Below are 69,719 nucleotides of genomic sequence, written 5' to 3' on the forward strand. Positions count from 1 at the left end.
CAAGACCAGCCTGGCCAACATGGCCCGTCTCTACTAAAAATACAAAAATTAGCTGAGCATGGTGGCACATGCCTGTAATTCCAGTTACTTGGGAGACTGAAGCAGGAGAATCGCTTGAACCTAGGAGGCGAAGGTTGCAGTAAGCTGAGATTGCGCTATTGCACTCCAGCCTGAGTGACAGAGCAAGACTCAGACTCAAAAAAAAAAAAAAAAAAAAGCCATGTGGGTCCTCCCACCCCCACTCTTCATTCCCCAGGAGGAGATGCTTTGCCCCTACAGTGCAGCCCAACATCCAGTCAGAGGGTCTTACCTTCCAAGCAAATAGCCTCGCCTATCTACCTGCCTCCCATCCTCGCAGCCCGTCCCCACCTCCGGCCTGCCAACATGTGCCAAGCCAATGAGGCCTACAGTCGGGAGCAGTTCAAGCCTCAAGCCACCAGTAAGTGAGGGTCTCGGCCTTTCCCCATCTCCCTGGGGGAGGACAGGGGAGAGGGACGCAAGCAGTGGGAAGGTAACTAATCACATCCCCATGCACTTTGTACCGATGCTCTTGAGCCTCAGCACATGTTAGCTTAGGGGTATTCAGGGCGCAGAGGAAACCAGTCAGATGGTCCTCTTTTTTTATTTTTCCAGAACTCACGATTAGCTGGAATCTACCAATTCCTGATTTTAGGGGCTATCAGGGCTCAAGGCCACAGCCCAACCTCTCCCTGCAGCCCCTACACATAGGTTGCCACTACAGGCATCGCCAAGGCCCCAGGTTCCTGAGCTTTCTTAGCCTTGCTCTGCACCAAAGCAGTGTGTGGGTTTTGACAAAACTTCTTTTTTTTTTTGGAGATAGAGTCTCACTCTGTGCCCAGGTTGGAGTGCAGTGGTGCTATCTTGGCTCACTGCAACCTCCACCTCCTGGGTTCAAGCAAGTCTCATGTCAGCCTCCTGAGTAGCTGGGATTACAGGTGTCCACCACCATGTCCAGTTAATTTTTATATTTTTAGTAGAGATGGGGTTTCACCATGTTGGCCAGGCTGGTCTTGAACTCCTGGCCTCAGGTGATCCGCCCACCTTGGCCTCCCAAATGCTTGGACTACAGGTGTGAGCCACCGTGCCCGGACTCTTTCTTTTTTTTTTTTTTTTTTAAGAGATGGGATATTGGCCCGGCGTGATGGCTCATGCCTGTAATTCCAGCACTTTGGGAGGCCAAGGCTGGCAGATTGCTTGAGCTCACGTGTTTGCGACCTGCCTGGGCAACGTGGCAAAACTCCATCTCTACTAAAAAAAAAAAAAAAAAAAAAAAAAAATTAGCTGGGCACGATGATGTCCACCTGTAGTCCCAGCTACTCGGAAGGCTGAGATGGGAAGATGGCTTGAGCCCGGGAGGTTGCAGTGAGTCGAAATTATGTCACTGCACTCCAATCTGGGCAGCAGAGTCAGACCTTGTCTCCAAAAAAAAAAAAAAAAAAAAAAGAAAGAAAGAAAAAAGAAAAGAAAAAGAAAAAAAAGAGATGGGGGTTTCACTACATCCATTAGGCTGGTCTTGAACTCCCGGTCTTAAGTGATCCTGCCACCTCAGCCTCCTAAAGTGTTGGAATTACAGAACATACCCAGAGTCTTTTCTTGGTTCTTTTTTTTTTTTTTTTTTTTTTTGAGACGGAGTCTCGCTCTGTTGCCCAGGCTGGAGTGCAGTGGCCAGATCTCAGCTCACTGCAAGCTCCGCCTCCCGGGTTTGCGCCATTCTCCTGCCTCAGCCTCCTGAGTAGCTGGGACTACAGGCGCCCGCCACCACGCCCGGCTAATTTTTTGTATTTTTAGTAGAGACGGGGTTTCACTGTGTTAGCCAGGATGGTCTCGATCTCCTGACCTCGTGATCCGCCCGTCTCGGCCTCCCAAAGTGCTGGGATTACAGGCTTGAGCCACCGCGCCCGGCCTTCTTGGTTCTTTCAACCTCTTTCTGCCTCTCTTGACAGTACAGTATTGCTCAGGAGAACCCAGGGTAGGAGCCAGGTGTACAGAAGCCCTGTCTGCATGACCAGGCACCCTGCAGCAAGCGCGTGCACTTGGGAACACAGACCATGAATGAGGGCACCCTTCACGGCCTAACTAGGCCATTTCTTTTTGGCCCTACAGGAGATCTGGAGAAGGAGAAACAAAGACTCCAAAATATCTTTGCCATGGGGAAGGACCCAGAGGAACGGAAAAGAAAGGCCCCTCCTGCACGACAGGAGGCTCCAGCCCCTGAGCAAGACCGATTTGAAGAGTGTAAGGCTCCGATGGACCAGTCATGCTGGGGGTGGGGGTAATGTGAGGAGGGGGCCCAGAATTGGATGCAGCAGTCAGGGGATCCCTGGGGGTCAACAAGTGAGAAACGCTATTTATTTATTTAATATATTTATTTTGAGACAGTCTCGCTCTTATTGTCCAGGCTAGAGTGCAGTGGCATGATCGGGGCTCACTGCAGCCTCCACCTCCCAGGTTCAAGCGATCCTCCTGCCTCAGCCAGCTGAGTAGCTGGGATTACAGGTGTGCGCCACCACGCCTGGCTAATTTTTGTATTTTTAGTAGACAAGGGGTCATCATGTTGGTCAGGCTGATCTCAAACTCCTGACCTCGTGATCCACCCGCCTCGGCCTCCTAAAGTGCTGGGATTACAGGCACGGGTCACCGTGCCCGGCCTAGAAACACTATTTGACAATAGAACCACTTCTTCTCCTCAAGAGAGGCAACCTGCTGCCGGCATCTGTCACGGGAGCCTGACAGCCCTCTCCTCTGTCCAGTGGTGAAGGAAATCCAGGAGAGGAAAGAATTCCTGACTGACATGGAGGCCCTGGGACAGGGCAAACAGTACCGAGGAATCATCCTTGCTGAAATATCCCAGGTAGGAGAAACAACCGGGGAAGCGGGGAGGGGAAGGGCCCAGAGCAAGTGTGAATGGAAATACAGGGCCAGCTGTGGCAGGGTTCAGGGGTCAAGCTCTAGCTCACTGCTGTGACGGTTCCTCAGGTTCCTAGCCCTGATATACCCACTTTCCCTGATGCCCTTTGCAGAAACTCCGGGAAATGGAAGACATTGACCGCAGGAGGAGTGAGGAACTTAGGAAGGCTCTTGCCACCACTTAATCTGTCTCCAGAGATAGGCAGCATAGCCCAAGCTCGACCACTGGAGTCCACTCCTCTGCCAGGCACGGCCATCCTCAGGCCAACCCACCCTACCAGCCTTCAGCCACGTTAGATGGTGGCACAGCACTGCCCTGCAGTACCCCAAGGCATACTCAGCAGCCTAGCCCCTGCCCAGGAATGCCACTGGAGCCCGAGACCCACAGCCCCATACACAGAGGAGTAAGACCTGAGCATCCCTAACAGGACGTGTGTCTAAAGGTATCCACTGGGCCTGCTTCCCACCACCTCCAGCCTGTGGCCTGTTCATTTGGTTTTCTGAATTCAGGAATGAAAATGATTCCTTTCTTTCTGTTTTAGGATTTACTTATTTGATTTCTTACCGCCTTAGGCAAGTATTCAATCACAATGATTAACTGGCCAATAAAACATATTGAACATGGGTCATTACAAGCACCATTTTGTTTTCAGAGGGATAAGCTTATTTGTTCAAGGCGTTAGAATTTGTTAAGCACAGATGGTTTCCAGCTACCTGTTTGCATATTTCAAGTGGCAATGGGAGCCAACCTCTTGGGCACCCCATGGCTGGCTGCTGTGGCAGGTGCTGAATTCCACTCTGTTAATGATCTCAATAAACCTCTGCAATGGTTCATTATTCCTCTGTGAAAACTAGGTCTTAATGAGATACCACAGCCAAGGGCATCTAACTGGCAAGCAGTGTACTCGGGATTCAAAGCTGGCTTTAGCTTTATGTCTTTCCACTATACCCATGGCCACAGAAAGAAACACGAAAGGGTGGGAGGGACCTAGAGCCCTGGCCTGGAAGTTCCAATCCCAGCATGTGCCGTGTGACCTTTCTTGGGCAAAACCCAGCAGCTCCGTGCTTGTGCATCTGTGAGGCCCTGCTGGGAAGGAGCCACCCGACACCGTGTCCTGTACACAGCACATCTGTCCCCTCCCCTCTAGTTCCTGATACCCATGATCCCTACCTTCTCCAGTATTCTGTCAGTTGCCTGTCCCAGTAAATCACCAGAATATTTTGGAAATATCAACCCTGTCTCGGGCACCTGGAGGGAGTCTCATAATCCTATCAGGCCATATGACCCAAGTTTTGGTTTGCAGAATAAACATGGCCCTGAAGTGGTGAGGCCCCGATCAAGGGCCGGCTCAGGGACATTCCACGGAAAGCCTCTGTGTCCACACACCCTCAAGAACCTGAGGGCAGAGGGTGCACCCTGATGGGAACAGTTGTCCTCCACCTCAAAGGCCCTATCATGTGGTCAGGAGGCAGCAAACCAAAGAACCCCAGGACAGATCCAGCCCACCCTGGACACACAGTATCAGCCAACCTTTGACTGATACGACCAAATGACACACATATAAAATCTGGATTTCTAGCTTCTTATGACAAACAAAGGATCTGGCAACACTGGGCCCACATTCAGTGCCACAGGCCACAGGTGACTTGAGTGAGGAAAGCAGCCCCTCAAACTGCCTCCAGCTCACCCCTGCCCCTGCCAGCTTAGTCTCCTGACACTGAAACAGCCCGTCAGAGCTGTCACTTGGGTTCACGCGTGTTACCTGTCTGGCCCTGGAAAGGCTCTGGAGTTGGTGGCTCCAGCTCCAGGCCAACAGGAGTGTTTAGAAGCAGCCTGCCAGGGGCTGCATGGCCGAGGAGCCACCTCTCCCTGCAGAGGAAAGGGATCCTGCCCAGTGGCAGGCAGTGAGGGCAGAGATCCCTCTTGGAGGATGGCTCCAACATGGCCTCTGGGGGACCAGAGATGCTCAGCCACCAGCTGTGGCAGAGGCAGGCGGGAGGGCAGACAAGGCTGCCGCTATGGCCAGACGCGGCAGGGCACTGGCAGTTGAGGTTGTCTGTTTATTGGCGAGGAAACTCCTCGAGAGTTAATACAGTGTGATCTTTTCCCAGAGGTGTGTAGAGGGAAGGGGGCCTAGAGGCGTCCCAGAGATAGCTTATAGCAACAGTGCTTTGACCAAGAGCTGCTGGGCACATTTCCTGTAGAAAAGACGGTGGCCCCCAACACTCCTCCTCTCCTATAGCTATCCCAGAGGGGCGAGTGGCCATCAGGCCTTCGGTGGGAGGGAGTCAGGGAGAGAACAGACAACAGGGGAGACAGACCAGTGATGACCACGGGCGGGAGCGAGCCTCTCCCCTGGACCGGGGTAGCGGACGAAAGTCTAAATGAGGGGTCAGACTACAGACGTTAAGGAAACAAGATGAGCACGTGCTTCGAGTGTACCCTCTTCCTACCTGACAACCAAGGACCGGAACTGCAGCCTGGGGGCAGCACTGAGAGCAGCCAACAGGGCACCCACCTGCCCCAGCATGGCCATCGCAGCCCTGGTCCTGGCAAGGGAGGCTCCCTGTGGAGTAAGGGGAGACGAGGGAAGCTGCTCCTGGAACTGTGAGGGAGAGAGGGATGGATTTGCCCGTCAGGCCCATTCACGTCTGACAGTACAGGCCTCTCAGTCATAAACTCAAACTTAACTGGAGACGTCAGAAACAGAGCTCCTGAGTGAGGGAAACTGAGAGCCAGGGGCGCCTGCCCAGGACAGGAAGACAGAGACTCAGAGCCAGGGCTGAGGCAGGAAGAAGCCAGTGCGGCCCAGCGCCACTTCCTGGCCTGCCTGGAAGAGCAGGACCCTGGAGGTGGAGACCCAGGCCAGAGTTCATGGCAGGGGCTGGGAAGGGTGAGGGGGCGAATGTGCTCAGCAGGCGCCCCTCCCTGGACCCTGGGACCCTATTTGCCCCTTGGGACTGCAGCATCTGCAGTCATCAGAATCAGGTTGGGCAGGGCCAAGTCACCGCTGCCTGGGGCTGGGAGAAGAAAGAAAAGACTCTTTGGCCCAGAGCAGTCAGAGGCCCCTGAGGAGGAAGAGGCCATCACCCCGAGGATCCCTCCTCTTAGTCATCTTCCTCCTGACTGATCTGAGGGGAGCAGCGCGTCCCCTTCAAACAGAGCACAGCCCAGGAGCTGGTCCAGGAGGGGGCAGTCCCCAACTGGCTTCTCGTGCTGTTAGCTCTTGTCTCTGGGGGACTTGCTCTTGGCATCACGTTTGTTTCCTAGCAGTTTCAACATCTTCATGGTCTTGAACTTCCCCTTCTTCTTGCCCTCGGGTTCAGCCTCCCTCTGGAACTCTGCAGCACAGACAGGGGAGCACTTAAATGGAGAAGAGGAGTCCATCCAGGGCAGGCTAGAGCCAGTGACAGGCCTGGGCATGGCCAGCAGGGCTCAGCCAGCCCCACCACTTCCTGTGTGGAGCCTGGGAGGGACAAGCCACTCACCTTTCCCAGCCTCTGTCTCTTCTTCTAGAGGATGGGGCCCATCCTCCCCCTCCCACCTCCAGTGTTTGGGGAAAGATCAGGATGGTCAGCACATGTAAGAGCTCTGCAGAATCTAGGAATTCTTTTTTTTCTGGAGACTGAGTCTCATACAGGCTGGAGTGCAATGACGCAATCTTGGCCCACTGCAACCTCCGCCTCCTGGGTTCAAGCGATTCTCCTGCCTCAGCCTCCCCAGTAGCTGGGACTACAGGAGCCCGCCACCACGCCTGGCTAATTTTTGTATTTTTAGTTGAGACGGGGTTTCACTGTGTTAGACAGGATGGTCTCCATCTCCTGAGTTCGTGATCCCCCCTGCCTTAGCCTCCCAAAGTGCTGGGATTACAGGCATGAGCCACCGCACCCGGCCTAGAATCTGGGAATTCTGAAGCATGGCATTCATTTATCTTTTTCTTTTTTTATCTTTTTCTTTTTTTTTTTTTGAGACGGAGTCTCGCCCTGTCGCCCAGGCTGGAGTGCAGTGGCCAGATTTCAACTCACTGCAAGCTCCGCCTCCCGGGTTTATGCCATTCTCCTGCCTCAGCCTGCCCAGTAGCTGGGACTATAGGCGCCCGCCACCTCGCCCAGCTAGTTTTTTTTTTTTTTTGTATTTTTTAGTAGAGACAGGGTTTCACCGTGTTAGCCAGGATGGTCTCGATCTCCTGACCTCATGATCCGCCCGTCTCGGCCTCCCAAAGTGCTCGGATTACAAGCTTGAGCCACCGTGCCCAGCCTTCTTTTTTTTTTTTTTTTTTGAGACAGAGTCCCTGTCGCCCAGGCTTGAGTGCAATGGTGCGGTCTCAGCTCACTGTAAACTCTGCCACCTGGTTCAAGAAATTCTCCTGCCTCAGCCTCCCAAGTAGGTGGGACTACAGAAGTGTGCCACCACACCCAGCTAATTTTTGTGTTTTTAGTAGAGATGGGGTTTCACCATGTTGGGCCAGCCTGGTCTCAAACTTCTGACCTCAGGCGATGAGCCCGCCTCAGCCTCCTAAAGTGCTAGGATTACAGGCACGAGCCACCGTGCCCGGCCCCATTTATCTTTTTTTTTTTTTTTTTTTTTTTTTTTCCTGAGACGCAGTCTTGCTCTGTCGCCCACACTGGAGTGCAGTGGCACGATCTCAGTTCACTGCAAGTTCCGCCTCCTGGGTTCACGCCACTCTCCTGCCTCAGCCTCCCGAGTAGCTGGGACTACAGAGGCCCGCCACCACGCCTGGCTAATTTCTTGTACTTTATTAATAGAGATGGGGTTTCACTGTGTTAGCCAGGATGATCTCGATCTCCTGTCCAGTACTCTTTTAACTGTTCCAAGCACCACTTGGTCCCCAGGAAGCATTGCTGTTTGGGCCCACAGACTCCAACAAAACCAGCTGCAGATCTCAAGGGGGAATGCACAGCTGAGGACAAATCCACAGTCGTCTCTGTGGGCATCAGGGCATCCCACGGCTACCCTCCAAGCCTAAGCCACAGCCTTCCTGGCTGTAGGCTGGCCTCTCTTGCTACACACAGCCCTCTCTGCAAAACAGAGGCTGCGGAGTTTGTGCACAGCCATCCTGGTAGTGCCCACTCCAATCCTCCCTTCAACCAATCCCTCCCTTCCACCCCCAATGCTGAAGTTCAACTGGGCACCAGCCTCATCCCCATCAAGGGCCTCACCTTTCTTCTTGATCATGGCTTCCAACATCTTGTCTTCCTCTTCCTCCCTGAAATAAGCAGCAGCAGTTAGGCTGGGCACGGTGGCTCACGCCTGTAATCCCAGCACTTTGGGAAGCCAAGGTGGATCATCTGAGGTCAGGAGTTCGAGATCAGCCTGGCCAACATGGTGAAACCCTGTCTCTACTAAAAATACAAAAAGTAGCTGGGTGTAGTGGCTCATGCCTGTAATCCCAGCTACTCGAGAGGCAGAAGTAGGAGATTTGCTTGAACCTGGGAGGCAGAGGTTGTAGTGATCTAAGGTTATGCCATTGCACTCCAGCCTGGGCAATAAGAGCGAAACGCTGTCTCAAAAAAAAAAAAAAATTAAAACAGCAGCAGCTGAGAGTCCCACAGAAGGAAGGAGCAGATGCCCTCTCTGTCCACACGGGGCTGAGCAAGGGTGTACTGGGATCGCTGGTAGGAGGGCAGGGCTGGCCTGGCCTGAGGTGTAGACTGTGTCTTTGGCTCTCCAGGGAGCTGCCCCACCCATGGGGCCATGGGCCTGATCTGCTCTGGCCCTGTCTCCCAGGAGCCCCCACCCCTGGCCATGTCACCTCTGCCGGTCCTCATCCAGGCAGTTGACGATAGCGTTGCGCTGTTCAATGAGGGTCACAAGCTCCTGCATCAGCACCTTCTCCCGGGCCCGGTCCTCCTCCGTCCAGTCCTTTTCTGCCCAGGGAGAAAAGTTAGGGGGCATGAGTGGTAGGAAAGCCCTCTTCCTCCCCAGGCCGCCAGGAGCCACTGCCTAAGTGCTGCAGGCCAGCCCCGTGCTAAATACCATGCTAGATACTAACAGCGCAGAAAGGAAGGGCCCCGATAGGTGGGGCTTACAAGTTCTTGGGAAAAGAAGGTTGTTGACAGAAGAGACCAAGGACACCAGGCTGCCTACCAAAGAGCCTGCAAAGGGCCCCAGCAGGGCCAGCAGAGCACATGCTGCAAGAACAGGGCGGCACCAAGAGTCTCAAACTTATGTTCATTCATCCATTCAACAAATGTTCACTAGGTAGCTTCTGGCAGGAGGCAAGATTCAGGAGGGACAGAGTGGGGCAGGGGACAGGAGACAACAGGGAACCCCAAGGCTCCTCCAGCAGGAGAAGCAACATGACCCAAGTGACATACTGGGACATTTATCCAAGGCTGTGGAGGAAGGTAGACTAGAGGGGATGCTGGGGGCAGGGAGCCCAGCAGAAGGCTCCCCTGAAGCCAGGCACACCTGCTGCCCCTCCAGCCTCCTCTCCTCTCAAGGCCCCAGCCAACCCACAGGACCACCCCCAGGGGCCCACCAGAGCCCTAGTATTTCCCCCTCCCCCAGCCTGCAGGCTCCAGGGATGAGTGCCTACACTTGGCCTTCCCTCCACAACATCTACCGCCACAGGCTTCCCTGCCTTCAAATAAATATCCTAGGCCGGGCCCGGTGGCTCATGCCTGTAATCCCAGCACTTTGGGAGGCCGAGGCAAGTGGATCACCAGAGGTCTGGAGCTTGAGACCAGCCTGGTCAAATAGTGAAACCTCATCCTACTAAAAATACAAAAATTAGCTAGGCGTGGTGGTGCACATCTGAAATCCCAGATACTAGGGAGGCTGAGGCAGGAGAATTGCTTGAACCCAGGAGGTAGAGGTTGCAGTGAGCTCAGATCATGCCACTGCACTCCAGCCTGAGCAACAGAGCAAGACTCTGTCTCAAAAATAAATAAATAAATAAATAAATATCCTTAGCCAGGTGTGGTGGTGGGTGCCTGTAATCCCAGCTACTGGGGAGGCTGAGGCAGGAGAATCACTTGAACCCGGGAGGCGGAGGTTGCAGTGAGCTGAGTTCATGCCATTGCACTTCAGCCTGGGTGTCACAGTGACACTCCATCTCAAAAAAACTAATAGGCTGGGTGCAGTGGCTCACGCCTATAATCCCAGCACTTTGGGAGGCTGAGGCAGGCAGATCACGCGGTCAGGAGATCGAGACCATCGTGGCTAACACGATGAAACCCTGTCTCTACTAAAAATACAAAAAATTAGCCGGGCGTGGTGGCGGGCATCTGTAGTCCCAGCTACTCGGGAGGCTGAGGCAGGAGAATGGCGTGAACCCGGGAGGCGGAACTTGCAGCGAGCCAAGATCGCACCACTGCACTCCAGCCTGCGTGACAGAGAGAGACTCTGACTCAAATAATAATAATAACAATAATAAATAGGGCCAGGGCTGAGCACGGTGGATCACGCCTGTAATCCCAGCACTTTGGGAGGCTGAGGTGGGCGTATCACGAGGTCAGGAGATCGAGACCACCCTGGCTAACACGGTGAAACCCCGTGTCTACTAAAAATACAAAAACAGCCAGGTGGGGTGGCAGGCGTCTGTAGGCCCAGCTACTAGGGAGGCTGAGGCAGGAGAATGGCGTGAACCTGGGGAGGCGGAGCTTGCAGTGAGCCGAGATTGTGCCACTGCACTCCAGCCTGGGTGACAGAGTGAGACTGCATCTCAGAAAAATAAATAAATAAATAATAAAAAATAAATAGGGCCGGGTGCAGTGGCTCGTGCCTGTAATCCCAGCACTTTGGGAGGCTGAGGCGGGTGGATCATGAGGTCAGGAGATCGAGACCATCCTGGCTAACATGATGAAACCCCATCTCTACTAAAAATACAAAAAATTAGCCAGGCGTGGTGGCGGGCGCCTATAGTCCCAGTTACTCGGGAGGCTGAGGCAGGAGAATGGCATGAACCTGGGAGGCAGAGCTTGCAGTGAGCCAAGATCACACCACTGCACTCCAGCCTGGGTGACAGAGCGAGACTCCGTCTCAAAAAAAAAAATTTTTTAAAAATAAAATAATAATAATAAATAAATACCCCTCCAAAATAAATAAATAAATAAATAAATATCCTGAAGCCCCCTTGGCCACTGCCCCTCTCCCCCATGGCCTCACCTTGCCAAAATTGAGGAGCAGGTGGCCCAACCTGGTTCTGGAGACAGAGCAGGGCCTCCAAATCATCACCGAAGTTTGAATCTCACTTTGCCATTTCCCATATCTGGGGTCTGGGTACATTATGTCCCCAGTCTACGTGCGGGGAAACGGAGACTCGGGGACATGAAATCTCTGACCAGTGCCACGCAGTGAAAGTGGAGCTGGTACTTGAACCCAGCAGCCTGATGCCCCCAAGCAATGGCCCTCATGGTGTACTGGACTCGGGGCCTCATACACCAGCCTCACCCTTCCAAAAGCAACATCCGGGACAGGCTGACAAGCCCAGGACGCACAGCCACCACATGGGGGCTGGAGAAGCCCCAGTAAGCCCGGGGCCAGGCTAGCCAGGGAGGCAGAGGAGCCGTGCCCACTCTGGCCACAGGGCGCCGCTGTGGGATCTGAGTGGTGACCGCGCCTCAGCCTCCTGGAGAGTTGGGAGTGACTCACACAAGGCAGCAGAAGCCTGGGACATTCTGTGGCTTCCCCTGGGACATTCCAGCCTCCCAAATTCCCCAGTCAGTGGACAGTTTCCCTGCCACCATCCCCACAGTCTGGAGGGGCTGTGTGTGCAGGGACAGCCCCAGATCAGAGATGTGGATGGAAGCCCAGCCCCATCACCCACAGCCAAGTCCCTTGACCTCTCTGGCCCTCCACTTTCCATCTGTCAACATGGCACTTGCCCAGGGCTGGCACCATGCCTGAGCCATAAGAAAGTGGTCAAAAGCCTTGGCTCCGAACTCTGGGCTCTCCACAGTCCTGGGGTCTCTGCCTGCAGCTGCGGTTCACTGCATTCCACTGTCACATGGCGTGTGAGGAGCCCTCCTCACCAAACCCCAACTCAGCCACATGGTAACCGTCAGCCATCAGCCCCTCAGAGGGTACAGAGTCCACGTCCACGGTCTTCTGGTCCCAAGAATACCCAAGGAGGTGGGGACCTTCATTCCCGTTTTACACTTGAAGCCACTGAGGCTCAGTGAGGCTAAGAATCCTGCCCAAGGTCACATAGCAAGTTAGCAGCAGAACAAGGAACAGTCTGACCCATGTACACATCAGGCTGGGCTGGTCCTGGGCCTGATCTTCATTCACTGAGAGTCCGTCGTCCCTGGTATCACGGACGTCCACAACCCACACTGTCTGTGCGGTTCCCTCTCCAATGCAGCCCCGGCCAGCTTACTGCCTGTTACAGTCTCTCCCATCCTCGGGGGTGACCCAGACAGCCCTGCCCCGCACCTCCTCCTCTGGCCCTGTCCCTAGTCTGCCTGTGCATCCCACTGGGGTTTTGTCTGCCCGCTCCCCAACTCCTCGGGGCAGGTGCCAGGGGAGTGCCAGTGGCTGCGCTCACCTGGCTTATTGAGGAGGCACCGGAGCTCATACTCGACATCAGCCTGGCGCTGCTCCAGGTTCTGCTGCTTGAAGCTAGAGGTGGGAATAAGGTGACTCTTAACAATTCTGCCTGAGCCCCGGCTGCCCTGCCCTGTGCTGTTACTGATGAGGGAAGAGGGTAAGGGTTCTCAGTTCCAAGCTCTACGGATTCCAGGGAGGGCTGCCCCGAGCGGATGACTCACACATAGATGAGCTCGGACTCTCGCCGCACCAGTAGGTGCTTCTCGTGGATGAGCTTGAACCAGTCCACCAGCATGTCATCCTCACGGCCCTCTGGAAGCCAGACACCCACTGAAGCCAGGGCTGACCGCCATGCCTGGCTCAGTTCCCCAGGGAATAGAGGCTCCTGCCCCCAGCCCCACCCAGCAGGCCCTCCCAGCCGCTCCCGCACCATTCAGGCCGCCACGCAGCTTCTCCTCCAGCAGCACCCCACGGTGCTCCAGGGCATCCAGCTGGCGCTCAATGGTGTCCATCTCTCCGTGGATGTCCTCCTCGGGGATGTACTGGTCAGCTTGGACCTGCCCAACAGCTCCTGGTCACCTGACGGCCAGCCGAGCCCTCCCCTGCCTGGTTGCTGCCAGGAGCCTTGCCCTCTTCTCTGGCCAGCATTGGCCACTGGTGGCTCCAGGGCCCGGGGCCTGCCCCCGACCCCAGCATGGTTAGAAGGCAGGGTCCCAGTGCAGGGAAGGGGCCAGTGTGGGAACAGCCACAACCCTGCATGCCACTGGTCCCAGCACCAACAGACACACCAGAAGGTGGCATGACTCCCTGCCCTTCAGAAACGCCTCCTCTCTGCCACTCCAGAAAGGCTATCACAATGTCAGTGAGAGTGACCTTATTACAGAGATAAACTTGAGAACACTCTAATCAGCTTAAGTAGCAGCGTATCATGAGTGTTTGATACTTGAACTTGTTAGTAACAAATTAAAGGCACCACCTACTGCTTTTGGTGGTGAAGGGCGGATCTGCTCCAAATCTCTCTGGGCTGCAAGTTAGACCTTCAAGTTGGGCCACCCAAGAGCACTCTCTTGAGCATCTGAGGCCAGCTGCCCAGCCAGCCAGCCTCCCTAGAGTCCCAGGGGAAGCCTGCAGCTGCGGAGTGGGAGGTGCCAGCCCAGGCCAGCCTGGTCTCAGGGGGCTCCAAGCTGGTACCTTGCGTTTGATGAGTGGGAAGCCGTGTCCTGGGGCAGGTGGCCTCACAGGCTTAGAACCCTTGGTGGCCTTCTTTGTGACTGGGGACGCTGCAGGCGATGGCTTCCGGTTAAAAGGATTCTCCTTGCAGGAGGACTAAAGGCAAGGAGACATGACACAGGGTGAGTCTGGGAAGAGGGCACGTGAGACCCCAGCAGCCTGATATTTGGGAACATGGAAAGCAGGCCAGCACTCCAGGGCCAGCAGGACCCAGGCAAAGAGACAGTCTCCTCAAATTCCGTCTCTGATGCACTGAGTCATTCAATAAACTTTCTATTTCCAGGGCTCTTCTTGCCTGTCAGTTACTGCACTGGATACTTTTTACACTTTTTTGAGATAGTCTTACTCTGTCACCAGGCTGGTGTGCAGCTGTGGCATAACCACGGCTCCACTGCAGCCTCAGCCTCCTGGGGCTCCAGCGATCCTCCCAGCTCAGCCTCTCGAGAAGCTGGGACTACAGGCTCGTATCACCATGCCTGGCTAATTTTTTTTTTTTTTTTTTTTTTTTTTTTTTTTTTTGTAAAGACAGGTCTCACTTTGTTGCCCAGGCTGGTCTCAAACTCCTGGGCTCAAGTGATCCTCCTGCCTGGGCCTTCCAAAGTTCTGGGATGACCACACGTGGCCTTTTTATACATTCGTGTTGAATTCTCCTGACCACCCTGCCAAGTGGGTATCACAATGCCCATTTCACAGCTGAGTAAACTCAAGTTCAGAGAGAGTTAGTCATTTGCTCACGGCCACACACTTCCCATGAGCCCAGGCTGGGATGAGAATCTGTCTGTTTCAGGGCCTGGGCAGCCATCTAGCATTGAGGGGTAGGGCTTAGAACCTTGCCCATGTGGTAGGCAGTGCCCTACTGTGCCCCAGTGGTGGGGATGCCTGGCTCTGCTAGCCTCAGAGAAGGCAGGGGTTTCCCTAGAGGCACAGAATGGCATGGGGTTTAGGGCAAGACAGAGCTATGGTAGTTCATTCGGGCCTCATAACCACCCTCTCCCCAGTGGGAACTCTGAGGCTCAGAGAGGTGAAGTTCTTCGCCCAGGGTCACCCAGCCAGGAAGTGCCTGAGCAGCAGATGGAGTAAGAGGGTACCTCCCTCCCTGCCAGAGAAAGATCTCATCCTCTGCTGCCCAGCCCAGTACCCACACACCCAGAGCCCAGGCTCTGCATTCTTCCGTGCCTCTGGGGAGACCCCTGCCCTCTCTGAGGCCAGCACAGCTGGGGCAGCCCCACCACTGGGACACGGCAAGGCCCTGCCCACCACATGGGCAATGTCACTATTTCCCAACCACTCTTCCCAGCTCATGGGAAACAGGCATCACTGTGAGCCTCTTACAGAGGCCTCACCTGAGACCTGGGACGCTCCAAGAAGCACTGACCCAGCTTTCCCTCGGCAGCTGCAGAGCAGGGGGAGGTCTGTGCCACCCCAGGCAGAGAGGCTTTCGGGGTGGGGGCTGCTCTGGGGTTTCTGAAGCAGGGAGGGTGCCAGGGCCCAAGTCTGGGCACAGCAAGGAGCCAGGGCTTGGCTCCCACAGGGCAGCACCTACGCAATGACCCAGGGTGGCACCCGAAGGCCCCCACTGCCTCTGAAATTCTCTCCTAATCCTGAGGTGACAGTGGGACAGGGGTTCCCCACAAGGAGGTGCACTTGGGGTTCTGCCCCCTCCAACACACCCAGAGGGGCCGGCAGAGCCAAGCAGCCCAAAGCCCCTGAGCCCCTCAAAGGTTTTCAGCCTTTTCTCAGCCTCAAAACTTCAGAACAATCTTCACGCAGCCCAGGACACAAAACAAGAGAAACCGAAGCTGACCCACCCCCGTGCCCTCCACCACCAAGGAGCCAAGGAGCCTTCCGAGCACTCAGGACACTTAGTGCCAGGCAGCCCCTCACCACCTGTGTGGGAGCCCGAGGCCCAGAGGAGAATGGGGCCTGCTCAAGGACACACAGCAGATGGGAGGCAGAGCTGGAAGCAGTGCCCAAGAGGCTCTTGCCAGGGCCAGGGAAGGTTCAGTGGTGCCTGAGGCACATGGGCAGGGTCAGGCCACAATTTCAGCTGTCCCACAAAGGCCATCCTGCCACCCTCTACCTGGGGCCAGATGAGCCTTGGGAGCTCAGAGGCCTGCAGAGCATGGGGCCTTCCGAAGGGGCTGTGGCTGCAAGAGAGGCCCCTCATGAACTAGGTGCCCAGAGGAAAGTCCTGAGCCCAGGCAATCCCCAGGTTCTCAGTATGGGGCTGAGAAATAGGTGAGCCCACAGCACACAGCATATGTGGAACAGGAGCAGCCTGGACGGGTGCCTAGCCAGACCCTCCCCACGCCCATGTCACCCAAGAAAAGACAAAGCCCAGCAAGGGAGCAGAAGGACAGGAGAGGGCCACATCTGCTCTGCTCGGTAAACTCCCCCATGGCACACAGCAGAAGCATCCAGGAAAGCGGTGTGTCCTGGGTCCTTCTGCCTGTTGGGGGTTGACCCCCGGCCCACTACAAACTCCACACGCAGCAGTGTGCTCATTACAACCCCTCCCCCTGACCTGGCTGGGAGCGCCTTGGAGACAAGGGACCACAATGTCCACATGACCTGGGGAGCCCAGGCAGCCATGCACTTGGGAGGCATTCAGAAACCCCAGCTCCCCTGTTCCATGGCGGGGAAACCCAGGTCTCTGCAGAAGGGAGTCACCCCCTCCGCTCTGTGCCCTACCATGGGTCACCTTCCAAAACGACCATTACGCCTATCTCCCTGAGCAGATCGTGAGCCCCTGGAGGCCAAAGACAAGGTCTTTTTTTTTCTGAGACAGAGTCTCACTCTGTCACCCAGGCTGTGGGCCATCTCAGCTCACTGCAACCTCCACTTCCCAGGTTCAAGCAATTCTGCCTCAGCCTCCCAAGTAGCTGGGATTACAGGTGCCCACCACCACACCTGGCTAATTTTTGTATTTTTAGTAAAGATGAGGTTTCACCATGTTGGCCAGGCTGGTCTCAAACTCCTATTCTCAAGTGATCCGCCTGCCTCAGCCTCCTAAAGTGCTGGGATTATAGGTGTGAGCCACCGCACCCGGCCAGTACAGGGTTTTAATACAACTCTGCCCAGGGTCTGGCATCAGTAGAGCCTGAGTGAATGGAAGAGTGGACAGACAATACAGGATCACTAGTGGCTGGTGAATGGAACCCAAATAGGCCAGTGCAGGCGATGGGAGGCAAACAGGGGCCCTGATACCTAAGACCTGGAAGGTTATGCGTGTGGACAGGTGGATAGATGGGTGGGAGCTCTGGCAGATGGATGGAAGGATGGACAGATGGGTTTGTGCCTCAATGAACAGAGTGGGTGGGTAATGGGTAGATAGGCTGGCCAAAGCCACTCAGGAAATCAGAGGCCAGCAAAGATAGAAAAGGCCCTGAACAGCCGGGCGTGGTGGCTCACGCCTGTAATCCCAGCACTTTGGGAGGCCAAGGCGGGTGGATCATGAGGTCAGGAGATCGAGACCACCCTGGCTAACATGTTGAAACCCTGTCTCTACTAAAAATAAAAAAAAAAAAAAAAAAAATTAGCCGGGCATGATGGCAGCACCTGTAGTCCCAGCTACTCGGGAGGCTGAGGCAGGAGAATGGCGTGAACCTGGGAGGTGGAGGTTGCAGTGAGCCAAGATTGCGCCACTGCACTCCAGCCTGGGCCACAGAGCAAGACTCCATCTCAAAAAAAAAAAAGAAAAGGCCCTGGACATTTCTGCCCTAAGACCAGACCCGCATCCACTAGAGAGGATATCACTTTTAGTGAGAGTGAGCAGGTACTCACCTTTACCTGCAGCTGTGGGGACGAGCTTCCAGGGGAAGGCACGGGGCTCCTGTCTCCAACCAACAAGAGAGGTGTTGGGGTGGCGCCACTGCAGGGCTTGGCTGGCTGGGGACCTGGGCTGCCCCTGGTCCTGGGGGCAAGGCCAGGGCTGGCTTGAGGCGTTTGTTCCACTCTAGGCTCCACTAGCTCCCCAGAGGACGCCAGAGAGGAGTTGGTAGAGAGGCCAACAGGGTTTCCAGGGGTGCCAGGGGCATGGACAGCAGGCTCTGAGGAGCTCTTGGGCACAGCTGGCAGCTCCAGAAGCTCCCCACCTGCAGTCTGGCTGGAGCTCTCGGATGACAGGCTCTCCACACTGAGCGCTGGCGACGGTGTGGCTGAGGGCGGCTCCGAGTGCGAGAGGCGGGAGGCGTGGAGAGCTGTGCAGACAAGCACCAGGACACCTCACAAGGGGAGCACCACAGGGGCTTCCAGCCCCACCTCTCAGCTCCACTCTCAACAGAGCCGCAGGCAGCCCTGGAAACCCAAGCCCTCCACATCCAGACAGGGCCAAGGCCCAAGGAACAGCAAACGCCCAGCGGGATGGAAGTCGTGAGGTGCATCCAGCCACCGGAGTCCATCCTGCCCCGCCCACCTTGCATTCTGCCTGCTGCCTCCACTTCCCCACACTCCCCACAGCCCCCGTGAAGGCACCCACAGCAAAACCACCTTGGGAATGCCAGAGGAAGAGAGGCGGCCCCTCCTCTGCCCCTGATCTGCAGTGCGGAGGCAGGGGGGAGGAGCACACAGCCCTCGCTGTGTCCCAGCTGCCGGGCACCAATTTCTCTCCTTGTGGCTGACAGATATGATGCTTCCAAACACATTATCTGCATTTTCCAGATGAGGCAACAGGTTCAGAGAGGAGAGGACGCTCACCCCAGAAAGGGCTGGGATTGAATCCACTGTATCTGACTCTAGAGCTCACGCCCCTCTGCTGTCCCCTGAAGCTGTCCACCACCTCCACCTAGACAGGCCAGCCTCCGCTGGGCTCCCAGGGCTCCCCTGAAGCTGTCCATCACCTCCACCTAGACAGGCCAGCCTCCGCTGGCCTCCCAGGGCTCCACTCGGACCCCCTGAGCACCTGCCTCTGCCAGCTCTGGCAGGCTCTTGCCCCACTGTGTGAGGGGGTCCCATGGGACTCTCAGAGGCGGCCAGACCCAGCCGTGGTGAAGGTGAGGACCAAAAACCCAGCTCAGGGTATCAGAAGACTGGGAGAAGGTGAGGGCCAAAAACTCCAGTGTGCCTGGGTGAGGGGATAAGCACTGGGTGGAGGAGGCCCAGCAGCCTGGAGCTGAGCCACCATGTCACATGGAGGACTACAGACAGACTCAGGGACAGTCAGAGTCATTACACCTGATCACGCACGGCCAGGTGAGAGCCCAGGTCGCTCAGGAACTGCAGTGACAGTGACGGAGTTAGGATTCAAGCAAACCCCTCCTTTCCGTGAGCCCCTCGCTGCACTGAGCACACCAATGAACAGCACATTTAACGAACATGACAGGGAGGGTGAAGAGATGGACTCAGGCCAGACTCCGTGGGTTCAAATCCTGCCTCTACAGCTTAAGCACTGAGAGGCTTTACGAAAACTACTTAGCTTCTCTGTGCCTCAGTCTCCTCACCTGCAAAGTGGAGGTGATGATACCTACGCACAGGTTTGCTCTAGGATTAAATGAGAGGTCACCCATGAAACACGTGGTGCCCGGCCTGGGAGGCTCTGCCTCACCACACCCCCACCCCAGGCCCGGGCCCCATCCCCGAGTTCCGACTGTCAGGAGAGCTCCAGGAAAGGCACTTACCCAGTGGGGATGCGCTGGGAGCGCGGGGGGCAGGGCGCTTCTTTGTCTTTGGGCTGCTGGTAGGGGTGATGCCGTACCAGGGGTGCAGGGACTTCGGTGTGGACTCCAGGTGGCCCAGGGCAGGGCTGGTGGCCAGGCTGGGTGCAGCCGGAGCCTCTTCCTCCTCGTCCTCCTCCTCCTCAAAAGGGTTATAGGGTTTGGGCTCCAGGCTGGCCGCTGGGCTCGGCTGGGCCACCTCCTCGGTGCCTCCATTCTCCACCTGCCTGCTGTCCTGGCTTGGTGGCCCAGGGCTGCTGCTTGGGGGAAGTGGGGCTGGCTTCTTCTTTGGTTCCGCCTGCACCAGCGTGATCCATGGGGGGTCCTTCCTGGGGGCTGGTGTCCTGGAGGGAGGGGGGAGGCAGCAGAAACCATTAGCAGAGGCAAGGGGTCAGCTTCCTTCTCTCTCTCGACAGTTTTGAGGCCACTTCAAATGGGAATGAGAAACGGCCGTTTCCCTTCTCCCACCCCCTCAGCACCATGGGGCCAGTCTGAAATGGACTGTTACAGTCACAGCCCTTGAGGCCCAGAGAATGTGAACCTTCAAGTCACAGAGCTGCTGTTAACCTAGCCCAGGAAAGGATCGACGAGGGACTCTGTCATCTACAACCCACGTAACCTGGGAAAGTCACCTGCTCACCCTCTGTATTAGTCTCTCCTTCTACTTAATGGGGACCTTAATAATCCTTGCCTCGGCCGGGCGCGGTGGCTCAAGCCTGTAATCCCAGCACTTTGGGAGGCCGAGACGGGTGGATCACGAGGTCAGGAGATCGAGACCATCCTGGTGAACACGGTGAAACCCCGTCTCTACTAAAAAATACAAAAAACTAGCCGGGCGAGGTGGCGGGCGCCTGTGGTCCCAGCTACTCGGGAGGCTGAGGCAGGAGAATGGCGTAAGCCCGGGAGGCGGAGCTTGCAGTGAGCCGAGATCGCGCCACTGCACTCCAGCCTGGGCGACAGAGCGAGACTCCGTCTCAAAAAAAAAAAAAAAATAATAATCCTTGCCTCACAGGGTTGGTGTAAGGATGCAGTGAGCTACGGAGTCCAGCACTGGGCAGGGCACCAGGGCACCTGCTGAGTGCCAGGGGCTCAGTAAACATTAACAACTGGCACAGCCATGGCCCACCTGGCTCCCTACAGACCGACCACATAGGGGAAGAAGGGTGGCCCCCAAATAACAGCTGAAGTAGATGTCTGCCACGTGAAGCAGGGTCCTGTGCTGCAGGACCTGAGGGACAGGTACTATAGCTGAGCTTTTCCAAGTCTTTCTATACTCTGCTGCTAAGCCTCAAATCAACTCTATAATCAAGGCTAGGCCTCCCACGTTACAGGAAAAGGAACTTGGAGAGATGACGGGAACCAGAGGTGGCTGCCTGCACCGGGTACTGCCCACAGGACCAGGCACCTGGGGAGGGGGCCGGGCAGTGGCTGCAAGAATCCCAGGGTGAGCCTCAGGAGAGGGGGTGTGGGCCCAGCTCTCCTTCCCCTCCTGAGCCCCATGCTGCTCATCACAGGAAGCCTCTCTCCCACCCGGCCCCAGAGCACCCCAATTCCCACTGCCAGGGCCTCTGAAGCAGGAACGCCCCTCAGGGATCAACATACCCCTCAGATGGCTTCGGTGTCCCCCTCGGCTTGGGGACAGGCGGTTCGTGCAGTCTTCCTACATGGGAAATGATAGTGAGCCAGGCCTTCATCGGCAGCAGGAGGTGGGCACCCAGGGAGCCAGCCACAGTAGCTGCCTCCCCAGGAGCACCCCGCCTTCCTCCTACACCCTCGCACCTCCCCAGCCCAGCCCATGGAAATTAGATAAGCACCCAGGTGGCTGAGAACAGTCAGGGGTCAAGGCCAGGCCACCTGAGATCCCATTTGCATTTCATTTGAGAAGACGCAACCCAAATCCCCTCAGACACCCCCCCAGTGTGGGCGGAAAACATCATCTCAGTTCAGCCCGGGAGCCACCTCCTCCTGGAAGTCCCGGACTCCTGAGTGTCCTCCACGAATCCCACAACAGCCCCTGCTCCCCTCCTCCAACTTCACAAGACTTCCACAATCCACTGAAACCCGTGCCTCTGTGCCTGTCTCCACCTCAACGCTGGGAGCGCCCTGAAGGCACAGATAGGCCTGAACAGTATTCTGTGTCCCCAGCGGCCAGCTCAGATCCAGCTTCCACGAGAGCTGAACAAACAGAATGTTCTGGTGCAAGTCGCAGGGTGACCCTGGGAGTCTCTCACCCCGTGGCCACCAATGCCTTCCCTAATGGAATGATAAGGGCTGCCCAGCAGCCTTATACAAGGAGTCTCAATCCTACAAGCTCACTGAAACCCGGGGAGGTCATCTGGGAGCATTTTACAATGTGGGGATGGGGGAGAATGTACCCACAGAATGAGCCAGGGGTCTCCACTGCAGCTCACACTGGCTCCGGGGCCCACCTGACCCCTCTGCTCTCCCCCAAGCCCCTGAGGTCTCCCCTTCCAGACATGGGCAAGCATAGAGGCTGGGCTTGGAGGTCACCTGCAGTGTGCCTGTGGATGGGCCAGGACACACAGGAAGGACACCAATGTGCAGAGTCCCAGAGACCTCGGGGACACACGGGCACACTTGGAGTGGCACTTACTACCCACCCTGAAACTAGAGCCCACAAAAACAGATGCAAAAGAGCGCATGCAGAGGAAGGCAGCATAGGGGTGGGGCCTGGGTCTGTTTTCTTTGCACCGTCCCAGCATGGAGAATACAGCACAGCAGAGGCCGCAGGAACTCAGCATTTGTGGCAGGAATTAATAACCTCAGAAACAGGCCAGGCACGGTGGCTCACACCTGTAATCCCAACACTTTGGGAGACCAAGGCAGGTGGATCACCTGAAGTCAGGAATTTGAGACCAGCCTGGCCAACATGATGAAAACCCGTTTCTACCCAAAAATACAAAAATTAGCCAGGCATGGTGGTGTGCCCCTATAGTCCCATCTACTTGGGAGGCTGAGGCAGGAGAATCGCTTGAACCTGGAAGGCAGAGGTTGCAGTGAGCCAAGATCGTGCCACTGCACTCCAGCCTGGATGACAGAGTGAGAGTCCATCTCAAAAAAAAAAAAAAAAGTAAGAGCCGGGCACAGTGGCTCATGCCTGTAATCCCAGCACTTTGAGAGGCTGAGGCGGGTGGATCACCTGAGGTCGGGCGTTCGAGACCAGCCTGGCCAACATGGTGAAACCTCATCTTTACTAAAAATACAAAAACTAGCTAGGCTGTGGTAGCCTGTAATCCCAGCTACTCAGGAGGCTAAGGCAGGAGAACTGATTGAACCCGGGAGGCAGAGGTTGCAGTGAGTCGAGATTGTGCCACTGCACTCCAGCCTTGGTGACAGAGTGGGATTCTGTCTCAAAAATAATAATAATAGGTCAGACGCCTGTAATCCCAGCACTTTGGGGGGCCAAGGCAGGCAGATCACCTAAGGTAGGGAGTTCAAGACCAGCCTGACCAACATAGAGAAACCCTGTCTCTACTCCGTCTCTAAAAAAACAAAAAGCAAAAAACACAAAATTAGCCGGGCATGGTGGCGCATGCCTGTAATCCTAGCTACTCAGGAGGCTGAGGCAGGAGAATCACTTGAACCCAGGAGGCGGAAGTTGCAGTGAGCCGAGATCGCGCCACTGCACTCCAGCCTGGGGGACAAGAGCAAAACTCCTGTCTCAAAATAAATAAATAAATAAATAAATAATAACAACCTCAAAAACACAGACAGTCCCCAACACAGCACAGAACACAGCAGCACAGACAGAGAGGGGCCGACAAACACTCCCAGACACACACACTTCAGTAGTGCACTGCCACCCAGTGCACCCGGCCCCGACTGCACCCTGCTCACCGTTCACGAGGCTGCTGCTGCCAGCCTGCTCCACCAGGTTCTCCTGCTGCAGACTGGAGCGGGGCCGGGGCGTGGGGGGTGCTGGGGCAATGCTCTCGGAGGCCTTCCTGGGGGCGGGGGTGGGGCGGCCTGCAGGGGTGCTAGCCAGCTCCTGTGGTTTGCCAGGAACCCGGGGTTTGGTAGGGATCTGGGGCCGGGCCTCAGGGCTGGCCTTGGGTCCATCGGCCTCAGCCCCTGCAGGAGCACTGGAGCTGGGGCTGCCTCCTGGAACATCCTTGGCATCTTCTGCGAGTTGCTGCTGGTGCTGCTGCTTTGGCTGTGAGAAAGGCCCAGGCCTGGTCCCTGACCGCGTCCCCGGGCCCAGCCTGGCACAGTGTTCTGCACACACAAAGGTGCCCTCCTCGGGCCCATTCTCATAGGCCCCAGGGAGCAGGGTGCTGGAGCACCGCCGACACCTGGCAGGGGACAGGACAGGGGTTCACTTAGCCAGGCAACCAGGCCCAGCCACTGGCTACCCCTCCAGCCGCACCCAGGGCTGTTTCCTCCCTTCCCTCCTCCCAACTGCCAGCCAAGCTCCAGGATTCATACTCTAGACTTCTCAGAGGATATAGAAAACAGTAACTGTCAGAAGCATAGTGGAACAATAAAATCACAAAATCACACAAAATCAGCAACAGAAGTTGTGAAACATGCCTTCAGTTTATGCTGCAAGAGGAAGAAGCAAAGGTCCCCCCGAGAGGTGGCATTCAGTGAATGGCTGCATCCAGGAGCGGCTCAGGAAAATAAAGCAGTGGGTTTTACCCAATCAGGTGGTGTTTTGTGTTTTCTTTTCTTTTTCTTTTTTTTTCTTTTTGAGATGGAGTCTCGCTCTTGTTGCCCAGGCTGGAGTGCAATGGTGTGACCTCAGCTCACTGCAACCTCCGCCTCCCGGGTTCAAGCGATTCTCCTGCCTCAGCCTTCTGAGTAGCTGGGATTACAGGCATCTGCCGCCATGCCTGGCTAATTTTTTTGGTATTTTTAGTAGAGATGGAGTTTCACCATGTTGGCCAGGCTGGTCTCAAACTCCTAACCTCAAGTGATCCACCTGCCTACGCCTCCCAAAGTGCTGGGATTACAGGCGTGAGCCACCGCTCCCGGCTATGTTTTGTTAATGAAATAGAATAAGATACAATGTATAAGACTGTATCATACAAGAAAGGCCAAATAGTGCTTTGTGAAACTCTTACTCCAGCTGTGCCTCTACTTACACAGTTTTATTTCAGGTAAATATTTACATCTAGTCACAGTGTCAAGTGTATTTTTTACTGGGAGTTACTATAAAAAGTTTCTTTTTATTTTTGAGGCATGGTCTCACTGTCACCCAGGTTGGAGTACAGTAGTGCAGTCATAACTCACTGCAGCCTCAAACTCCTGGGCTCAAGTGATCCTCCTGCCTCTGTCCTTTGTCTCCCAAGTGCCTAAGACTACAGGTGTGTGCCACTACACTTGGCTAATTTTTTTTTTTTTGAGACGGAGTCTCGCTCTGTCGCCCAGGCTGGAGTGCAGTGGCGTGATCTCAGCTCACTGCAAGCTCTGCCTCCCAGGTTCACGCCATTCTCCTGCCTCAGCCTCCCGAGTAGCTGGGACTACAGGCACCCGCCACCATGCCTGGCTAATTTTTTTTGTATTCTTAGTAGAGACGGGGTTTCACCATGTTAGCCAGGTTGGTCTAGATCTCCCGACCTCGTGATCCACCCACCTCGGTCTCCCAAAGTGCTGAGATTACAGACGTGAGCCACCATGCCCGGTCTTTTTTTTTTTTTTTTTAATTTTTTTGTAGAGATGAAGTCTCATTATGTTGCCCAGGCTGGTCTTAAACTCTGGGCCTCAAGCGATCCTCCCACGTCGGCCTCCCAGCCTCCCAAAGTGCCAGGATTATAGGCATGAGCCTCCACACCCAGCTCTGGCCTGTAAAAAGTTTCTAAAACACTGCCCTGGTGGCCAGATGTGACTGTGTTGGTAGAGTCTGTTCCCTCCTTGAGATTTTTCCCCATGACACCCCAATTCTGCAATCAGGTTCCAGGGTTCCAGCACCAGTTGTCTCCCACTCAGAGGCACACTCAACCAGATCAAGGTCATGATGCCACTGCCAGCTTCCCTTGACTATTCAGTTTCCTCTTTTGGTTTCATTTTTGAAACATATAAAATGTTTTCATTAATTTTTTAAGTTTTTGTACTTTTCTTGCCGCTTATATCACTCTTAAAATCTGGCTTCCCTTGGAAGCCATACACTTAAAGCAAGTTGTTAATGTAATTTTTTAAAACTTCAAGCAGGGTATGGAAGCACATGCCTACAGTCCCGGCTACTTGGGAGGATGAGACAGGAAGATCACTTGAGCCCAGGAAGTTGAGACCAGCCTGGGCAACATAGTGACATCCATCTTAAAAGAAAAAAAAAATTTTTTTTTTGAGACAGAGTCTCGCCCTGTCGCCCAGGCTGGAGTGCAATGGTGTGATCTCAGCTCACTGCAACCTCCACCTTCCGGGTTCAACCGATTCCTGCCTTAGCTTTCCGAGTAGCTGGGATTACAGGTGCCTACCACCACACCCAGCTAATTTTTCTATTTTTAGTAGAGATGAGGTTTCACCATGTTGATCAGGCTGGTCTCAGACTCCTGACTTCAGGTGATTCACCTTCCTCAGCCTCCCAAAGTGCTGGGATTACAGGTGTGAGCCACCATGCCCAGCCAAAAAAAATTTTTTTTTTTTTTTTTTTTTTTTTTGAGACGGAGTCTCGCGCTCTGTCACCCAGGCTGGAGTGCAGTGGCGCGATCTCGGCTCACTGCAAGCTCCGCCTCCCAGGTTCACGCCATTCTCCTGCCTCAGCCTCCGAGTAGCTGGGACTACAGGCACCCGCCACCACGCCCGGCTAGTTTTTTGTATTTTTAGTAGAGACGGGGTTTCACCATGTTAGCCAGGATGGTCTCAATCTCCTGACCTCGTGATCCACCTGCCTCGGCCTCCCAAAGTGCTGGGATTACAGGCTTGAGCCACCGCACCCGGCCCCAAAAAAAATTTTTTTAAGCTAAAATATTTTCTTTTCTTTTTCATTTTTTTTTTAGATGGAGTCTCGCTCTTTTTGCCCGTGCTGGAGTGCAGTGGCGCGATCTTGGCTCACTGCAATCTCCGCCTCCCGGGTTCAAGCAATTCTCCTGCCTTAGCCTCCTGAGTAGCTGGGATTACAGGCGCCCGCCACCACGCCAAGCTAATTTTTGTATTTTTAGTAGAGATGGGGTTTCACCATGTTGGTCAGGCTGGTCTCGAACCCCTGACCGCGTGATCCACCCACCTCGGCCTCCCAAAGTGCTGGGATTACAGGCGTGAGCCACTGCGCCCAGCTCAAATATTTTATTTTCTTTCTTCAATGGCCTTTTTCTTTTTTGTTTTTGAGACAGAGTCTCGCTCTGTCACCCAGGCTGGAGTGCAGTAGCATGATCTCAGCTCCCTGTAACCTCAGCCTCCCGGGTTCAAGCGATTCTCCTGCCTCAGCCTCTCAAGTAGCTGGGATTAGAGGTGTGCACCACCACGCCCAGCTAATTTTCAATGGCTTTTAAAGTACACATGGCTTTTAAAGTGCTCCTTCATCATCACCCAGTAATCCTCAAAGAGCCTGGACGCTGGAAGGAGAACCCCTGTGCTCTAGCCCTGTTTCTGTCTCAAATCATGTGGGTGAGCGAGTGCTTTTCCCCTCACTAAGCCTTGATTTGCTCATCAGTAAAATGGGGATAAGCCAGGGGCTCTGGTGCGAAGGGCCTGGCAAGGAGTGCCTGGCGCACTGTGTGTGCTGAACCCATGGCAGCACCCTCCCTGGTTTCGGGGGTAACGGGCGGCCCTGGCCACTCACCGGAAGCAGTGGCGGTGGTACAACCTGCCGTCAGCCAGGTAGCGCTGTACCAAGTGCACATGCTGCTGGCAGGCCGCGCACGTGCTGCTGGGGGTCTGGCCGGTGGCCTGCTCTGACAGGCTGCCTGAGGAGAGCTCCTCGCCCTGCAGAGAACGAGGTGGGGAGGTTGGAAGCAGGACATGGTCACCAGCCATCTTGTTCACGTCACGTCCCTCTCCCTCCCTCCAACGGCCACCGTCACTCAAGTGTGCACCAGTTTTCGTGGTGGAAATGGACTTCATCAGGGCCCCAGGAGGGGCAGAGGGCAGGAGGCTGCCACTGTCTCCCAGGTGAGGAAGCCAAAGCCCAGAAAGGGGGAAAGCCTTATTCAAGGTCACTGAGCCACTGTGGAAACACGAAAATCCTGACTTCCGGTTTCTGAGGCTTCCTTCCCCCAAGGAAGGCAGCTCCTGGCTGTGCAGCTCCTTCCCCTTGGCGGCTCCTGCCCCCTCTTCCTCCCCTTTGGGGAGCCCCCCCCACAGGTTCCTGTCCTCCCAGGCCCACTTCAGCTGCCTTTTCTGTTCTCTCCTAGAACTGCCATGGATTTAAATCCCAGTTTCTCTATGTCCAAGCTCAGTGAACCTGAGCAAGCTGCTTGAGTGTGGGCTTGGGTCCCCCCTGCAGAATGAAACTGTATAACCCCCGCCAGCCTCGGCCCCATGTACCTTCATGGGGACCCCGCCCTGGGGCTAGCTCCCTCCAGCAAGGAGCGGATGGAAGCAGGAGGGGAAGGCCCTTTATACACTGTAAGGTGCTGTCCAGATGTGAACGGCTGGTGTCATTTCCTCTAAGCCCTTCAAACAGGTGACTGGCAGTTGGCCCCCACTTCCTTGCTGAGTAACCTTGGACAAATGACTAAACCTCACTAAGCCTCAGTTTCCTCATCTGAGTATCAGGGCCCATAATGCTGACCTCCCTGGGTTGTTGAGAGAATTAAAGGAAATCAAGCTGGGAATTTCAGAGCTGTCTCCACAGGAATCAAGGGGAATCTTTGCTTTACTACGTGTGTAACTCCTGACAGTCCCATGATGGTGAACTCAGCATTGTGGACCGCCCTCTCTCCCCTTGCCAGAGCTGGCATCTCCTGACCCCACCTGAGCCCTGGAGAAGGAGGTAGGGCTCCCTGCCCACAGAATGGGACTGGCCTCCTGAGCCATGCCTCACTGCCCCAGTCAGGGACACCTGTTCCCAAAGCCAGTGTGGCAGGGACAGAGAACAAGCACCGTCTGAACACTGTCAGGGCTAACTTCCTCACATGACCCAGTCACTGCAATGATAGCTGTCCACATAACTCACCCCCTCCACCCCCGGCCCTCCCACCTCTCCAGGGATCTGCCTACCTGAGCCACATCTTCTGGTTCCGCTGAAGTGGGTGCTACAGATGGCGGGGAACAGGGTGCCAGGCCCTTTCTGGGTGGTGAGACACCAGCTGCCAAGAGATGGGAAAGGGGCCCTGAAGCAGGTGGAGAGCCTGGAGTCCCAGGAGGTCCCAACCTGGCCGAAGATTTGAGACCTGTAGCCATCACCTTAAGGCAGACCACCTCATACAGTGGGACAGGAGCTGGCTCCCACTTCACGCGGACCTGGGGACACCTCCAGTTTTCAGCTAAGTGCTGAGGGCAAGTCACTGAATCTCACTGAACCTCCATCAAATGGGGAGAGTGACTCCTGCTGCACATAGCCAATCCGAACAATGGTGCAACAGTACGATCACAGAACACAGCACCCACGTGTGGCTGCACCAGCAGCTTCCCCACCACCAGGGTAGAAGAGGTGAAGGAAAGGAAAAGAAAGGAGCCACATGATGCTGGCCTGACAGCTCAGAAAAGGGGCTGCCTCCTTGGGGTTGACAAGGAGCTGTCCTGCCTATCCCTAGGTGGGTATGGGGGGCCAGAACCTGGCCTGCACACCCCCTCACCAGAACAAACCCACCCACCCTGGTTCCTCTAAGACTCAGTTCCTCAGGCCGGGCGTGGTGGCTCACACCTGTAATCCCAGCACTTTGGGAGGCTGAGGTGGGCGGATCACTTGAGGTCAGGAGTTCAAGACCAGCCTGGCCAACATAGTGAAACCCCCGTCTCTACCAAAAATACAAAAATTAGCTGGGTGTGGTGGTGCGCGCCTATAATCACAGCCACTCAGAAGGCTAAGGCAGGAGAATCGCTTGAATCCGGGAGGTAGAGGTTACAGTGAGTAGAGATCGCACCACTGCACTCCAGCCTGGGCGACCAAGCAAGACTGTCTCAAAAAAAAAAAACAAAGAAATTCAACAACACTATGGTTGGTGCCAGGAGTGGCTCCAGCTGACTGGGGAGAGGCTCTTAGAAGCCACACGAAGAAGCTGGACTTCATCCTGACATTACTCCCCAACCCCTTTCTGATTTCGCACAGCCCCTGGGCTTCCTTCAATCATGCCCTGGCTCCCTGAGCAGCCTGCAGCTCCTCCAGGGCGGGGGTCCATCTGCTGTGCCCAGGATCACTGGCACCCACTGAGCGTGGTGGCACAGCGGAACACTCAGCACAGCACCGCAACATCTCAGCCAGGGGCAGGCTCCAAAGTTACCCAGTCTGGTAAAAAGTCAAGGCTAGTCAGGCTGGGCGCGGTGGCTCACGCCTGTAATCCCAGCACTTGGGGAGGCCGAGGTGGGCGGATCACGAGGTCAGGAGATCGAGACCATCCTGACTAACACGGTGAAACCCCGTCTCTACTAAAAATGCAAAAAATTAGCCGGGCGTGGCAGTGGGTGCCTGTAGTCCTAGCTACTTGGGAGGCTGAGGCAGGAGAATGGCATGAACCTGGGAGACGGAGCTTGCAGTGAGCCGAGATAGCGCCACTGCACTCCAGCCTGGGCAACAGAGTGAGACTCCGTCTCAAAAAAAAAAAAAAAAAGTCAAGGCTAGTCAAAGTCACTCTTGAAATGCCTCCACTTGCCCAGAAAGTACAGTCCAGGACCATCTGGGGGAGTCAAACAGTCAGCTTTGCCTCCAGAGTTGGAACACATCACTGTTTGCTCAAGCAGCAGATGGGATAAAAATGGTTTGTATTTAGGGGCCAAGTTGTACGAAAGGCACAAACTGTACCTTTTTTTTTTTTTTATTACAAAAGGCAGATTTATTAGAGAAGGTATGAAAATACATCGCGAGGTTGACAATACAGGCAGCATAACAGACAAGGGACTATCTGCCATAAACTGTACCTTCATCAATGAGAATCCCTGCAGGGAAAGGGAGCGCCCGTGCCCACGCTCAGCACGGTAACCTGGGCCCACCAGGGCTGCCCCTGCCTACCAGGCTGCCCAGAGAGGGCCAACAAATGAGCTGGGCACCACCAACAGCTCCCCGCACCCCCCGCCCACCCCCCACCACAGAGTCCCAGAGAAGAGCCCAGTAGAGAGAGATTCAGGTTTGGTCACAAGGAAGGTTGTGGGCTAAGGCTGAATTGCAATTCGAAGGAAGCCAGCTAAACGCTGATCAATGGCATAAGAAGTAATAAGAATACTAATCTTGGCTGGGCACAGTGGCTCACACCTGTAATCCCAGCGCTTTCGGAGGCCAAGGTGGGTGGATCACTTAAGGTCAGCAATCCCAGACCAGCTCGGCCAACAAAGTGAAACCCCATCTCTACTAAAAATACAGAAATTAAGCCAGGCATGGTGGTGCATGCCTGTAATCCCAGCTACTTGGGAGACTGAGGCATGAGAATCGCTTGAATCTGGGAGGCAGAGGCTGCAGTCTGCCAAGGTCGTGCCACTGCACTCTAGCCTGGATGACAGAGCGAGACTCTGTCTCAAAAAAAAAAAAAAAACTAATCTAAATACATGCTAAACACAGGTTTATACATTTCCTCATTTACTCCTCAAGTCAACCCTGTGAGATGGGTGTTATTCCTATCCTAACTGCAAAAGGGAAACTGAGGCAGAGTGGTTAAATAACTGACCCATGGTCACCCAAAGAGGAAACGGCAGAGTGAAAATTTTGAGTCCATGTTTTTAACCCCAACCTTAGACCGCCTCTCACCAAAGCCTCGGAGGTCTGGAAATACTTTCATTTTGTTTTCCATTAAAATATACACAATGTTATTAGTTCAATTATTTTAATCCCTAGTGTTACATTGGGGGAAGGGGTATAACATATTATTTTAATTTTTCTGCTTTTGCCACGTTCTAAGTTTTCCTGTTTATTTTTTGTGTTTAGGGATGGTGTCACGCTCTGTTGCCCAGGCCGGAGTGCACTGGCGTGATCATAGCTCACCACAGCTTCAAACTCCTGGCTTCAAGCAAACCTCCCACCTCAGCCTCAGTAGCTAGGACTACAGGTGTGCCACCACTATGCCTGGTTAATTTTTTTATTTCTATTTTGGTAGAGATAGGTTCTTGCTATGTTGCCCAGGCTGGTCTCAACAACAATCCGCCCGCCTCGGCCTCCCAAGGTGCTGGGATTACAGGCATGAGCCACTTCACCCGGCTCTTTTCTTTATTTTCTTTTTTTTTTTTTTTTTTTTTTGAGACGGAGTCTCGCTCTGTCGCCCGGGCTGGAGTGCAGTGGCCGGATCTCAGCTCACTGCAAGCTCCGCCTCCCGGGTTTACGCCATTCTCCTGCCTCAGCCTCCCAAGTAACTGGGACTACAGGCGCCCGCCATCTCGCCCGGCTAGTTTTTTGTATTTTTTAGTAGAGACGGGGTTTCACCGTGTCAGCCAGGATGGTCTTGATCTTCTGACCTCGTGATCCACCCGTCTCGGCCTCCCAAAGTGCTGGGATTACAGGCTTGAGCCACCGCGCCCGGCCTCTTTTCTTTATTTTCTAAAGTGATTTATTTATGGCTGGGCATAGTGGCTCACGCCTGTAATCCCAGCACTTTGAGAGGCCAAGAAGGGTAGATCCTTTGAGTTCAGGAGTTCAAGACCAACCTGGGTAACATGGTGAAACTGCACTTCTACTAAAAATATAAAAATTAGCTGGGTGTGGTTGCATGCACCAGTAGCCCCAGCTTCTCAGTAGGCTGAGGTAGAAGGATCACTGGAGCCCAGGAAGGTTGAGGACACATTGAGCTGTGGTCATGCCACTGCACTCCAGCCTGGGCAACACAACAGAGTTAAACCCTGTCTCAAAAAAAAAAACAACTGGCCGGGCGCGGTGGCTCAAGCCTGTAATCCCAGCACTTTGGGAGGCCGAGGCGGGCAGATCACGAGGTCAGGAGATCGAGACCATCCTGGCCAACCCGGTGAAACCCCGTCTCTACTAAAAATACAAAAAATTAGCCGGGCGAGGGGGCGGGCGCCTGTAGTCCCAGCTACTCGGGAGGCTGAGGCAGGAGAATGGCGGGAACCTGGGAGGCGGAGCTTGCAGTGAGCCGAGATCGCACCACTGCACTCCAGCCCGGGTGACAGAGAGAGACTCCATCTCAAAAAAAAAAAAACCTATATATATGTGTGTGTGTGTGTGTGTGTGTATACACATAATATATGTACATATATATGTATATGTGTGTGTATGTGTATATACACATGTGTGTATATACATTTCATTTTATATATATATATATATAATGAAAGAAAAGATGGCTGGGTGCAGTGACTCAAGCCTGTAATCCCAGCACTTTGGGAGGCTGAGGTGGGTGGATCACCTGAGGTCAGGAATTCGAGACCAGCCTGGCCAACATGACGAAACCCCATCTCTACTAAAACTACAAAAATTAGCTGGGTGTGGTGGCGGGTGCCTGTAATCCCAGCTACTTGGGAGGCTGAGGCAGGAGAATCGCTTGAACCTGGGAGGTGTAGGTTGCAGCAAGCCAAGACCGCACCATTGCACTCCAACCTGGGCAAGAAGAGTGAAACTCCATTTCAAAAAAAAAAAAAAAAGGAAAGAAACCTCTGACTTCATAAAACTCTTTAAAGAGTTGGCCCAGGGCTGGGCACAGTGGCTTATGCCTGTAATCCTACCACTTTGGGAGGCTGAGGCGGGCGGATTGTTGTTGAGACCAGCCTGGGCAATGTAGCAAGAACTTGTCTCTACCAAAATAAAAATAAAAAAATTAACCAGGCATAGTGGTGGATCACCTGAGGTCAGCAGTTCGAGACCAGCCTGGCCAAAGTAGCGAAACCCTATCTCTACTAAAAACACAGAAAGTAGCCAGACATGTTGGCGCATGCCTATAATCCCAGCTATTCAGGAAGCTAAAGCAGGAGAATCGCTTGAACCCCGGGAGCAGGGGTTGCAGTGAGCCGAGATCACGCTATTGCACTCTAGCCTAGGCAACAAAAGCAAAACTCCCTATCAAAAAAAAAAGAGTTGGGCCAGGACTGTCCAGACTGAGAGCAGAGGCAGGAGGGAGGGGCTGAAACGGGCTCTACTCAGACCCAGGGGCAGCAGGAACCCAGCGTAGGATTCAGGACACCTGGATTCTCAACCCAGCTGTTCAGTTTGTCTGCTGTGTGATCTTGAGCTCCTTGCTTCCCCTCTCTGGGCCTATTTCCTCTCTGCAGAAGGGGAGGCCCAGCTGCCCCCAAGAGAGGTTCTTGCATGGGAATGCCCAGTGACCTCACTCAGAACCAAGGTCACCTTGTAGCTCCTGCAACTCCGGTTCCCCAGTTCCCCAGCCTCTCAGCTCTTAGTCACTTCTGTGGAAGACAGCACAGCAGCCTCACCAGACCGGGCCACTTCCCTGCTGGAGGAAAAACCCAAGGAAGTGTCTGCAAACAGGAAGTGAGGGTAGGTGCCGGGGAGGTGGACTCCATGCTGCAGATGAACTCAACCTGCTGTGTCTCCTCTGATGTGATTGTGTTCATTTTCTGGTGGATGTGTTTGGTGTCTGTTTCCCCCATGGGAATTCAGCAGCGATTACATTCACAGCTGCAACCCCAGAGCCCAGCACAGGGCTCTTTTATTCAAGAAGTATTTCAGGCCAGGCACCAGTGGCTCACGCCTGTAGTCACAGCACTTTGGGAGGCCGAGGCAGGCGGATCACTTGAGGTCACGAGTTCAAGACCAGCCTGGCCAACAGGGTGAAACCCCATCTCTACTAAAAATACCAAAAATTAGCCAGGCGTAGTGGCGGTTGCCTGTAAGCACAACTACTCAGGAGGCTGAGACAGGAGAATCGCTTAAACTTCGGAGGTGGAGGTTGCAGGGAGACAAGATCACGCCATTGCACTCTAGCCTAGGCAATAAGAGCGAAACTCCACCTCAAAAAAAAAAAAAGAAAAGAAAAAGAGGGACCAGGCACGGTGGCTCACACTTGTAATCCCAGCACTTGGGGAGGCCAAGGCGGGCAGATCACGAGGTCAGGAGTTTGAGACCAGCCTGGCCAACATGGTGAAACCCTATCTCTACTAAAGACACAAAAAATTAGCTGGGCATGGTGCCGGGCGCCTGTAATCCCAGCTACTCGGGAGTCTGAGGCAGGAGGTTAAACCCGGGAGGCAGAGGTCGCAGTGAGCTGAGATTGTGCCATTGCACTCCAACCTGGGTGACGGAGCGAGACTCCATCTCAAAAAAAAAAGGGCAAAACTCTGTCTCAAAAAAAAAAAAGAAATATTTCATGAATGAATGAATGAATAAGTAAATGAATGATATACTCCTCAGCAGCCTGTTTGCAACTCAGAAAACCAGTAGCAAGCATCAGACATCCCCAGGGCCACCCCCTGGGCCAGCCTCCATGAAAGGCTGAGTCCCCCTCTCACCTTGGCCAGGACTGGAGAAGTGGTTGTAATACTGGGACACATAGGTCATGATGCTGAGGCAGTCAGGGACGCTCATGGAGACCATGTCACTGGGGTCCAGGAGAGCAGGGATCCCCAGCTCCTTCTCAGCCACTTCAAAGGCCTGGGGCGGTGACAGGTGCAAGGGTGGGAGCAGCCACAGCAGGAAGAGGAGGCCAAGGAGGAGGCAGCGTTAGGGGGCGACCCTCAGCCTAGGCTCAGCTCCCCTCGGTGGGATGGGGTGACTGTGGGCTCCCCTCAGTATCAATCCCACCCAAGCGCCACAGGACGGCCTAGAGAAAAAGGAAGCCTGGTGCTCCATGCATGAGGGGGTTGGTGGGAAGTAGAGAGTGGGGAGAGGTGCAGCCAGGGCCGGTGTACAAGGGCAGCCACCCTGCAAGACCCCTGCCCTCCCCACCAAACACACACACACACACACACACACACACACACACACACACAGAGCCTCTTGGGCTTCCATCTGTCCAGGAACTTACCAAACGGTTATTCTCGAAGACATTGTCCTTGGAAAGCGAATCAAAATCTCTGCAAGAGGCAAAGGGAGGATGATTGGTCAAGAGGGGAGGTGACTGGGGAATAGGGGCAGGGTCAGAGTCAGAAAGGAGCTGAACAGAGAAGACCTTGTCCCGGCCAGCATCAGCCTCAGCAGGGTTGCTAGGGAGAGTCTGTGGATTACTGGGGGGGAAACTGAGGCAGCAAACACTTGCTGCTAGAGCTGGAGCTGCCAGGGCAGGGCAGGGCGTGAGCTCACAGACCCTGGAGGCATCCAAGCAGAGGCTGGGAAATCACTGAGAAGGGGCGGGGCTCAAGCCCAAGCTTTCAAGCTTTAGATCCCTTCCCTCTTTCCAGGAAGCCACCTCTGGAGTCCGCGGCAAAGACACAACTAAGGCCCGCATGTGACCTCACCCAGGGCGCGGTGCTGGGCTCCGCTGTCTCATTTACTTTCTTTTCATAGCAACTCTGTTTGGCAAGAATCGATCTCATTTTACAGATAAGGATACTGAGTCCTGGAGAAAGGAAGCCACCAGCCCTGGGAATCCACATGCCTCGCCCTTCCACTGCTCACAGGCCCCTGCAGATGTATCACGTACTTGGAGAAGCCACACCGATTTGCTGAATCCCAACCCAGTCCAGCTTGCAGATGAATGTTTTTCATAATGGGGCCACGAATAGAAGAACAAGTTTGAACCAGAGTGGAAATCTACATACTCTGGAGCTGCTGGCACAGAACAGCTGGTTGGCCCCGCTGGGCCACTCCTGGGGCAGCTTCCATTGGGGAAGCAGTGAGGGATTTTCTAGTTTCTAAACTGGGACAGGTGAGAGGCGGCAGGGCCTGTCTGGGGGCCCCAGCACGGGACAGCTGGCTGGCCTGCAGGCTTTATTTATCCCCCTCCTCCCTCCCCACTCCAGACCGCTGAAACCAGCAGAGGCAGCTCAGGCTTCCCGCCGTCGGCCTCCTGGGTGCACCCGCATGCAGCCTTGCCCTTCTATGGCTGAAAACTGCAGCCCTGACTGCCAGAGATGGGTGGGCAGAGGCAAGAGCAGGCCACACCGCCTCTGAGGGCTGAACTCCCATGTGACCATGGGTTGGGGGGATCAGCAGTCCTTCCAGTATTCATTGTTCCATCTGCAAATCAGGGAAAGCACTAGTACCACCTCCCAAGCTGGTGGAGTCCCAGCTTGGTAAAGAGCAGGCCTCGTAGATATGAGGGAGCTGGATAAGCACAGCCCCTCCCCCTGCCCCCAACACTTTTCCAGGCAGGGGCCAGGGACTGTGAACCCTGGGCAGGAAAGAGTTGCTTGAGGACCCTGGAAGGAGTCTGGTGCCCCAGGGCTGGGTGGACAGGGAGAGGGAAGGTGACTATGTCTGGGCACCAGCTCCCTTTTTGCCACTCTGTCCAGGCCACTTCCTTCTCCCCTGGGCTGCCTTCCTAGCTCCCCTTTTCTGCCACTGCCTCAGAGTGCGACCTTAGCAAGCTGTTTCACCTCTTGAAACCTCCATCTCCCAGTCCGGTACATGACACTGTGACAGGGTGAGGGAACACCATGGTACCCAGCCCCCAACAGAGGCTTGTTCCAAGACCATATGAGACAAAAGCAACTTGTCTCAGCCATTTATTTCAGTCACCCCACAAGTGTTCCTAGAAGGCTGGGGTCACATTCTATCCACTCTGTGCCCCCAGTTCCCTACACAGTTCCCCAAATTTCGAAGACACTCTGTAAATGTTTGTTGAATGAATCAATGCTGAAAACAGTGTGAAAACTGTAAAAAAAGACTTCAGGATCCTGCAGGTTTTCCTCCAACTTCTTCCACCCCCATCTCTGTCCCTAATTAACATCTGTGTTTTGGTAACACATATATTTTCTGAGAGTCCTCCGAGGCCCACGGAGTTCTACTTGGCTCTGGGGAAAATGAAGGACGCAGAAATGAAACCCACATGGTCCATGCCCTCAAAGGAGCTTAAACATGTCTGGATTTCGGGTGGTGCGGAGGGATGGCCCAGCCCCCACAACCCTCATCCCAGCAGAGCCCTGGGCCAACACTGGGTTCACCCAGGCAGGGCCCACGACCCCAGAAGCCTGAACCACTTTAAGAGATGATTCTCGCCCTCACCCTAGGCCCTCACCCCTACTCTCACGGAGATCCTCCCAACCCACGACTGAGGCCCTCCCTACACATTATGTGGGACCTGGGCCTCAGCTTTTTTCCTGTGCAATGGGCTGACAGCATTGCAAATGAATGCCTGGACATGATTCTGGATTCAGAAGGGGAGCCGCCCTCCCCTGCACAATTTTTCCAGCCACATCCCTCCCTTGCTTAAAACTTATGTGGCAGCCGGGCGCGGTGGCTCAAGCCTGTAATCCCAGCACTTTGGGAGGCCGAGACGGGCGGATCACGAGGTCAGGAGATCGAGACCATCCTGGCTAACACGGTGAAACCCCGTCTCTACTAAAAAATACAAAAACTAGCCGGGCGAAGTGGCGGGCGCCTGTAGTCCCAGCTACTCGGGAGGCTGAGGCAGGAGAATGGCGTGAACCCGGGAGGCGGAGCTTGCAGTGAGCTGAGATCCGGCCACCGCACTCCAGCCTGGGCGACAGAGCCAGACTCAGTCTCAAAAAAAAAAAAAAAAAAAAAAAAAAAAAAAAAAACTCATGTGGCTCGGCCAGGCTTGGTGGCTCACGCCTGTAATCACAGCACTTTGGGAGGCCGAGGCAGGTGGATCACCTGAGGTCAGGAGTTCCAGATGAGCTCGGCCAACATGGTGAAACCCCATCTCTACTAAAAACTACAAAAATTAGCCGGGCATGGTGGTATGTGCCTGTAATCCCAGCTACTTGGGAGGCTGAGGCAGGAGAATTGCTTGAACCCGGGAGGCGGAGGTAGCGGTGAGCTGAGATCATACCATTCATTGCACTCCAGCCTGGGTGACAGGCCTCCATCTCAAAAAAAACAAAAACAAAAACAAAAACAAACCCGCAAGGTTCCCTGAGGCCCCTATCCATGCTTCTTAGCCAGCAAAAGCAGCTGTCAGCCATCTGTCCCAACTGCATCTCCCAACTCGCTGCCTTGTGCTCCCCACTCAGCTACACGGCCTCCAGCTCTGCACACACCTCCCGCCCCTCGCCTTTACTCAGACGGGGTCCTCTGCCAGAACGCCCACCTGGCGGCCCTCACCTGGCTCCTGCCATCTCCTTGAAGACTATATTCTCCCTAGGAGGTCTCCCACCCCTAGCCCTCTGATAGGGTACATGGAATTGCCATCATCGTTTATACATGTTTCCCGTACAGGTGTGGGAGAGCGTGTAGGGTTGTCTGTTTTGTTGGCTGGTACTTCCATTACCAGGTACAGTGTCCAGCACAGAACAATAACTCTACAAATACTGGTTGAATAAATGAAGAAATCAAACATTGTTATTGGGCCAGGCATGGTGGCTCATGTCTATAATCCCAGCACTTTGGGAGACTGAGGCAGGCAGATTACTTGAGCTCAAGAGTTCAAGACCAGCCTGGGCCACATGGCAAAAACCCATCTCTACAAATACAAAAAAATTAGACAGGCGTGGTGGCGTGTACCTGTGGTCCCAGCTACTCGGGAGGTTGAGGTGGGAGGATCACTTGAGCCCAGGAGGTGAGGACTGCAGTGAGCCATGATCGTGCCACTGCACTCCAGCCTGGGTGACAGAGTGAGACTCCGTCTCAAAAAAATTTTAAAAATTATCATTATTCCCCTATTGCCTATAACACTACTTACAATAACGAATGTTAACTGAATGCTTATTATTGCATGCAATCCTCACAACAATTCTATGAGCTGTGTCACATTACCAGTCCCACCTCACAGATGAGGACACTGATGCCTGGAGAGAGCCCATGAGGACCCAAGGCCGTGCGCCTAAGACATGGAGAAGCTGAACACAAACCAAGCGGCCTTTACTTTGATGATGACAGGCTCAGGCCCACCAAATGGCTTCACTTCACACCCAAGTCCCCTCCCACACTGGGTTTGTCCCTGCTTCCTGCCTCGCTCCTGCCCCTCAGACAGAATAGAAGACCCCTTGGGCCCTCCCTTCCAATGCCCAGGTCCAACCCTGGTGCCCTTTTCCTCCATCCTTCTACCCCCTGCTCCTGGGCAACCAGGTATCAATCTTGTGCTTCCATTAGTATGGGTGTCACATGCCCCACAGCGGGCAGGGACCCACCTACATGGCCACCTCATCTTGTTCCCTTCTGTATTCACAGCCCCAAAACCCTCTCCTCCAGGGCCCAAGCCACGACCCACAGACATGGTACTGCAGGGTACATACAGGTAAACCAGGTGCACCTGCACCATGGAATCCCGAGGCAATCCCTTAGAAGCCCTCCCACATGCTGCCCTTGGACAGTGCAAATCTGGAGGAACAGGCACAGAAAGCCTCCATCTGCCAGGCCGGGGGGGCCCTGGCAAGAGTGCTGCATGCAGAAGGCGTAGGGCCCAGAACTCTCCTCCCTGATTCACAGGTGAGACCTGAAGTGCAAGGAATGGCACCACAAAAACTCACCCAGTGTTTTAGGAATGAATGGACGAAAGGAGAAGAGGTGCTCTGCTCAAGGCAGAGAAAGCAAAGACAGAGGCTCCAAGTCAACTGTTCTGGGGAGTCTGAACGCATTTTCCCATGAGAACCTCACTGGGCAGCTCTGGGCAGGAAGGGGCCATTTCACAACCTGCAGCAGCCGGTTGGTGTCTGTCAATCGGATCCTAGGAGTCTTCCCAACATCGCCAGTCCTGTGACTCCTCTTGCGCGCCCCACCTGCGTGCCCCACTGAGGAGGGCAGCAGGGCCATGGAGCACACACTCGGGAGGCAGGGCTGCGTCCTAACTGGGGAGGAGTGGGGAAAGCACAGGGTCTGTACATCCGTTCATCCAACACCTGTTAACCGAGGTCTCCTCTGCGCCGGGAACTGTGCTAGTGTCTGGAGACAAACTCCTATTTGGGGGGTCAGAGAAGTGAGGGTTCACCTGCACACCCGGAGCAAGGGGCCACCCCATGTGGGAAGCCTCGGGGGAGAGGGGAGGCACAGCGGAGAGGAGTTTAGGGTAGGAGAGGCCCAGGGCCCCCAAAGAGGGCTCAACACCCCTTCAAAGAGGTCAAAGGCTTAGGGGTTCAGTGATCCTCGGCGGAAATCAGCGCTCTGTGGGCGGGGCCGTGTCCCTCGCGGAGGGACCGGCCTCTGGGGGGGGTTTGGGGTCCCAGGGGCTGGGTCAGGACGGCCGGGCGGGGGAGGGGCGCCGGGGGCCGGGGTCTCAGGGACCCTCCAGGCGTCTGGGTTCGTCGAGGGGGTCGGCGTCTCAGCGTCCGGGGGTGGCGCCTGTCACTGCCCGGGCTCCGCGTCACTGAGGGGGGCGGTGGTCGCGGCCCCGGCCCGCCCCGCGCCGCCCGCTCGTCCGGGGCCCCGAACTCACAGCAGGTCGGGCCGGTGCCGGTGCAGGATGGCGCAGAAGGCCAGGCCGTCCCGGAAGGAGCTGCTCAGGTCGCGGATCTCCACGCCGCGGTAGCCCTCGCACTGTCGGCGGCACCAGGCCAGCAGCGCGCCCCGCGGCCCCGCCATGACCCCGCGGCCCGCCCGGCTCCGGCTCTGACTTCGGGGCCCCGGCTCGGCCGGGACGGCGGCCGCCGCGCGGGCCCGGTTTCCGGCTGCGGCTGCGGCTCCGAGCTCGGGCGCCGACCGGCAGGGCGCGGGGCGGGGCGGAGGCGGGGCCGCGGTGTCCTCGCTCGGGCGCCCAGCTGCCCTGCCCCAACCTGCCCAAGCAGCGCCGCCGCGTGGCCCGGCCCGGCCGGCCGCCGCCTACTCCGCGCTGCCCGCTCGCCTCATTGTGGGCCGGCCTTGGGCGCGGGCGTCCCACCGCCTCTGTCCCCGCCCGAGGCGCGCCCCACCCAGCAGCAGCTCCGCCCCCATTACGGAGCCCACCCCTACCAAGACTGGCCGGCGCCCCATCGCCCGCCCCTCGACGGTGCCGGGCCCCCACTGCTCCACTGGGTGCCCGCGAAGCCCCCGCACCCGCCGCAAGCGGGCCCCTCCCCACGATGACTTCACTGCCGCGGCCGCCGCCGCGCCGCCCACCAGGAGCCCTCCACCCTTTGGAGGCGGGACACCTCGTGCTCCCATTCGGCCTCCTTCCAGCTCCTAATGATCGCAAATCCCCTCTTCTATCCCTAGCTTGAAACTTTGGAGAGGCAGTTCCCCTGCAGACCCTAAAGCACCCCACCATGGCCACCAGCTTCCCTCACCCTGGCTCTCCACCCTAAAGCACCGCTGAGCTGGAAGTTCTCACGTCCACCATCCCCTACCCCACAGCTTGGCAGGGAGACCCATGCGCCCCTCCGCCACCGTCGGTCCAGGTGTCCCCTTGGTGATTCACTGAGCTCTTCTCAGCCCCTGTGTAAGCTCAGGGATCTCGCCCCTCCCCACTGCGGCCTGCCGGGTTCCCTCAGCCATGGTTAGCGCGGTGGTGGTTTGAGCTACTACGGGAAGGACCTAGGCCAAGGAGGCCCCTGCCTGGGAGGCATACAGGCAGTTCGCATCTGGCCCTGGAACCTCCCCAAGACTCATTCTCTATCTTTGCCCTCTTCGAGACACCCGCCAACCAACCGACCCTTCCAGGCAGCCGACCCTTCGGCAGAGGCCCCTCCTGACTCTCCCACAGATGAATCAGCCACCATCTGCTGCAGAGGTGGTGATGTCACCCTGACCCATGCAATAGTTAGCCGGAGTGGGTATGTCGCTCCCTCCCAAGGGAAGGAACAGGATCTTAGTCATCTTCATCACCCCTGAGCACTCAGGGGAGTGGAAAGATCAGGCATTTTGGAGCCCTATCAACCCACACTCCAATCCTGGCTTTCCCCACTCCCTTAGTCATGTGATCTTGTGCCTCCCTGGACCTCAGTTTCCCTGACTTAAAAATGGGGATTAGGCCGGGCATGGTGGCTCAAGCCTGTAATCCCAGCACTTTGGGAGGCCGAGACGGGCGGATCACAAGGTCAGGAGATCGAGACCATCCTGGCTAACACGGGGAAACCCCGTCTCTACTGAAAAATACAAAAAACTAGCTGGGCGAGGTGGTGGGCGCCTGTAGTCCCAGCTACTTGGGAGGCTGAGGCAGGAGAATGGCATAAACCCGGGAGGCGGAGCTTGCAGTGAGCTGAGATCCGGCCACTGCACTCCAGCCTGGGCGGCAGAGCGGGACTCCGTCTCAAAAAAAAAAAAAAAAAAAAAAAAAATGGGGATAATACCTGTTTTACACGGTGGCTGAGAGGATTAAGATGTAAAGTGCCTTACCCTTTAGTTATCACTCATAAATTCTATTGACATCTGGTACTTGGTAAACACGATGAAATGGACTGAAATATTTTGTACCCAGACTGTCATCTGGGCCATTCTGGGTAAATTATCAAGGAGAGAGGCCGACTTAGGGAATTCTACCTCCTCAAAGTTCACTGAGTCCCAGTCCAGAATACTGGCCCAGGGCCTGGAGACCCCAGCTTGCCAATCTGGGCTGGCCTCACACTCCTGCAGCTGGAAGGCTGCCATCTTGGCTCAGTATACAGACTCTCAGGCTACCTAGGAAGAGCATGGCCAGAGTTCCTGGCTAGCCCTCTGGACTCCTCACCAGCCCTGGGCTGCCAACTCCTGCCCTGTCCCCTGTGGGATAACAGCAGCAGGAAAGCAGGATTCCGGGTGCTTTTTATGAAATCAGGGACTTGGGTTCAGGATCCTGACACCAGCATCTACCTAGGCCTTCAAAGACCACCCAGGACTCTCATTAAAACCTAGGGAGGGGGGAGGGAGGAGGGTGCCATGATTCACACCTATAATCCCAGCACTTTGGGAGGCCGAGGCAGGTGAATCACCTGAGGTCAGGAGTTTGAGAACAGCCTGGCCAACATGGTGAAACCCAGTCTACTAAAATACAAAAAGTTGGGCTGGGCGTGGTGGCTCACTGTAATCCCAGCACTCTGGGAGGCCGAGGCAGGCGGATCACGAGGTCAGGAGATCGAGACCATCCTGGCTAACATGGTGAAACCCTGTCTCTACTAAAAATACAAAAAATTAGCCAGGCCTGGTGGCACGCGCCTGTAATCCCAGCAGGAGAATGGCTTGAACCCGGGAGGCGGAGGTTGCAGTGAGCTGAGATCGCACCCCTGCACTCCAGCCTGGGCAACAGAGCAAGATTCTGTCTAAAAAACAAAAAACAAACCAAAGAAACCAGGAGGGATTATAGCCCTGTCCTCACGAGCCTAAAGGCCTCCCTATAGGTCCCTGAAGACAGCTCCAGATCTGATCTTGATCCTGTTGCCATACTAATAGCTTACACAGCACAGCCTGGTCACCCCCATTAGCCATTTGTGGGCTTTATAAACTCATTATCTGAGTCAGCTCACAATGTTATGAAGTAAGGACCTGTACGACTACAGCTGTGTGACCGCAGGCCAGACAACTCACCCCCGTGAACCCCAATTTCCTACCCTATAAAATGAGGATGATCATCTTTGCCTTGCCTGCGTCCCAGGGTTGTGGGTAACGAGGTGAGATGATGGATGAGAAAATGCTGTGCAGACTGTAAATCCAGGGTTTGGGTGGAAGGTGGGTCTGTGTGTTTACAGGTGAGATCAGAAGCCACAGAGATAGGTGTGTAGAGCACTTGCCCAAAACCGTGCTATAATTTCAGGATTAGAACTGAGGGACTTGGGCCCTTAGTTCAGTGCTGTTTTGTTTTATTTTTAACTATCAATTAAGAAATGGGGCCAGGCACGGTTGCTCATGCCTGTAATCCCAACACTTTGGGAGGCCAAGGCCAGGAATTCAAGACCAAACCAGCCTGGGCAATATAGGGAGACCCTGTCTTTTTTTGAGACAAGTCTCTGTCGCCCAGGCTGGAGTGCAGTGGCTCAATCTTGGCTCACTGCAACTTTCATCTCCCAGGTTCAAGCGATTCTCCTGCCTCAGCCTCCCTTGTAGCTGGGATTATAGGCACAGGCAACCAAGCCCAGCTAATTTTTTTATTTTTAGTAGAGATACAGTTTTGCCATGTTGGCCAGACTGATCTCGAACTCCTGACTTCCAGTGATGCGCCTGCCTCTACCTCCCAAAGTGCTGGGATTATAGGCATGAGCCACCATGCCCAGCCTGAATACACCATTCTTATCAAAAATTTAAAAATGAATCTAAGGCCGGGCGCGGTGGCTCAAGCCTGTAATCCCAGCACTTTGGGAGGCCGAGACGGGCGGATCACGAGGTCAGGAGATCGAGACCATCCTGGCTAACACAGTGAAACCCCGTCTCTACTAAAAATACAAAAAACTTAGCCGGGCGAGGTGGCAGGCGCCTGTAGTCCCAGCTACTCGGGAGGCTGAGGCAGGAGAATGGCATTGAACCCGGGAGGCGGAGCTTGCAGTGAGCTGAGATCCGGCCACTGCACTCCAGCCTGGGGGACAGAGCGAGACTCCGTCTCAAAAAAAAAAAAAAAAAAAAAAAGAATCTAAAGTTCCAGTTTCACTGTCTCCTTCAACTCTAGTCCCCTCCTAAGAAGTAGCCGCAGTCGTCGGTGTGAAACAGGTTTCCCCACCATGTTCACACATTTATAGTCAAGCATGGATTCAACACATATTTACTGAGCACCTGTTGGGGGCCAGGAGCTGCAAACAAGCAAACAAATCAACAAGGAGGCTGTGCACAGTGGCACACCCCTGTAATCCCAGCACTTTGGGAGGCTGAGGCAGGTGGATCACTTGAGGTCAGGAATTCAAGACCAGCCTGGCCCATGTGGTGAAAATCCATCTTTACTAAAAATGCAAAAATTAGCCAGGTGTGGTGGCACACGCCTGTAATCCCAGCTACTCAGGAGGCTGAGGCAGGAGAATCGCTTGAATCCAGGAGGCAGAGGTTGCAGTGAACTGATGTTGCGCCACTGCACTCCAGTCTGGGTGACAAAGTGAGACTCTGTCTCAGAAAAACAAAACAAACAAACAAAAAAACCCAAAAACGAAAAACAGGCCGGGCGCGGTGGCTCATGCCTGTAATCCCAGCACTTTGGGAGGCCGAGGCGGTCAGATCATTTGAGGTTAGTAGTTCGAAACCAGCCTGGTCAACATGGTGAAACCCCATCTCTACTAAAAATTAAAAAATTAGCTGGGCATGGTGCGTGCCTGTAATCCCAGCTACTTGGGAGGCTGAGACAGGAGAATCACTTGAGCCTGGGAGGCGGAGGTTGCAGTGAGCCGAGATCATGCCATTGTACTCCAGTCTGGGTGACAGAGTGAGACTCTGTCTCAAAACAAAAACAAAAACGAAAACAAGGAGAACCTCAGGTGGTGACTGGTGCTGTGACAGGGAATGATGGGGACATACAGCATAGCCAGGGAAGACCTCTTTGAGATGGTGACATCATTTAGGCTGAAGAACACCTAACTCCCAGGAAAGCAAGTTGAATGCAAGCCAGTGAGAGCTGTCAGTATAGGTAGAGTTTGAATCCTTTCTCTCTTTTTTCGAGACAGGGTCTCACTTTGTCTCCCAGGCTGGAGTACACTGGCACAATCACGGCTCACTGCAGCCTCCACCTCCCGGACTCAAGCGATCCTCCCACCTCAGCTTCCCGAGCAGTTGGCACTAACAGGCATGCACCACCACACCCAGATAATTTTGTTTATTTTTTGTAGAGGTGGGAGTCTCACTATGTTGCCCAGGCTGATCTTGAACTCCTGTAATCAAGCACTCCACCTGCTTTGGCCTCGCAAAATGCTGAAATTATATGCACAAGCCCCCGCATCTGGCTGAATCCTTTCTAATTTCTTCCCAGGTAACGGCTGCAGGTGTCCAGCCATGGGGCAGGATCCTGGCAGGGAAGGGCTGGCTCGGCCAGAGAAGGAAACAGTTCTGTAAACAATTCTGCCTGTAGCCTAATAAAGGCAGGGAAAAGGAAACCAGAGGAACCATGGGAACCTAAAGGAGGCCCTTGACAGTTTGAGGCAGACGGTCGTGTTTTTCCACACACCATTCTTCTAGCCAACATGCTTTGTAGGATGGCTTTGCAGGAGGGAGGTACAAAAGCAAGAGTAAAAAACAAGAACGTGGCCGGGCACAGTGGCTCACGCCTGTAATCCCAGCACTTTGGGAGGCTGAGGTGGGCAGATCATTTGAGGTCAGGAGTTCAAGACCAGCCTGGCCAACACGGTGACACCCCATCTCTGCTAAAAATACAAAAATTAGGCCAGGCGTGGTGGCTCATCCCTGTAATCCCAGCACTTTGGGAGGCCAAGGCGGGCGGATCATGAGATCAAGAGATTGAGACCATCCTGGCTAACATGGTGAAACCCCGTCTGTACTAAAAAAATACAAAAAATTGGCTGGGCGTGGTGGTGGGCACCTGTAGTCCCAGCTGCTCAGGAGGCTGAGGCAGGAGAATGGCATGAACCTGGGAGGCGGAGCTTGCAGTGCGCCAAGATCGTGCCACGTCACTCCAGCCTGGGCGACAGAGCACGACTCCATCTCACAAAAAATAAAAATAAAAAAATAGCCAGGGGTTGTGGCAGGCGCCTGTAAGCCCAGTTACTCCGGAATCTGAGGCAGGAGAATCGCTCGAACTCAGAAGGGAGAGGTTGCAGTTAGTAAAGATGGTGCCACTGCACTCCAGCCTTGGTGATAGAAAAAAACCAAACCAAACCAAAACAACAACAACAAAACAAAAACAAAAACAGGCCGGTACGGTGGCTCACACCTGTAATCCCAGCAGTTTGGGAGGCTGAGGTGGGCAGATTACCTGAGGTCAGGAGTTCGAGACCAGCCTGGCCAACATGGTGAAATCCCGTCTCTACTAAAAATACAAAATTAGCCAGGCACGGTTGCATATGCCTGTAATCCCAGCTACTCAGGAAGTTGAGGCAGGAGAATCGCTTGAACCCGGGAGGTGGAGGTTGCAGTGAGCTGAGATGTGCCATTGCACTCCAGCCTGGGCAACAAGAGCAAAACTCCGTCTTGAAAAAAAAAAAAATCTAAGGTTTAAATGTTTTCCCAACATGGAATCTCATCATCCTTACTTTGGATCCAGTGTGCTGAGAAAAATTTAAGACTCCGTCTCAAAAAATAAAAAAATTATTTTTCTCACTCGTGGAATCTAAAAAAGTTGATCTCATAGAAATAGAGAGTAGAGGCCTGATGTGGTAGCTCACACCTGTAATCCCAGCTACTTGGGAGGCTGAGGCAGGAGGATCGCTTGAGCCAGGGAGGCAGAGGTTGCAGTGAGCTATGATTGTATCACTGCACTCAAGCCTGGGCAATGGAGTAAGACCCTGTCTCAAAAAAAAAAAAAAAAAAAAAACAGAAAGAAAAGAAAGAAAGAAATAGTGAGTAGAATGGGCTGGGGGGTAGTGGGAGTGGTTGGGGAGATGTTGGTCAAAGGGTGCAAAATTTCAGTTAGATAGGAGGAATAAGTTCAAAGGATCTATTGTGCAGTGTGGTGACTATTGTTTTTTTTTGTTGTTGTTGTTTGTTTGTTTGAGATGGAGTCTTACTCTGTCACCCAGGCTGGAGTGCAGTGGCGCGATCTCAGCTGACTGCAAGCTCCACCTCCCGGGTTCACGCCATCCTCCTGCCTCAGCCTCCCCAGCAGCTGGGACTACAAGCGCACGCTGCCTTGCCTGGCTAATTTTTTTGTATTTTCAGTAAAGACGGGGTTTCACCGTGTTAGCCAGGATGGTCTTGATCTCCTGACCTCGTGATCTGCCCACCTCGGCCTCCCAAAGTGCTGGGATTACAGGCGTGAGCCACTGCACCCGGCCTATGGTGACTGTTGTTAATGACAATATATTGTGGGGTTTTTGTTGTTGTTGTTTGAGACGGAGTCTCACTCTGTCACCCAGGCTGGAGTGCAATGGTGCGACCTCAGCTCACTGCAACCTCCACCTCCCGGGTTCAAGCAATTCTCCTGCCTCAGTCTCCTGAGTAGCTGGGATTACAGGCACCTGCCACTACGTCCGGCTAATTTTTGTATTTTTAGTAGAGACGGGGTTTCACCATGTTGGTCAGGCTGGTCTTGAACTCCTGACCTCATGATCCGCCCACTTTGGCTTCCCAAAGGGCTGGGATTACAGGCATGAGCCACTGTGCCCAGCCTAGGATTGTATTTTTCTTTTCTCTTTTATTTATTTTTTGAAACGTAGTTTTATTCATTGCCCAGGCTGGAGTGCAATGGTGTGATCTTGGCTCACTTCAGCCTTCCCCTCCTGGGTTCAAGCAATTCTCCTGCCTGAACCTCCCAAGTAGCTGGGATTACAGGCACCCACCACCACGCCCGGCTAATTTTTGTATTTTTAGTAGAGTTGGGGGTTTCGCTATGTTAGCCAGGATGGTCTTGATCTCCTGACCTCGTGATCCGCCTGTCTCGGCCTCCCAAAGTGCTGGGATTATAGGTGTGAGCCACCGCGCCCGGCCTCTTTTTTTTTTTTTTTTTTTTTTTTTTTTTTGAGATGGAGTCTCACTCTGTCGCCCAGGCTGGAATGCACCCAGGCTGGAGTCTGCCTCCCAGGTTCAAGTGATTCTCCTGCCTCAGCCTCCCAAGTAGCTGTGATTACAGGCATGCGCCACCATGCCCAGCTAATTTTGTGTATTTTTAGTAGAGACGGGGTTTCACCATGTTGGCCAGGCTGATCTCAAACACCTGACCTCATGATCCACATGTCTTGGCCTCCCAAAATGTTGGGATTATAGGCGTGAGCCACCCGCCCAGCCAATTCTAGGATTCTTAGGGTGGAATTCTCCAAGTTCCACAGCTGTTTTCTGTGAATCTGACCACTCTGCTCTTCTCTCTTCTACCCAGGCTGTGCCCCAGGAATCAAGGCCCTGCCCAGGTTCTTGGCTCTGAGCTGCTCCCTGGGGGGCAGCCGGGCAGAGCAGTGGACAATGGAAGCATTGTGGGACCTCTGAAGCTGGGGCCTGGGGCAGTGGAAGGCGCTGCACTGGTTGCTGGAGTGTCAGTTGCTTCACCGTGTTCCCTTCTTGCTGGGCCAGAGGCATGCCTAGAACATGCCAGGACGGCACCCTGAGCCCCAGCCCTGCCCGCCTGGGTGAAGCCTGGGTCTCCTGGAATCCCAGCTATGCCTGAGGACAGACAGCTATTCCAAGCCTTTGTTCACAGACCATCCTGCCCCAGCAGATACACATTCTGGAAAATACACCTGGGACTGGGCAAGTAGTCTTGCCTCCCTACCTCTAAACTGAACTACCCTCCAACTAAACCCTCTGGAACAGAGAGGACATGTGCTGGCTCTCACTGGACGGGTGCTGTCTGAACTGGGAAACCCTCACACTTGTCTGGGGCTCCACGAGGGGGGCAGGTCAAAGAAGCCACTGAAATATCCAAACTGGCAGGGAACCTTATCTAGCAAAGCCCCCTCAGTACACTGAGAGGAGAGCCTGCAGCCCAGAGAGCAGAGGTGTTTGCTCAGGGTTGTGGAGACTCTTAGGAGGGGAGCAGGGACCCACATCCAGCAGCCCCAAACTCTCTGTGCTTCTGGCTGCTTGCTGAGGTCTCAGCCTGCCAGGTTGTCTCCCCTTTTGACTGCTCTTGAAATGGCTACTGCTGCTGTTCCAAATTGTCCACAGGTTTTATGACCTAGCTCAGAGATCATCCCCTCCCTGAAGTCTTCCCTGATAGTCCCAGACAGAAGCCGCAACTTCAGATCTTCTCACAGAATCCCACCCTTAGAGGGGACCTAGAGGGGATGCCCTTGCTAATTTACAGAGGAATTTCCACGTCTCCTACTGGCAGACCAGTGTGGAAGCAGCTCTATAAACAATCACAGAAAGACAAGGGAAGGGATGTGATGGAGAGAGGGGCCAATGCTATAGGGCTTCCAGAAAGAGCCTTTCACCTCCTGCCAGGGACTGAGAGACAGCCCAGAGGGCTGCACAAAGGAGATGGCATTTGAACTGTTGCTCATATTGTATGGCATGTATTTGTGCATACCTGTCTCTCTTCATTGGGCTGTGACATCATTAATAATACAGTTACGTAACTTTATGACCACTAACCACACTCTAGACATCGTGTGTGTGTGTGTGTGTGTGTGTTTGTTGTTAAGGTACATTACCATATTGAATCCTCACAATTCTATGAGCTAGGAGCTATCCCATTATCCCCATTTACTGATGAGGACAAGGCTCTGAGGCTTCAACAAGCATGTTCAAAGCCACACAGCTGTCAAAACTTGCAGTCACGCTTGAAAACTAAAACTAAAAGTAAAATGAAATGAATATAATACGAATATAACTAGCAACAACAACAACAAGTGGTCAGGACTCAGCCTAGCTATTTTTTTTTTTTTTTTTGGCCAGGCTGAGTGAAGTGGTGCAATCTCGGCTCACTGCAACCTCTGCCCCCCGGATTCAAGGGATTCAGCCTCCTGAGTAGGTAGCTGGGATTACAGGCACCTACCACCATGCCACTAATTTTTGTATTTTTAGTAGAGACGGGGTTTCACCATGTTGGCCAGGCTGGTCTCTAACTCCTGACCTCAGGTGATCCACCCGCCTCAGCCTCCCAAAGTGCTAAGATTACAGGTGTGAGCCTAGCTCTGGCCTCAGCCTAGCTCTTTCTGACTTCACGAAGAACCTTCTTCTGGTGTATGGAGGCAGGCGTTGTGTGCAGTTCACCATTGCATGCCTGGTTTTCACTGTAAATTCATTCGTTATCTTCCCGTGAGTTTGGTGAGCAAGAGCCCTGCTGGGAGCCCCAGCTCCACAGCCTCTGGAGGCCCTGGCTGCACTAAGGCCTTGATCCACGATGCCAAAGGCCATTTCTGGACAGAAAGCTCCGAAGGCCTCCAGCCTTTGCTGTCTAGGAACTTCATCTCCCCTTCAACTTCAGTAATTATTGGTGCTGGGATTTTTCCAGCAGGCCAGCAGGATTGATGTTTGGGTGCTAACGTAGTATTCAAGGCCCTAATAGTTGGGCTCCTGTCACTCTGTAGGAGGAGCTCAGGGACATAAATTTGGCAGGAAGAAATGGAAGGAGACTAGAGCCTATAATCCCAGCTAGCTACTCAGGAGGCTAAATTGTTTTAATCCGGGGACAGAGGTGGCAGTGAGCCAGACTGCACCATTTCACTCCAGCCTGGGCAAAAAAATAAAAATAAAAAGCCAGCTAGGCTGAGTCCTGACTTTTATTTTACTTGACTTAGAATTTGGTCTGCATAGCAAGTCCACTGTTTATGATTTGGCTATAGGTTTAGAGGGTGCCAGGAGATGATTTGGGGTAGAGAGCTACAGCCCTCCCTACTACCCCCTCAGTATCAATCTGGCCTGCTCTGCAGGGCAAAGGCAGGCAGAGAGGGAAATGGTTTCTGAGCCTTCCTGACACAGGAAGGTCGCCTCTCCTCCGAGGCCTGAGTGGCAAGGAAGGGGCTGTCAGAGACCGGAAGAGGCCTGTTTGTCTCCAAGCTACCTGAGGTCATATGTATATGGTGTTGTGAGCTAGGCAGCTCTTCCTCTTAGAAACAGAAAGTGAGGCTTGTGTTGAAATTCTGGGAGTGAGCTGCTGTTTCCTCTAAATAGAGCAGGGGTTGGAGAGGGCACAACTTATCCCCAGGTGATACAATACACCCGGGATGGATATGAGTCATCCCAAACACCTATATCATACCCGAGTTCAATATACTCAGATTTATGTATTACTTAGGGACAGGGTCTTGCTGTGTCGCTCAGGCTGGAGTACAGTGGTGTGATCATAGCTCACTGTAACTTTGAACTCTGCTCAAGCAATCCTCCCGCCTTAGACTCCCAAGTGGCTAGGACTACAGGCACGCACCACCACGCTTGGCTAATTAATTTGATTTGATTTGATTTATTTATTTTGAGACAGAGTCTCGTTTTGTCACCCAGGCTGGAGTATAGTGGCATGATCTCGACTCACTGCAAGCTCTGCCTCCCGGGTTCACGCCATTCTTCTGCCTCAGCCTCTCTAGTAGCTGAGACTACAGGCGCCCGCCACCACGCCTGGCTTTTTTGTATTTTTAGTAGAGATGGGGTTTCACCGTGTTCGCCAGGATGGTCTCGATCTCCTGACCTCGTGATCTGCCTGCCTCGACCTCCCAAAGTGCTGGGATTACAGATGTGAGCCACTGCGCCCAGCCCTCATTTTTAAATTATTTTTCTAGAGACAGGGTCTCATTATCTTGTCCAGACTGGTCTCAAACTCCTAGGCCTAAGCAATCCTCCCACCTCAGCCTCCTGAGGTGTTGGGATTACAGGTATGAGCCACCGTGCCAGGCCTATGCTGACACTTAGAAAGACCCAGGTAGGGGAGAATTACTCTCCTCATTCGACTGATGACAAAACAGAGGCTCAGAGAAGTTAAGCCAAGTGCCTGGAATTTTCCAGTTTCAAGGGGCAGCGTCAGTGTTTGAACCTAGACTCCCTTCCACTTCCCAACCATGACTGAGAGTGAAGTCCACCCTCCCAGGATCCACTGGCCCCAGGGAAAAAGTAGGGGTGGGAGGTAACTTCATCTTAATCAAGAGGCTGGATAGGGGCAGGGTGGGGCCAGAAAGAAAGAAAAGCCAGGTTTTTCAGTTGCAGGCTTGACGGGAATGTGGAGCCACAGGAACCAAGACAAGTTGCTGCTTCCCCTAGCCCTCTTCCCTCGGGAAAATCTCAGGAACTTGCTGATCAGGCTTTGGACCTTTCCCTTGCCTCCCTCTCAGCCTCTTCTTGTTGCCCTTCCCCCGACACTGGAGGCCGGCTCCTGACCCAAGCCACAGCGCACTCCAGCCTATATCCAGTCTGCAAGGCAGGCTGGGGGTGGGGACGGGAGGCCACTGTTGGCAAGAGCCAGCACAGGCACAGCCACGGCTTTCCCTGGCTAAAAGCTGGGCTGGAGAGCACATCCATTCATCAATTCATCTGTGCCACTACATTCCAGACAGGATTTAAGGCACACTCCAGCCTTATTCCCATACTGATATTGTTGCATTCAATCCTTACTCACTTACTTCCTCTTGCATTCACCATTCATTCAACAGAATCACTTTACCGAAAGGGTCCTTGCTCCCAAGCACTGCTTCTTTCCTCCAGTGCTCACAGAGCTCCTGGCCCATTTAGATCCTTAGAATGTCACCCAGAATTCTAGAACGCAGGGCTGCAGCCCCCAGACAGCAGCTGGTCCCACTGCCTCATTTAGAAGATGAAGCCATCAGGAGCCACCTATGGTCAAGGCCATCTTAAGAGGAAAAGCGCCCCACGCTCCCATCTTGGGCTCACAATCCAGTGTAGAAGGATGCAGAGAGGGGGACTGTGTGGAAAGAAGTGTGCCAAGCAAAGGCCGGGCGCAGTGGCTCACGCCTGTAATCACAGCACTTCGGGAGGCCAAGGCAGGCAGATCACCTGAGGTCAGGAGTTCGAGACCAGCCTGGCCAACATGGTGAAACCCCATCTCTACTGAAAATACAAAAATTAGCCAGGCATGGTGGCAGGTGCCTGTAATCCCAGCTACTCGGGAGGCTGAGGCAGGAGAATCGTTTGAACCCGGGAGATAGATGTTGCAGTGAGCTGAGATCATGCCATTGCACTCCAGCCTGGGCAACAAGAGCAAAACTCTGTCTCAAAAAAAAAAAAAAAAAAAAAGGTGTGCCAATCCCACCAGGGCTTGTCTGAGGAGGAACCAGCTCTAGCCTGGCAGCCTGGAGACCAGAGTTCCAGCCCCAGCTGTTCATTGCCTCTGCCCAAATTGTTAGGCCCTGGGCACCTCCAACTGGATGTCCTACAGGCTCCTCAAACTCCTGTTCCCTATCCACTTGCACTTACCTCTTCCAGTCCCAGACCTGCTCCAGCCACCAATCCCATCTCAGACAGCCCAAGAACTGGGCATCTCCCTTCCCTACAGACGCCACATCCACTCAGTTGCCATATCCAAGTCCTGTCCTCTGCAACTTCCCAATCTCTCCAATTCTCCCCTCATGCCTGCTGCCGCCACTGTGCGTGGGGCCCAGTTCCTCCGTGGCTGGCTGCTCTAGACAAGTGCCTTGACCTCTGTGAATGGGCCTCCACACTGTCTATACGGGCCCTCTCTTTGGTCCTTGGAGCAGTTAAGAGAGCCCCAGGCCGGAGTCTGCAGGTTTCCAGTCCCAGCTCCACCACGAAGTAGCTGGGCTCTTCCACACATGACCTGCCTCAGTAATCTATGGCTCTATGGCTTTGGAGGCCAAAGTCATGGCCAGCTAATAATGGCCTCTTTCCCCTTATCACACACTGTAGCCAGGTGTTTTAGTAAGGCCCTCCTCCCCTCATCACACACTACTGCCAGGTGCTAAGAACTTTACATAACTTGATGCACAGAACAATTCTGAGGCAGGCGCTAATCCCATTTTAGAGATGAGAAAGGTGAGGCACTGAAAACTACGTAACTGCTCAGCTGGTATGTGGCAGTCAGGACTCAGACCTAGGTCCAAGGAAGTCCAAGCCCACGTACTTTGTTCTGCCCCATTCTCTTGCTGGTGGACAAACTTCTGGAAACTGGTACCACCCAGAGCTCCCCATTCCCCGATAATAAAGCCCTTGCTCTCCTTAGCATGCGGGGGATCATGAACCTGGTTCTTCTGCTCTGATGGAATAAAAATCCTGAGCTGGCCACAGCTGATGAATGCTGTGCATTCCGCAAGTGGTGCCAGGCAGAGTCCAGCTGTGCCTGCCCCCCTCACAGGGGTTGCTGGCTGCCTGTCCCTGCTGCCGAGCCTGGACCAAGCTGCTGGGAGATGGCCCCAAGCCAGGCACTCATGCACACTGGGTCTATGTGACCCAGAGCTCCTGCAATGGCCTCACAGCAAGAAGAGTGCCAAGAGCTGTGTCAGACAACACACTTGGACCTGGCATAATTGTAACGATAGAGAACTATGACATGAACTATGAAACTTTGGCATTGAATTCAAAACATGTTAACCCAGGGGGCTGCCCAGTGGAGTCGGAGTTCCTTCAAGTCACCATCGCCAAACATCAGGGCATGGTGGAAAAAGAATGAGACATTCTTTAGGAGGAATCAATGCACAGCAACCTCCCTGCACCAAGGAACCATGTGGTAGCCAGGGAGTGGGGGGTTAAGGAGCCCTGGCTGGCACCGGGCCACTCATTCGGTTCCAACAAGGCAACAGATGAAGGACGGCTTGGAAAGCTACCAAGAGCTCTAGAAATGTTTGGACTTATAACTGGAGGCTGCTTTTTAAAAATTCCTTTGGGGCCGGGCGCGGTGGCTCATGCCTGTAATCCCAGCACTTTGGGAGGCCGAGATGGGCAGATCACGAGGTCAGCAGATCAAGACCATCCTGGCTAACACTGTGAAACCCCGTCTCTACTAAAAATACAAAAAATTAGCCGGGCGCAGTGGCAGGCGCCTGTAGTCCCAGCTGCTAGAGAGGCTGAGGCAGGAGAATGGCGCGAACCCGGGAGGCGGAGCTTGCAGTGAGTGGAGATCGCGCCACTGTGCTCCAGCCTGGGCGACAGAGTGAGACGCCGTCTCAAAAAAAAAAAAAAAAAATTCCTTTGGGCCCGGGCACAGAGGCTCATGCCTGTAATCCCAGCACTTCGGGAGGCCAAGGTGGGTGGACTGCTTACGCTCAGTTCAAGACCAGCCTGGGCAACATGGCAAAACACCATCTATACAAACAAAACTATAAAAAATTAGCTGGGCATGGTGGTGTGTGCCTGTGGTCCCAGTTAATTTGGAGGCTGAGACAGGAGGATCACTTGAGCCCAGGAGGCAGAGGCTGCATCGCAGTGAGCCAAATTTGTGCCACTGCACTCCAATCTGGGTAACAGAGTGAGACTCTTGTCTCAAAAAAAAAAAAAAACAAAAAAAACAAAAAACCCTGGTGCGGTGGTTCACACCTGTAATCCCAACACTTTGGGAGGCCAAGGCGGGCGGATCACAAGGTCAGATCGAGACCATCCTGGCTAACACAGTGAAACCCTGTCTCTACTAAAAATACAAAAAATTAGCTGGGCGTGGTGGCAGGTGCCTGTAGTCCCAGCTACTCGGGGGGCTGAGGCAGGAGAATGGTGTGAACCCGGGAGGCAGAGCTTGCAGTGAGCCGAGATTGCGCCACTGCACTCCAGCCTGGGCCACAGAGCGAGACTCCGTCTCAAAAAAAAAAAAAAAAAAAAAGACCTTCTTCCAAATAAGGTCATGCTGGCTGGGCACAGTGGCTAACGCCCGTAATACCAGCACTTTGGGAGGCTGAGGCAGGCAGATCACCTGAGGTCAGGAGTTTAGAGACTAGCCTGGCCAACATCGCAAAACCTCATCTCTACTAAAACTACAAACATTAGCCAGGCGTGGTGGCGTGCACCTGTAGTCCCAGCTACTTGGGAGGCTGAGGAAGGAGAACCACTTGAACCCTGGAGGTGGAGGTTGCAGTGAGCCGAGATCACAACATTGCACTCCAGCCTGGGCAACAAGAGCAAAACTCCGACTCAAAAAAATAAATAAAAATACAAATACAAAAAATTAGCCAGGCATGGTGGCATGCAACTACTCAGAAGGCTAAGGCAGAATTGCTTGAACCTGGGAGGCAGACGTTGCAGTGAACACAGATCGTGCCACTGCATGCCAGCCAAACAAATAAGGTCATGCTGATGGCATCCAGGGCTTAGGATATGGACATATCTTCTTGGGAACCACCATTCAGTTCCCAATAATAATGATCAAATCAATGGGGAAAAAGAACATACTGAAAAGCTTATGAATTCCAAGTGTGGGGGAAATAGTAACTGAATATCCATTATAGGCCAGGCACTGCACTGGGCACCCAAATAGCATTCTCATTTATTCCTCACCGCTGCCCAGTGAGCCAGGTTCTGCTAACCTTATTTTATATACAAGGATCCAGGCAGAGATGTGAGGCAACTTGAAAGCAGAGGCTTCCAGTCCAAGTACCCACTACAGGGTGAAAGGGATAGCACTAACACTGTGGGTAGGTGGGAAACCATTTAGCTCAGCTCCAGCAGCTGCCTAATGTGACCTTAATCAAGTCACTAACTACTGTGGGGTTCATTTCCTCATCAATAAGATGAGGAACTACTACTAAACCTGAGTTGCAAGGTGTAAGTAACGTATATGGATCCCTCTTTGCATAGTTCCTGGCAGTAGGAAGTGTACAATAGTTTATTTCCAGGACCCAGCACTGCCACAATTATGTCATGAAAATTACAGAAGGTCATTTAAATTTCATAGGATTTTGTGAGGCACAAACAAAATACTGAATGTGAAAATGTCCTGTAAACCGAAATATTGTTTTATGAACAAGAGGGATTTAAGAATTCAATTTAGGGCCAGGCGCGGTGGCTCACGCCTGTAATCCCAGCACTTTGGGAGGCTGAGACGGGTGGATCACAAGGTCAGGAGATCAACACCATCCTGGCTAACACGGTGAAACCCCATTTCTACTAAAAAACACAAAAAATTAGCCGGGCGTGGTGGCAGGTGCCTGTAGTCCCAGCTACTTGGGAGGCTGAGGCAGAATGGCGGGAACCCGGGAGGCGGAGTTTGCAGTGAGCCGACATCGCGCCACTGCACTCCAGCCTGGGCGACACAGCGAGACTCCATCTCAAAAAAAAAAAAAAAAAAAAAAGAATTCAATTTAGGCGGGGCGTGGTGGCTCATTCCTGTAATCCTAGCACTTTGGGAGGCCAAGGCAGGCAAATCACTTGAGGCCAGGAGTTTGAGACCAGCCTGGCCAACATCGTAAAACCCATCTCGGCCGGGCGCGGTGGCTCAAGCCTGTAATCCCAGCACTGTGGGAGGTCGAGGCGGGTGGATCACGAGGTCAGGAGATCGAGACTATCCTGGCTAACATGGTGAAACCCCGTCTCTACTAAAAATACAAAAAATTAGCCGGGCACGGTGGCGGGCGCCTGTAGTCCCAGCTACTTGGGAGGCTGAGGCGGGAGAATGGCGTGAACCCGGGAGGCGGAGCTTGCAGTGAGCCGAGATCATGCCACTGCACTCCAGCCTGGGAGACACAGTGAGACTCCATCTCAAAAAAAAAAAAAAAAAAAAACCCATCTCTACTGAAAATACAAAAATTAGCTGAGTGTGGTGGCACATGCCTGCAATCCCAGCTACTTGGAAGGCTAAGGCAGAACTGCTTGAACCTGGGAAGCGGAGGATGCAGCGAGCCGAGATCACACTACTGCACTCCAGCCTGGGAGACAGAGTGAGACTCTGTCTCAAAAGCATAAAATAAAAATAATTCAATTTAAACACTAACAACTGTTGTATCCTGAAAGCATCAGGACACATGGGAAATGATGTATTACTGCCATAACTCACAAATCCTCTCCTACAATAATGAGTCAACAAATCTGGCTCCAAAGATCCTTTACTGAGATCCACGTGAAACACTTCGGTCCTTAACTTGTTAACTGAGTTGACAGGCTGATGGCTGATCTAGGTAAAGGTTTCATGGTAGCAAAAACACTTCCTGCCTATAATATATCAAAAGAGGTTCCTGAATAATGTGTGTGAATGTCGTCAAGGTCTCTGTCCCATCTTCTTCAGGGTTCGATTAAGCTAGAAGAGAAAGAAAAGCAAAGTTACACACAGGGATTTCCCCAACCCCTTTCCTATAGTGTGTATGATCACTAGGTCAGATTCTCAGCTGCTCCTCTGAAGCCAAGAAAGGAAGTCTCTGATGTGGGTGTCCACTATGAGTATGCAAAGCCGTGACATTCATACGGCCCTGCACAGTTCATGCAGATTGTTCTTTTACCTGCCCTTCACATTCAACAAACCCATACCCAACACTGCTCTATCCATCTGACAGAAAAAGGATTCAGAGTGGCCAGATGTTTCAAGGTTACTAGTTCAGTTAGGGGAAGAATCAGCAGCTTTCTCCTTTCACAAGAACAGGATCCTTGTTAGAAGACAGCTCTAGCCCACCGCCCTGACAGATGTGATCTAAACAGCCAGAAAGTAAAAAGCAGCAGGGCTGTTAGGATCCTGCAGGAAGAGCCTGACCTCTGCTGGAGAACTCAAAGCACCAGGACACAGTAGCCCCAGCAATGGCCATAAAGAGAGACCCACACCCTTACAGTGTTTGACCTGACCCATAAGACCTCTCCTAGGGCAAGACAAGGAATGCACCAAGTATGTCAAAACAGAGTTTCCTGTCCTCCAGCCTGCAGGAACTAGCCAGACCTGTCTAAGTTGGAAAACAATGCCAAATGGGGAGGGATGGGCAAGAGCAGGCAGTGAATCCACCCATATTAGGAAATACCAGGGAGGGAGAGGAGCGCTGGCCACCCGCAGAGGGAGATCTTGGAAAGAGATGCTCTGGAGAAAGCTGATGCAGCAATTCCTACAGGCCCAACCCCACTCCCCAAACCCCAAGCAGCCAGCCAGTCTAGCTTGAAAATTTAAAGGGCCAACCTCAGGCTTTCTTTTGCAGTGGCACGATCTCTGCTCACTGCAGCCTCCACCTCCCAGGTTCGAGTGATTCTCCCGCCTCAGCCTTCTGCATAGATGGGATTACAGGCGTGCATCACCACACCCAGTTAATTTTTTATTTTTAGTAGACACGAGGTTTCACCATGTGGCCAGGCTGGTCTTAAACTCCTAATCTCAAGTTTGGCCTCCCAAAGTGCTGGGATTACAGGCATGAGCCACTGCGCCCGGTCTCTTTTTCTTTCTTTCTTTTCTCTTGAGACGGGGTCTTGCTCTGTTGCCCAGGCTAGAGGGCAGTAGGCTTTCTTAATAACAGAAATGAAAAATTTTAAAAGGCCGGGCATGGTGGCTAACGCCTGTAATCCCAACACTTTGGGAAGCTAAGGCAGGCTGGATCACTTGAGGCCAGGAGCTAGAGACCAGCCTGGCCAACATGGTGAAACCTCGTCTCTACCAAAAATACAAAAATTAGCTGGGTGTGGTGGCACACGCCTGTAATTCCAGCTATGCGGGAGGCTGAGGTGGGAGGCTGAGGTGGGAGGCTGAGGTGGGAGGCTGAGGTGGGAGGCTGAGGTGGGAGGCTGAGGCGGGAGACTCGCTTGAACCTGGGAGGCAGAGGTTGCAGTGAGCCAAGATCACATGACAGTATAAGACTCCGTCTCAAAATAAATAAATAAAAATTTAAAAAATGTTAACTCTTGGCTGGGCGTGGTGGCTCACGCCTGTAATCCCAGCACTTTGGGAGGCCAAGGCGGGTGGATCACAGGGTCAGGGGAGTGAGACCATCCTGGCTAACACGGTGAAACCCAGTCTCTACTAAAAATGCAAAAAATTAGCTGGGCATGGTGGCGGTTGCCTGTACTCCCAGCTACTCGGTACTTGGGAGGGTGAAGCAGGAAAATAGTGTGAACTCAGGAGGTGGAGCTTGAGATCGCACCACTGCACTCCAGCCTGGGCGACAAAGCTCTGTCTCAAAAAAACAAAAAAAATGTAAACTCTCGATTCAGTTCCTAAGCCCTGTCTTGAGCCAACAAAAACCCCTATTCTCTCAGATCTCTCACCTCCTCAAATTTGTGGATCTGACGGATGAAGAAATCCCCATAACGCCTGGCGACCTTGGTGTCCGCGATGTGGATCATGTCCTGTGGAGGAAAGCAGAGTCAGGGAAGAGGAGGAGTCAGGTGGAGGAGCAGGGCCATCTAACCCAGGAGCCACCATGGACTTTCAAGTGACAAATGATAGTGTTAGATGTAAAGGTGGGGAAAAGACCACTGGAAAAACACCACCAGTTAACAGTAAGTCACTCTCTCTAGAGAGTTCTTTCTTCCCCCCCTTTTTTTTTTTTGAGACGGAGTTTTGCTTTTGTCGCCCAGGCTGGAAGTTCAATGGCACGATCTCAGCTCACTGCAACCTCTGCCTACAGGGTTCAAGCAATTCTCCTGCCTCAGCTTCCCGAGTAACTGGGATTAGAGGTGCCCGCCATCTTGTCTGGCTAATTTTTGTATTTTTAGTAGAGATGAGGTTTCACCATGTTGGTCAGGCTGGTCTCGACTCCTGACCTCAGGTGAACCACTCGCCTTAGCTTCCCAAAGTGCTGGGATTACAGGCGTGAGCCACCGCGCCCGGTCAAGTTTATATATATTTTTTAATCAATTCATTTGTACTTTTATTTTCTAGACTTTTATTTTTGTCTTTTATTTTTTTTGAGACAGTCTCACTCTGTCGCCCAGGCTGGAGTGCAGTGGTGCGATCTCAGCTCACTGCAAGCTCCGCCTCCTGGGTTCACACCATTCTCCTGCCTCAGCCTCCTGAGTACCAAGTAGCTGGGACTACAGGCGCCCGCCACCATGCCCAGCTAATTTTTTGCATTTTTAGTACAGACAGGGTTTCACCATGTTAGCCAGGATGGTCTCAATCCCCCGACTTTGTGATCCACCCGCCTCGGCCTCCCAAAGTACTGGGATTACAGGTGTGAGCCACTACGCCCGGCCTAGTCTTTTTTATTTGGGGAATAAAGATGTTTATGCTGGCCGGGCACGGTGACTCACGCCTGTAATCCCAGTGCTTTGGGAGGCTGGGAGCTCGAGACCAGCCTGACCAACATGGTGAAACCCCATCTCCACTAAAAATACAAAAATTAGCTGGGCATAGTGATGGGCACCTGTAATCCCAGCTACGTGGCAGGCTGAGGCAGGAGAATCACCTGAACCCGGGAGGCAGAGGCTGCAGTGAGCCAAGATTGTGTTATTGCACTCCAGCCTTGGCAACAGAGACTCCATTTCAAAAAAAAGTTCCCGCGCCTACACTGTTGATAAAATTGCAAATTCGTCCAATCTTCAAATTTTGTTTTTAGCTGAAAATATTTTGAACACCGTTTTACTTTAAAAGTTTCTACATCCTCTAGGTTAAGACCTAAGAACATTCTAAATCTCTGATAGGATTTCTTTCAAGTTAAGAAAGAAGAGTTAAAAAGGGGGAAAAAAAGAAGCACTTTGCCAAAGACGAACCTGAACCAGCACCAGAGGAATAACAATAAAACATGCACTAAATAATAACCAAATGGCCAATTCTTAGGATAAATGTTTTGTTAAACCACCCAGATTAGTTGAGAATAGCTAGGCTGGTAATTAAGAGGTGACAGAAGGATGCAGGAGGCTACTATAATTGCCAAAGAATGTATATATGTCAGGTATTGAGAAAAAACTAGGCCAGGCATGGTGGTTCACGCCTGTAATCCCAGCACTTTGGGAGGCAGAGGTGGGCAGACAACCTGAACCCAAGGAGTTTGCATTTGAGACCAGGCTGGGCAACATGGTAAAACTCCATCTCTACAAAAAATACAAAAATTAGCCAGATGTGGTGGTGCACTCCTGTAGTCCCAGCTACTTGGGAGGCTGAGGTAGGAAGATCACCTGAGCTCCCAGGAGTTGAAGCTGCAGTGAGCTGTGATTTTTGCCACTGCACCCCAGCCTGGACAACTGGAGGAGTAAGATGCTATCTCCAAATAAAAAAAAAAAAGGAGAAAAAAAAACAGGCTTGACATGATTCTGGCAAGGGAGAGTTTTCTTTATTTACGTATTTATTTATTTTTAGAGACAGGGTCTCACTTTGTTACCCAGGCTGGAACGCAGTGGCTAGATCGTAGTTCACTGTAGCCTCAAACGCCTGGGCTCAAGTCATCCTCCTGCCTCAGCCTTCTAAGGCAGGGGCTATAAGAGACTCCCTCCCATAGCTGGGACTACAAGTACACGCTACCAAGCCTGGCTGAGTTTTCTTTGATTTATAAAAGCATGATTTATAACAGTATTGGAAAACTTCCACTATTGACGTGTTATTACTTTTGGCAAAACTGTTTGTATCGGGGTAGCTAACTTATGCCAAAAACCAAATCTTCCAGAAGTCATAAAAATGAAATGAGAGTATTTATTTTAAAGCAAGATGAACTTGCAAAAACAGACTACCCAAACTGACCTAGAAATTCCACAACTAGATATATATCTGAAAATTAAAAACATATGTGCACATAATAACTTCTAAATGAATATTCACAGCAGCACTATTCCTAAACCAAAAAGTGAAAAAAGGAACAAAAAACCCCCAAAATCCCAAATGTCCAACAACTAACAAATGGATAAACAAAATGCAGTACCTTAATACATGGGATATTATTCAGCTATAAAAGGAATGTACTGACACATGCTATAACACGGATGAAACTTGAAGACATGTTCAGTGAAAGAACCCAAACACAAAAGCCCATATATTACATGATTCCACTTATCTGAAATGTCAAATGCAGAGAGACCAAAAGCAGATTAGTGGTTTGCCAGGGGATGGCAGAAAGGGGGAACTGGGGAACTGCAAGTGACTGCTAGTGGGTAGGGAGCTTCTTCTTGTGGGGACAGAAATGTTTTGGAATTAGACAGTGGAGATGGTTGCAAAACACTGTGAACATACTAATAACCACTGAATTGCTCATTCGTTCATTCATTCAATTTATTTATTATTTTTTTGAGATTGAGTCTCGCTCTGGCGCCCAGGCTGGAGTGCAGTGGCGCAATCTCGGCTCACTACATTCTCCTCCCTCAGCCTCCTGAGTAGCTGGGACTACAGGTGCCCGCCACTACACCCAGCTCATTTTTTGTATTTTTAGTAGAGATGGGGTTTCACCGTGTTAACCAGGATGGTCTCGATCTCCTGACCTCGTGATCCACCAGCCTCGGCCTCCCAAAGTGCTGGGATTACAGGTGTGAGCTACCGCGCCTGGCCCATTCAATTTATTTATGGAGACAGGGTCTCACTCTGTCACCTAGGCTGGAGTGCAGTGGCGTGGTCTTGGCTCACTGCAACCTCCACCTCCTAGGCTAAAGCAATTCTTGTGCCTCAGCCTCCCAAGTAGCTGGGATTACAGGCATGCACTACTACACTCAGTTAATTTGTGTATTTTTAGTACAGATGGGGTTTCACCATGTTGGCCAGGCTGGTCTTGAACTCCTGGTCTAAAGTGATCTGTGGCCTTTGCCTCCCAAAGTGCTGGGATTATATGTGTAAAGCATCACACCTGGCTGAACTGCACACTTTAAAGTGGTGAAGTTTATATCCTGCAATTTTTTTTTTTTTTTTTTTCTGAGACGGAGTCTCGCTCTGTCGCCCAGGCTGGAGTGCAGTGGAGTGATCTCTGCTCACTGCAAGTTCTGCCTCCTGGGTTCCCACCATCCTCCTGCCTCAGCCTTCCGAATAGCTGGGACCACAGGCACCCACCACCATGCCCAGCTAATTTTTTGTACTTTTAGTACAGATGGGGCTTCCCCGTGTTAGCCAAGATGGTCTCAATCTCCTGACCTCATGATCCACCCGCCTCAGCCTCGCAAAGTGCTGGGATCATGCAAAAAAAAAAATTTTTTTTTTTTGAGACGGAGTTTCACTCTTGTTGCCCAGGCTGGAGTGCAATGGCACGATCTTCGCTCACTGCAACCTCCACCTCCCAGGTTCAAGCAATTCTCCTGCCTCAGCCTCCCGAGTAGCTGGGATTACAGGCATGCGCTGCCACGTCCGGCTAATTTTGTATTTTTAGTAGAGACAGGGTTTCTTCATGTTAGTCAGACTGGTCTTGATCTCCCGACCTCAGGTGATCTGCCCACCTTGGCCTCTCAGTGTTGGGATTACAGGTGTGAGCCACCACGCCCGGCCTTTTTTTTTTTTTTTTTTTTTTGAGGTGGAGTCTCGTTCTGTTGCCCAGGCTTGAGTGCAGTGGCGTGATCTCGGCTTACTGCAAACTCTGCCTCCTAGGTTCAAGCGATTCTCTTGCCTCAGCCTCCCGAGTAGCTGGGACTACAGGCACTCGCCACCACACCCGGCTAATTTTTGTATTTTTAGTAGAGACAGGGTTCACCATGTTGGCCACGATGGTCTTGATCTTCTGACCTTGTGTTCCGCCTACCTAGGCCTCCCAAAGTGCTGGGATTCAAGTGTGAACCACCACGCCCAGCTTATCATGCAAATTATATATCAAAATTATGTTTTTTTCTTTTCTTGAGACAGAGTCTCACTGTGTTGCCCAGGCTGGAGTGCAGTGGCACAATCTCAGCTCACTGCAGCTTCTGCTTCCCGGGTTCAGGCGATTCTTGTGTCTCCGCCTCCTGAGCAGCTGAGATTACAGGTGTGCACCACCATGCCTGGCTAATTTTTTTTTTTTTTTTTTGAGACGGAGTGTCGCTCTGTCGCCCAGGCTGGAGTGCAGTGGCCGGATCTCAGCTCACTGCAAGCTCCGCCTCCCGGGTTTAGCCATTCTCCTGCCTCAGCCTCCCGAGTAGCTGGGACTACAGGCGCCCGCCACCTCGCCCGGCTAGTTTTTTGTATTTTTTAGTAGAAACAGGGTTTCACTGTGTTAGCCAGGATGGTCTCGATCTGCTGACCTAGTGATCCGCCCGTCTCGGCCTCCCAAAGTGCTGGGATTACAGGCTTGAGCCACCGCGCCCGGCCGCTAATTTTTTTTTTTTTAATTTTTAGAAGAGACGGGGTTTCACCATGTTGCACAGGCAGGTCTTGAACTCCTGACCTCTGGTGATCTACCCGCCTTGGCCTCCCAAAGTGATAGGATTGATTACAGGTGTGAGCCACCACACTCAGCCTAAAATCATGTTTTTGTTTTTTTTGAGATGGAGTTTTGCTCTTGTTGCCCAGGCTGGAGTGCAATGGCACGATCTGAGCACACCACAACCTCCGCCTCCCGGGTTCAAGTGATTCTCTTGCCTCAGCCTCCCTAGTAGCTGAGATTACAGGCATGTGCCACCGCGCCCAACTAATTTTTTTGTATTTATAGTAGAGCTGGGATTTCTCCATGTTGGTCAGGCTGGTCTCAAACTTCCGACCTCAGGTGATCCGCCCGCCTCAGCCTCCCAAATTGCTGGGATTACAGGCGTGAACCACTGCACTCGGTCAAAATTATGTATTCTTAATAACTGCTCAGAAAGTGTTATTTCCAACAATACATTTAGACCAAAATGCTTTTTCTCTTTTTTTTCAAGATGCAGTCTTGTCTCCATCATGAAGGCGGGAATGCTAGTGGCTTGATCTCAGCTCACTGTAACCTCCGTCTCCTGGGCTCAAGTGATTCTCCTGTCTCAGCCTCCCAAGTTGCTGGGATTACAGGCATGTACCACCATGCCTGGCTAATTTTTATATTTTTAGTAGAGACAGGGTTTCTCCATGTTGACCAGCCTGGTCTTGAACTCCTGACCTCAGGTGATCCACCCACCTTAGCCTCCCAAAGCGCTAGGATTACAGGCGTGAGACATTGTGCCCGGCATGCTTTTTCTCTTTTTAAAAAGTAGAGATGGGGTCTCGGTATGTTGCCCAGGCTGGTCTTGAACTCCTGGGCTCAAGCAATTCTCCTGCCTCGTCCTTCCAGAGTATTGGGATTATAGCTATGAGACACTGTACCTGGCCCAAAATGCTTTCAAAAACAAAAACAACTAAAAATGCAGGATATTAGAAAAAATTCCTTACACCATCAAAGAGCTGACAAGATAGTAACAGAACATTTTGGGAAAAAAGAAACCATTCTAAGCAAAGCACAGAAGCCCCTCTGCCCTACGGACATTCATGCCTGTAATCCCAGCACTTTGGGAGGCCGAGGCAGGTGGATCACCTGAGGGCGGGGGTTCGAGACCAGCCTGACCAAGATGGAGAAACCCTGTCTCCATTAAAAATACAAAATTAGCTGGGTATGGTGGCGCATCCCCGCAGATCCCAGGTACTTAGGAGGCTAAGTCAGGAGAACCACTTGAACCCGGGAGGCAGAGATTCTGAAATTCTGGTAAGCCGAGATTGTGTACTCCAGCCTGGGCAACAAGAGCAAGACTCAGTCTAAAAAAAAAAAAAAAAAAGGAAAACAATTATTTTAAAAACCTCATCAGCGCCTGTAGTCCTAGCTAATCAGGAGGATTGCTTGAACCCAGGAGGCGGAGGCTGCAGTGAGCCAAGATCACATCACTGCACTCCAGCCTGGGTTGATACAATGAGACTGTCTCTAAATAAATAAATAAAAACGAAAATCTTATCAGACATTAAGGCCGGGCGCGGTGGCTCAAGCCTGTAATCCCAGCACTTTGGGAGGCCGAGACGGGCGGATCACGAGGTCAGGAGATCGAGACCATCCTGGCTAACACGGTGAAACCCCGTCTCTACTAAAAAATACAAAAAACTAGCCGGGCGAGGTGGCGGCGCCTGTAGTCCCAGCTACTCGGGAGGCTGAGGCAGGAGAATGGCGTGAACCCGGGAGGCGGAGCTTGCAGTGAGCTGAGATCCGGCCACTGCACTCCAGCCTGGGTGACAGAGCGAGACTCCGTCTCAAAAAAAAAAAAAAAAAAAAAAAAAAAAAAAAAAAAAAAAAAAAAAAAGACATTAAAATGTCCAGCTTGAACTTAAAAGTACCAGTGAAAACTAACACCGTTCTTCAACCCGCCTCCCCTCCTGAGAGGAAGCTACTGCTATGTTGCTTGTTTATCCTTCTGGAAAGAACTTGATGCATACACAGGCATACACAAATGTATTACTAGTCACTCTGTAAAAATCTTTCTTGTATTTTTTGTAATATACAAACCATCCAAATGTTAATCAACAGGAGAATGGATAAACTGCAGTACAATAACAACAGTAGATGCTGGACTATCAGAACAACAAATACGAAGGAATCACTGCTACACACAATGGACGGTGACTCACTCAATTATAATGTTGGGCAAAAGGAGCCAGACTTAAAGAGTACATACTATGTAATTCCATTATATAAAGTTCACAAACAGGCAGCACTAACCCAAGGTGTTAGACATCAGGACAGGACAGGCGCAGTGGCTCACATCTGTAATCCCTGCGTTTTGGGAGGCCAAGGTAGGAGGATCACTTGAAACTAGCCTGGGCAACAAAGTGAGACGCTGTTTCTATAAAGTAAAAACTTAAAATCAGCTGGGAACAATGGTGCATATCAGAGTTCGAGACCAGACTGGGCAACATGGCGAAATCCCATCTCTACTAAAAATACAAAAAATTAGCCAGTCGTGGTGATGTGCGCCTGTAATCCCAGCTACTTGGGAGGATGAGGTAGGACAATCACCTGAGCCCAGGAAGTTGAGGCTGCAGTGAGCTGAGATTGCACCACTGCACTACAGCCTGGGCAACTAGAGTGAGACCTTGTCTTAAAAAAAAAAAAAGAGAGGCCGGATGCAGTGGCTCACGTCTGTAATCTCAGCACTTTGGTAGGCTGAGATGGGCGGATCAACGAGGTCAGGAGATTCAGACCATCCTGGCTAACACGGTGAAACCCCGTCTCTACTAAAAAATGCAAAAAATTACCCGGGCGTGGTGGTGGGTGCCTGTAGTCCCAGTTACTCAGGAGGCTGAGGTAGGAGAACGGCATGAACCTGGGAGGTGGAGGTTGCAGTGAGCTGAGATTGCACCACTGCACTCCAGCCTGGGCGACACAGCGAGACGTCTCAAAAACAAATAAATAAATAAAATTTTTTAAAAAGGCCAGACACGGTGGCTCATGCCTGTAATCCCAGCACTTTGGGAGGCCGAGGCGGGCAGATCACGAGGTCAGGAGTTCGAGATCAGTCTGGTCAACATAGTGAAACCCTGTCTCTATTAACAATACACAAAAAATTAGCTGGGTGCGGTAGTGTGCGTCTGTAATCCCAGCTACTCAGGAGGCTGAGGCAGGAGAATCGCATGAACTCGGGAGGCGGAGGTTGCAGTGAGCCAAGATCGTGCCACTGCACTCCAGCCTGGGCGACAGAATGAGACTCTGTCTCAAAAAAAAAAAAGCTTTGTGTAGTGGCAGTATGGCCAATGAAGGTTATGTGAGGTGTGATTATTGCTAACTAAAAATAAAAAAATTAAAAAGGCAGCAGGACAATGGCTTCCCACTTGTAAAGTACTCCAACAGTCTACAAAGCACCATCCCCCTTTCATAGCCTCCTTTCTCAGGCCACTCGGGCATACCGCAGCTGTCCCTTAAACTTATTGGCCTCACTCCTCTTCGGGGCCTTTGCTCTAACTATTCCTTTGCCTGGAAGGCTCTTCCTCCAGGTATCTGGGGAGCATTTTTTTTTCTTGAGACAGAGTCTCGCACTGTTGCCAGGCTAGAGTGCAGTGGCGCGATCTCAGCTCACTGCAACCTCTGCCTCCCGGTTCAAGTGATTCTCCTGCCTCAGCCTCCCAGGTAGCTGGGACTACAAGCATGTACCACCATGCCCAGCTAATTTATTTTTAGTAGAGATGGGGTTTCACCATGTTGGCTAGGATGGTCTTGATCTCTTGACCTCATGATCCGTCCACCTCGGCCTCCCAAAGTGCTGGGATTACAGGCAAGAGCCACCGTGTACGGCCTTTGGTGAGCTAGTAAGAATCCTCCACCGGGTGGATTGCTTGAGGTCAGGA

General features: G+C 53.0%; 3 protein-coding genes across 10 annotated transcripts in view; 1 reads left to right on the top strand and 2 right to left on the bottom strand.

Moving 5' to 3' along the window:
* The window catches only part of C10H22orf23 (chromosome 10 C22orf23 homolog), an 8,623-nt gene extending 4,858 nt beyond the window's left edge, over positions 1 to 3,765 (top strand). For 4 of the 6 annotated variants that reach the window (XM_025398924.1, XM_025398920.1, XM_025398921.1 and 1 more), the window contains 4 exons: positions 257 to 439; positions 2,125 to 2,256; positions 2,772 to 2,872; positions 3,042 to 3,765. In XM_025398924.1, the coding sequence (XP_025254709.1) occupies positions 257 to 439; positions 2,125 to 2,256; positions 2,772 to 2,872; positions 3,042 to 3,113 (488 nt within the window). In that variant the 3' untranslated portion in view covers positions 3,114 to 3,765. Of the gene's footprint in view, positions 1 to 256; positions 440 to 2,124; positions 2,257 to 2,771 lie in introns of all 6 variants that reach the window. The other 2 variants (XM_025398919.1, XM_025398922.1) reach the window with 1 other exon arrangement.
* Positions 3,766 to 4,948: 1,183 nt separating this feature from the next.
* Positions 4,949 to 41,228, bottom strand: MICALL1 (MICAL like 1). Its single transcript, XM_025398908.1, has 16 exons — positions 40,764 to 41,228; positions 35,298 to 35,346; positions 34,783 to 34,924; positions 28,444 to 28,532; positions 27,065 to 27,207; positions 23,182 to 23,636; positions 20,926 to 20,983; positions 19,288 to 19,667; positions 17,456 to 17,871; positions 13,634 to 13,768; positions 12,873 to 12,999; positions 12,664 to 12,754; positions 12,441 to 12,514; positions 8,703 to 8,817; positions 8,110 to 8,156; positions 4,949 to 6,270 (listed from the first exon to the last, which is right to left on the bottom strand). Exons 1-16 carry the CDS (start codon positions 40,907 to 40,909, stop codon positions 6,149 to 6,151), a joined length of 2,589 nt encoding a protein of 862 aa, XP_025254693.1. The 5' UTR covers positions 40,910 to 41,228; the 3' UTR covers positions 4,949 to 6,148.
* A 17,470-nt stretch (positions 41,229 to 58,698) lies between these two features.
* The window catches only part of EIF3L (eukaryotic translation initiation factor 3 subunit L), a 44,492-nt gene continuing 33,471 nt past the window's right edge, over positions 58,699 to 69,719 (bottom strand). For all 3 annotated transcript variants that reach the window (XM_025398909.1, XM_025398910.1, XM_025398911.1), the window contains 2 exons: positions 60,842 to 60,922; positions 58,699 to 58,907 (listed from right to left, as the gene is read on the bottom strand). In XM_025398909.1, the coding sequence (XP_025254694.1) occupies positions 58,869 to 58,907; positions 60,842 to 60,922 (120 nt within the window). In that variant the 3' untranslated portion in view covers positions 58,699 to 58,868. The remainder of the gene's footprint in view (positions 58,908 to 60,841; positions 60,923 to 69,719) is intronic.

Source organism: Theropithecus gelada, chromosome 10, assembly GCF_003255815.1.
Source record: "Theropithecus gelada isolate Dixy chromosome 10, Tgel_1.0, whole genome shotgun sequence".
Classification (NCBI taxonomy): domain Eukaryota; kingdom Metazoa; phylum Chordata; class Mammalia; order Primates; family Cercopithecidae; genus Theropithecus; species Theropithecus gelada.

Coding starts and splice junctions, on each gene's coding strand:
- MICALL1 (XM_025398908.1), bottom strand. CDS start 40,909: ATGGCGGGGCCGCGGGGCGCGCTGCTGGCCTGGTGCCGCCGACAGTGC. Junction 19,668..20,925: donor ACACCGAAGCCATCTGAGGG/GTATGTTGATCC, acceptor CCCTCCCTCCAG/GACACCAGCCCCCAGGAAGG. Junction 8,818..12,440: donor GTGCCTCCTCAATAAGCCAG/GTGAGCGCAGCC, acceptor CTCCCTGGGCAG/AAAAGGACTGGACGGAGGAG.